A 72,089-nucleotide genomic window follows, 5' to 3' on the forward strand; every position below is an offset into this window, starting at 1 on the left:
CAAATCTTAAATAATACAAATAAAGATGAAGATTAGAATAAAGAAATACGAACAAAAGAAAGAAACAAGAACTCTCACACAACCAAAGTGTAGAGCAGTGGGGATCACCAACTTGAACAAGGTTCATGGCCTTTGTCCAAAATCTTATTTCCCTTCTTCTCTAAGCACTAAGGGATCTCTCAAGGAAATAGTTCTCTGGAATTATCAAGCCTCTATAGTGTATTTTCTAGCCAAGTGCTTTGTGGATAGAAAATGGTGTGTCTTACAAATGAGCAATAGACTCTTATTTATAGAGTTTTGAGACACCTTTTGAATTTCAAAAGGAAGAATTATGAGCTTTCTGATAGAAAAATGTAATTATGAGGAGTTAAAACTATTAGTTTTGAATGGAAATTTCTACAAAGGGTTTAAGTAATTATTAGGAAAAAGTTAAAGGATGGGGGTTAGTATGGTAAATGGGTTTTATACGATTAATTAACGTGAATAAAATTAATAAGGGAATTTATCTTATTAATAAGATCATACTTCTGACGACAAATATGAGGAGCACATAACTAGAAGGACCAAACAAGAACAGAGGAGCATGCAATATGAACACAAAAGTAAAGGAAAAAGAGTTTTAGGAAGACGAATTATGGATTAAGACTACAGTGATTGCACCTGTTCTGAAAGAATTTGAGGCATTTGAAATATGCACAGACGATGATAGAGTGAAAGGAACTATGATTACAAGAAATGATATATGTGTAAGTAAACCATGTTATATGAAAGAACATATTTTGTAAACAGTTGATACTTAGATGGTAATGACCTTCAAGATGAACTATCTCGACATTAAAGCTTGTAGTTTATTGATTTGATGGATGAAAATGCACATTTCTAATGGGCGAAGGTATTCTATTGTTGCAAAGGAGAAAAACCGAGTGTGGGAAAATTTTCATTTTGAGTAACATGTAGGTATGTTGAGACTCAGGGAAGTATGAAAGTAAGATCAATATTGAAGAGGTGTAAGGATTCTCCGAAGGATTCAGGTAACAAGATTCGTTAGTGATAAGAATGGATTGATTTGCGGAATAATGTGAGTTATTTTGTAAAAGATGATTGTTATGGATTTATCTCAAAATTGGAAGCATAAGAAGATTTGATAGCTTTACAAAAAATATACTTGGATAAGATATGTAAAAGGTTTAAGACTATTTTCTTGAATTGTAGAAAATTTTAGAAGGAAATGGCTATAAAGATAAAGGGTGGCTTAGACCCTTGTTTTCAGACGAAAATGTTAAGTGTAGGATAGACCTGCGTTCTAAGAAACACGATATGGATTCAGTTTTGGATTGTACTGGAATTTAACGTATGTATGAGCTTTAGGCTACTATTGTAGCTAATAAGTGATAAACTTTGGACACACATTTTAAGCGGTGGGGTAAAGGAGGAAGTGAACCACTTATTCAATAGGATACATAAAAAGCAAAGAATTCAGGTGGGTCAGAAGTGAATGATTACTTCTGAGGGTTAATAGAAAGCTAGATACATAGATAAAAGTACTTGTAAGAGTATAGTTGAATGGATAGAATAAAGGATTGGGAACATGATTAAGTGCTGTTCTAAGTGTCTCGAAGGGAAGCTATTATAAGAACTAGCTGAAAGGCGTTTAAGATGGAACCTATAGAAATTTGTACTAGATGTATGTTGCACGGTTGCATGATCTAACTGTTAAGGGAAGAGGAATTAAGAGGATATACATTGCAAGCCAACAAGGAACCTATACAAAGATGAATGTATGAAGTATATATGTTATAAATACGAAGGAGCTGTAGAGAAAGCTTCATGGATTATGAAATTAGAAATATGACGTAGAACCAGTATGGATGGGCTACTATTAGAATAGACATAAAAGTGGAAGGAATATCAAGTGGCAAATAAGTTGAAAATTTAGTAAAGAATAAAATATACAGTGAATAGAACCAGATTGTGGGTGATGTAAACCTGACAATGTATATGGATATATGTTGGTTATAATTGAACGTGACTACAGTACTCAGCCAAGTGTATCGTTATGATCCTGAGTAGTGAAAATCAGTTATGATAGAAAGAGTCTTTAGAATTTTGAGGTGGCAATGAAAGGCTGAGTTGTTAGAAACTCTCATGGATGATAGAATCTTGAGGTGTTATGGCATAGGAATTTCGAGGATGAAATCATTTTTAAGGAGGGGGTAGCTGTAATATCTGCCTTTGCATTTTAAGGGTATTTTGGTAATCTGGCTTGGGTCAAGGTATTATAGTAAATTGTATGATATTATGTGTTTAATTATATGAACTATGATATGCATGAATTATGTATGATTATGTTATGTGTTCCGTCAGGCAATCCACACACAATAGTTCTTCAAGTATTAGGGGCTTAAGTGTGATAGAAGTTGAATTATGGGGGTCAACGTAGAATTATGGGTTTTCAGATAGAAAATGTAATTATGAGGAGTTAAAACTATTAGTTTTGAATGGAAATTTCTACAAAGGGTTTAAGTAATTATTAGGGGAAGGTTAAAGGATGAGGGTTAGTATGGTAAATGGGTTTTATACAATTAATTAATAAGAGGATAAAATTAATAAGGGAATTTAGCTTAGGATTCATACGATTGTGAGATGCTTTGGAGTGGAGATTCAAAAAAGAATGAGGATTTTGTGTTGGTGGACTAAGGATCGTACAAGGGAAGCAATACCTTGGGGGATTTGATCTAAGATAATGAAAGGTAACTCTTTGAACTGTGATTGTTTAAAGTATGGTAGGTTTATATTTTTGATGATGTAAGAGGAATTTAAGTGTGATTGGGTTAATAAAAGGATATCTAAAGTTTACGATTGATAATATTTGGGTTCCAAGAGTTAGAAACATGTTATGATAGTTGATCTAATCATTTGGGGTCGAAGTTTTACGATTTGGTTCAATTCTTAGGTTTAGAAATCGCAACTGCGATCTCTAAAATTAGAGACCTAGCGCGACCGCGCTACCTGGCTGAATAGTGTAGAGTCCCAGAATTTACTTAGCTAGTTAGATAGTAGTAATAGTAGTAATAGCTAGTAGTAGTTATAGTATGTTTATTACTGTGGATTTTGGTTCAAGCCGGGACTTAGTTGAACACTCGTAGCAACACTTATAGTTTTTATAAGTTTAGCCTATAGTTTAAGAATATTAATTATAACATAAGGTTTGATTAATATTGCTGGTCCTAGATATATTATTTATTATAGCCTAAGGTTTAGATAGAGCCAATAAGAATATGACACTTGTCATAAGCATGATTATTAAGGAATTAAGTATTTTAATGATAAAATAAAGAAATATAAGCTTTAGTATTCACCCGAAACTATTAGGGTCGTAGTATGACTCAGTGAAACTAGTTATCCCATTCAAATTATGCTGAAAAAGTCAATTACATGTTTAAAATATTCACGTATGCCGATATATCGTAGCATGGGAGCCGATATATCACCTGACGAAGGATACAGAAAACACGTTGACGTTGCACGATCGTACAAACGGAGGCTTGGGACTAGGGCAGAGCCGATATATCGCCATATAGGGGCGATATATCGCCCTTGGTGGGTTAGTTTTTAATTTCTTTGTTTTTTTAATTTTAAAATAAACCTTAACTACATAGACCCACCTCTGAACGTTTTGACTGAGTCTTCAGCCTCTGATTGATGAAAATTCAATTCTTTTTCATTTTAAAATTATTATTTTATTCAAATCAAAATGGGGTTAGTTTTACTCCTTACCTCCATAAATAGGACCTAGTACCCAGCCTTTCCCCTCATTCTTCAAGCTGTGATCAGAGACTCCAAGGTGCTAGTACTACCATAGAGTGATAAACACTTGGGTTGGGAAAAAGCTTTGTCATTTTTAAGCTTTATAAAATACTTGGGAAGTGAGGATTAGTGTATTTCGGTATTGAAGTTAGACCAATCCATAAGGTCAACTAAGGTATTCTTATTCTTTAAGTCCAGTTCTTTAAAACTCTTTAGTTTTCCTTAGTTCCTTTTATTCAGATCCTAACTTTTGGTGTTGGTTTTTGATTAGGTTCTTGAAACTAAAACATCTTTCTTGGTAAGTTTCTTATTGAAGGTTTAGTTTCCACATTCATTCTTTATTCTTTAGAAATACTCACCATTCTTATTGTTGGTTTTAGGAGTGTTCAAAGTCCCGCATTTGTTCTCAAATATCCCGGTTTTGGTAAGGAAAATAGGATAGATTTTGTATGCTTCTATATTGTGATATATGTTTATGTTATATGTATGATATGTTTTTAGTTGTTTTATTATATGAATTGTTTAGATAACAATCACATAATTTGTTTAGATAACAAATATAGAACTTGCTTAGATAACAAGTCCCAATAGTAGATTCCTTGGGCATATGATTGTGTAGATAACGAGCCCCATAAATTTATATAACTTGTTTACATAACTAGCTCCGTAAATTTATGGGCATATGATTGCCTTCCTAGCAAGTCCCACGAAGTATCATGGCCATTGTAATAGATGTTGTTTTTATATGTTTTATAGTATACGTTTATGATATAGCCTCATGTTTATGATTTATGTTGTATGTGGTTAGATTTTCCTTACTAGGTATTAGGCTCATTCCTTTATTTTTTTTAGTGTGATGCAGGAAACTAGATATGGAGACGGAAGGATTCTTGGAAGCTTGGCATGTGTGTTAAGGATAAACGGACTGCGTATGGATCAAGGATGACGTTAGTTTTAGTTTTCTCTTAAAATTATGTTTTTATGTATTTTTCGCATTTAGTTTTGTAAACAATTTTATTTAGTTTAAAATTATGTTTTATGTTTTAAATAATAGGTACCCATACCAAAATTCTATTTTTACTTTGTAATTTTCACAATATTATGTTAAAGTTTTAATAAAGTAATGATTATTTATTATGTATATGTTCTTCAAAGTAATAGCTATGTTTAGTAGTTCTAATGGTCCAAGGTCTTAGAATAGTTGGGTCGTTACAAATAATCCTGGCGCTCTGTGAGCGCGACCGCACTAGCTGCCCATAAATGCATATTTTTTAGATTTTGATGCACCCATTCAGTACAATTGGTACTTTTTTGAATTGGGGTTTTATGAAGTAATTTTTTCTTGAGAATATTTTAAGTATGAGTTATCTTTAAGAGAGGCACAGGTTTATTTTTATTATGGTTTTGGTTGGATTGAGTTTTAAGCTTTTGATGTTATACGATATGATAGGCTCGATAAGGATACTTGAAGGGACGAGTTAATGTGTGTGGAGCGCTACAGGACCTAAGGTAAGAAGAGTGGACACCTACACGCAGGGTGTACACTCGACATACTTAAGTGTGGTAGCTTTGTATGATATATTACAGATTATGTTATAAGCTATACTATGAAATTATGTTAGAAATTTAATTACGAATTATATTGTGAATTATGTTAGGAAGTATGGTATGAATCATGTTATGAATTATGTTAGGAGCTAATATATAAGTGTTGCATGTTGTGTGTGACTGAAATATGTAAGAATATGTGGTATGTTTGCGTGTCATGCTTACGATATGAAAATGCATGCTAACGTTATGATAAATTGAATGCTTACGTTACGAAAAATGCATGCTTAAGTTAATTTGTGCTCGGTTGCACAACTAACCAGATCAGCACTGGTTTACAACAGGAACAACATCGGTAATACTTGTTATGGATTGAATATGCTATGCTAGGATAGGTTATTTTATGCTATGTTTACGTTATGCTATATTTACGCTACACTATGGTTTGGTTGATTGATTACATTTTATTATGGTTATGTTACTGGCAATATGATTGATTATGGAACTTTATGTGATATGGTATCGACTAGGAGTTGTTTATGTTTTAGGTCGTGATGATATGAGTTAGTTTATGTTTATTTTTATGCTTTATGTTTTATGTATTATGTATTATGTCTTATACTGTTGGGATTTGGGGATAGTGTCCTATATAGCTCTTCTTGCTGGGCGTTAGCTCACGGGTACTCTGGGTTGCAGGTAAAGGCATGAGCGTAGTGATGAGGTGATGAGTTGGAGCAGGCTCAGTCAGATGTGTGCATGTCGTGATCTGTAGACCTGGGGGTCAAAAGGGGCTGCTATGTATGCATTGTTTTAAAAGTCATCAAGTCATGGTTATATCTTAAGTTTTAATAACTTGTATTTTACCTACGATATGCATGTAAGGAAACAGTTTATTTTAAAATAACGAGATCTCGAGTTGCATATAAATTTTTTAATTTGATTTCTTTTTTTTTTTTTTTTTTGCATTTCAAATCTACATCATCATATGTTATTCAAGAACTTGATGAGATGGAGAAGGAATGGATAATAGGGCATTCTTATTGTTTGTAACACGACATTGAGAAGTTTATTAGTTGCATTATTATATTTATATGACTTATGTATGATATTTTGTTATATATTATAATGAAAAATGTTGATTGGCCCAAATCATAACATACTTAAGAGAAGATGTAAAAATACCACTAGATAAATAAATATGATATTGTTGTATATTTTGAATTAAGTAATAAATTTTTTAATTTGATTTCATTTTTTTCTTTTGCAGTTCAAATCTACAGCATCATATACTATTCAAGAACTTGATGAGGTGCAAAAAAAAGGATAATAAAGCATTCTTATTGTTCTTAACATGACAATGATAACCACGTCTGCGAAAAGTTTTTTTCTCTTCTTTTCTCTCTTGGGGATTCTCTCCAGTGCCATGGCAAATGGGGGAAAAGTTGCAGGGGAAAGCTAGGGGTTTAGGCAAGAAGAAGAAACGAGGTCCGACTTCTTCAGATTGGGCTGTTAAAACTAGATCGATGGATGAGATTTTGGGAGTTAAGGAGCTGGAAATCGCGGATGAGGAAGATGAGGTTTCTCAGCAATTGGGAGCCGTTCTATTGCCTAGATCGATAGAGGCGTATCTGAAGCGCCAGAGTGAGATCAGGAAGGATTTCTCGAACTGGTTGGTGGCATCGAATCGCACTATGCAGAACGTTGCTATGGGTAAGTCGACTTCTCCTCCCGTTCTTCATTCTGGGAATTTAGTTAAAAATATGGATAGGAGCTTTGTGAGTTCGAAAACAGGGGAGCTTCTGAAGGATAAGGATCTGAAGGTGAAGCCAGTAGGAGTTAAAATTGAGATGGAAGATATTGAAGAGGAGATAAATTACTGGCACTCGACCATTGTTTGTTATGTTCTAGGAGCCAATCCTCTGTTGCATGTGCTAGAGGGTTTTGTGAGAAGAATTTGGAAGCAATATGGAGTTGACAAAGTGGGTACTCTATCTCATGGTGTTTTTATTGTTCGATTTCAGAATATGGAAGTTAGGGATAAGGTCATGAATGTGGTTACATTTTTTTTTTTATAAGAAACCTCTTATCATGAAAAGGTGGAATCCTAATGATGATTTCACTAAGGAGGATGTTAAGTCCGTCCCTATCTGGATTCAACTTGGGGGTCTAGATATTAAATACTGGGGAGATAAGGCATTATTCAAGATTGTGGGACAGCTGGGTAAACCAATTCAGGTGGATAGTATTACCAAAAGAAGGGAGAGACTTCATTTTCCATGAATAATGGTTGAGGTATCGATTACACAAGCCTTTCCACATGTAATTTCATTTACTAATGAATTAGATCAAAATTTTGTGCTTACTGTGAATTATGAATGGTTGCCTATTCTTTGTGAGCATTGTAAAGGTATGGGTCATACAACTTCTAATTGCAAGAAGAAAGGGCTCAAATCTGGTATAACACAGCAGGCTTGGGTACCAAAGAACCCAGTTCACACTTTGCAAACGGAGGGGAAGAAGCGAGAGGTGGATGCAGATGGTTTTCAAAAAGTTGCTAAAGGGAAAAAAATGCTAGTAGCCGTGGGATCTATTACAGAAGTGAATAATTCTTTTGATCTGTTGGATTCAAGGTCTGATTTGGAACAAGTACAGAAGCTGAATATTTTTGAGGGGGGAGTTCCCTCTACCTCTAATGGATAGAATTCTTTGTTGGAATGTTAGAGGGATTAACAATCATAAAAAACATCATGAGATCAAGCAATTGATCAATTCGAAGAAGAGTGGATTAGTTAGTCTCTTAGAAACAAAGGTGAAGAATAAAAATATGGGAGTCATTTGCAATAGCTTATTTTCTGGTTGGTATTTTGTGAATAATAACTCTTGGGTTGATAAAGGCAGAATAATAGTGGCTTGGAATCCTAGCTTGTATACTTTAGGTATTAGAGTTTGCTTAAGTCAATTAATTCATTGTGTGGCTCAGTCTCCTCATATGAATATGAGGTTTCAAATTACAGTTGCTCAGTGTATGGCTTCAATGATGAAATGGGTTGAGGGCTTTTATGGCAAGAGATTATGGGATTGGCTGATAACATTGATGAGGCTTGGATGATTTTGGGGGATTTCAATGAGATTCTTTACTATGAGGAAAGGGTAGGAAGGAAGATTAATCAGAAACTTTCTGTCAGTTTTAGAGATTGTTTGCGGCACTGCCAGATGGAAGATCTTAAGTATTCAGGATGTTTTTATACTTGGAATAATAAGCAACAGGCAGAAGACATAATTTGTTCTAAACTTGATCGAGCTGTAGTGAATCCGAATGGGTCAGATGCTTTCCCTAATTCTTAGGTTGTTTTCCTTCCAAAAGTTTCTTTTGATCACTGCCCGATTCTTGTCTCGTTTTACCAGGAAATTTGCAATGGGCATAACCTTTTCGGTACTACAGAATGTGGAGGGATGCTAAAATTTTTTCTATGCTTGTTAAAACTAGTTGGGATGAAGCTATTTCAGGTACTGCCATGTTTAAAGTGGTCAAGAAGCTGAAGAGATTAAAGAGAGTTCTTCTGGATATTAACAAGAGAGAATTTAATGATATTCATGTAGCTGAGTTACAAGATAAGCAGAGTATGTTTGAGTGCCAGGCAGCTTTGCAACAGGATCCTATGAATGGTATTCTTATAGATAAAGAGAAGGAGGCTTGTGGGAATTATATTCAAATAAACAAAGCCTATTGTTTGTTTTAGCTCAAAAAAGCTAAGACGAATTGGGTTAACTTTGGGGATGAAAACACTACCTTTTTTCATGCTTCTTTAAAAATTAGAAGGGCTCAAAACAGAATTAATTCTATTAAGAATGGGCGAGGGCTTTGGGTAGACAAGTCTGAAGATATCAAGGCAGCTTTCTAGGATTATTATCAAGAGCTTTTGGGTTCTTCTAAGGGCTCAGAACATAATTAATTCTATTAAGAATGGGCGAGGGCTTTGGGTAGAAAAGTCTGAAGATATCAAGGCAGCTCTCTAGGATTATTATCAAGAGCTTTTGGGTTCTTCTATGACTAATCGACTGACTATTATTAAAGCTATAGTGCACATGGGACCGTTGCTTTCCTCTCAACATATTGGCATACTTCAAACCGAATTCACTCAGCAAGAGGTTAAAGAGTCTTTCTTTGCTATTTCTGGAATGAAGGCGCCAGGGCCTGATGGTTATGGCAGTTTCTTTTTTCAGGATAATTGGGATCTTGTCGGCTTGGAAGTTTTTGATGTAGTGCTCTCTTTCTTAAAAACTGGGAAACTCTTGAAAGAGGTAAATACCACAATGATCACTCTTATTCCTAAATCTAAGTGCCCAGATAATGTGGGTGATTTTAGACCAATAGCTTGCTGCAATGTGATTTATAAGGCAGCCACTAAGTTAATTTGTTCAAGATTGAGGAAGATTTTGCCTGATTTAGTTGCTGAAAATCAAGGGGGTTTTGTGCATGGAAGATATATCGCTTACAATATTATGGTTTGTCAATATTTGGTGTGTCATTATGGTAGGAAAAATAGTAAACCGAGCTGTATGATAAAGATTGATTTGAGGAAAGCGTATGACACGGTGGAATGAGATTTTATAAAAGAAATGCTATCTGCCTTTAAGTTCCCCCAGATTTTTATCGATCTCATCATGACGTGTATTCGAACGCCGAAGTTTTCTTTGATGATCAATGGAACAATGCATGGTTTTTTTGCTTCCAAGAGGGGTTTGCGTCAAGGAGATCCGATGTCGCCGTTATTGTTTGTTCTTGGAATGGAATATCTTTCTAGGATTCTGGCTAAGGTTGGAAAGATGGTAGATTTTAAGTTCCATGATAGGTGTGCGCCTTTGAGATTGAATCACTTGTGTTTTGTAGATGATCTTCTTTTATTCTGTCATGGTGATTATGTGTCTATATTATTACTGCTGAGGGGGCTCACTTTGTTTTCTAAAACCTCTGGTCTTTTTCCTAATGTTACAAAATCATATATTTTCTGTAGTGGTATGGCAAATGCAGAAGTGAGAAGAGTGCTGGAGGTATCGGGTTTCACGAGAAGTCGCCTACCTTTCAGATATCTAGGTATCCCGATTTTCTCCAAACGAATCAATTCTGCTGAATGTGGGATCATCATTGATAAAATGGTTCAGCGGATTCGCTTGTGGAGCTTGCGGAATCTCTCTTATATGGGAAGAGTAACTCTTATAAATTCTGTTTTGATGTCAATTCATTCTTATTGAGCTCAAATTATGATTTTGCCTAAGCTGTTGTTGAGGAAAGTAGAAGCTATTTGTAGATCTTTTCTTTGGAAAGGGATAGCTGATGGTTCAGGTTCGGGTCAAGTAGCTTGGGAGAGTATCTGTTTGCCGAAAACAGCTGGAGGCTTGGGATTTCGTAATGTTATTAACTGGAATATAGCAGCTATGGGGAAATATGTTTGGGAGATTGCTGCTAAAAAGGACACTCTTTGGGTTAGGTGGATTCACAGTGTTTACTTGTCTGCTGGGATTGGGCATTGGTGGAACTACACAACCCCCCTAATTAAAATTGGTATTGGAGGAAGATTGTAGCTGTAAAGGATGTCATTAAAGCGAAGCTGGACTTGAATACCTTTATCATTAAAGGTTATAGTATTCAATATCGGTATGACTCTCTATATCCTTTTACTGAGCGCGTTCAATGGAACAAAATGTTTGGGGAAGACTCAATATTCCTAAGCATAGATTCATTTTCTGGCTTGCAATGAAGGAGAAACTTCGTACCCGGGTTCAGATTAGTAAATATAACCCCGCTATTGATCGTTCTTGTCTTTTGTGTGGTGATCACGATGAGGATGAGAAACACTTATTCTTTGAGTGTTCTTACAGCTGGAGTTGTCTTACTAGAATGAAAGCTTGGTTGAGATGGAGCACACGGGCTGAGAATCTAGGCTGTTTACTGCATTGGATTGACAAAGCAAAGCAAATTAGCAAGGTGAGGAAGCAAATATATACTGTGGTCCTGGCAGCTCTTGTTTACCACATTTGGTTAGTTCGGAATGATGCTCTTTGGACTCACAAAGTTTGGCAAATTAACCGTACTGCACAGAGAATTCAAAGTGATGTTAAATTTCGAATATATCATGTAATGCCTAAGAAGGCCAAGATTATAGATAGAGATTGGTTTGAGCACATATGTAGTTCTATACAGGGGAGAAATTAGCTTTGGGGTTTAGGGGTTTTGGTTTTTCATGGATTGTTGTAGTTGTGTTTTGAAAGTAATTCAATGATTCTTATTCACCAAAAAAAAAACATGACAATGAGCAGTTTATTAGTTGCATTATTATATTTATATGACTTATGTATGCTATTTTGTTATAAATATATATATATATATTTAAATAATGTTAAATATAAAATCTTTAATTTATATTTTATATGAATTTAAATTTATTTAAAAATTTGTAAAAATGAATATAAAATTAGTATGATAATCCCATTGAAAACATCAAATTTAAATGAAGATCAATCTATATAAATTAAAAGTATATAATTATTATGTCACAATTTGTGTAGTGTAATGGTTAAGTATGAAAACTATTACATTGTACCAAATACATCGTGCGTAATAGGTGGACGTAGTCGCCACCTATTATGTTGCATTAGGCGCAACATAATATATAGAAGGTTATTACACCACTCACTCAACACGTAGCATGATAACATAATTTTTTACGCCCGTGATTATTATGTCACACATACAATCAATGTAATTTTTTTTGTTATGGTGCATTTTGAGTGCCATAATAAACTTATTTTTTTGTAGTGATTGTTATAATTATATTTCCTATTGATCAAGAAATATGTCCGCAAATTATAATATACACGTACGTATCTCATTATAAAACTATGAACTAAATTCTTTTCGAGAATGATCACACACTGTAGCGCACTAATTTTTTTTATTATTTATTTATGTCATTGGTTATTTTAATTTATTTATTTAAGTGTTGAGAGTTACTTGCTTAAATTTTTTTAATTATTTTTATTTAATTGATTTATTTGTAAATTGTTGTGCATGAGTTTTGATTGTATGCATGTGTGTGCATGGTTAGTAGTGATAGACTTGTTGATTGTGTGTGTGCAAGTACATGGCATGCATGGTGAGCATGCAAGAGAATGCCATGAACCTAAACTAAATAGTGGAAATGTTAGTAAATTCCTATTTATAGAAAAACTATCAAGTAGATATAATTCTAGAAAGCTTGTTCACACAAGAGAAATGGGGAAACAAAATATGGAGAGAGAGAGAGAAAGAGACGCGTGAGAAGGGGTGGGAGAGCAAGGAAATTGAAACTTTCCTTATTTAAATCTTGCCATCATTTTCTTGATTGGAAATCAAAGGAATTATAATATTGGTAGAGATTTTGGGCAAGTAAATTGTGAGAGGTAAATTCTATTAGTTGACCTTGATGATTTTGAGTAAGTGGGAAATTTGAAATTTGAATCTGTGTGAGTTGTCCTTGATGCCAACATTGAGAGTGCAAGGATAAGGGAGGGGTAGGTCAAGGGCTAGGATTGGATATGGTTGGGAGTTTTCATTCTTGTAAGCAATGCAATCAAGTCCTAGTTATCTAATGGCATGAATCATGGAGAGGGAATCAAGGAAAAGGGAAATCAAGCTTGAATTGGGGTTCAAGGGTGCTAGGACTTCGACTAGGAGATGGGAGGAAATAAAGGGGAAAGTTTATGTGTTTGGTAGTTGCCGACCCTAGAGAGGGAGGGAGAGAGAGAGCTCATGGAAGAGAAAGAAAGAAAGAAAGAAAGAAAGAAAGAAGAAGAAGAAGAAGAAGATTTTGAGAGCCTTACGGTAATGTGTTCTAATGTTCATTATTTCTTTTCATCTACTCTTTTCATCTTGAGTTCTAAGAAATAGAATTGTTCTTTGGTTTTTTGGTTGACCCTAGGTCTTGAGGTGCCAAATGGTTGATCATATCTTGTGTATCTTTGATCACTACCAAGGAGGTAATGGAGAATCCTATAGTCTTTTTGCTATTATGATGGTGGTTTATTGTTAATCTTGTTTATGGTTTTGATATTATGGTGATTGTTTGAATAGTTTGTCTCTATGAATTTTGATTGTTCTTCATGATTTTATTTTATTTATTCTTAGAAACATGCTAAGGATTCTTGTTTGTGGGTCCTGGAAAGTTGGTTGTTGCTTTGAGCATATATGTTTCGGCTAGGGTATGTCTTAGAAATCATGATCTTGTTGTATGTTCTTGTTATGGAATTAATGTTATTTTTTTCTTAGAACACATGCTAAGGTTGTATATGTGGTGTATTTATATTTTTGTAATCTAGGGTTTCATGATGATTGTTAAGAGTTTTTTATTTGTATTTTTTAAAAGATTAATGTTGGGATATTGTTGTTTCAAAGATCTTTTAAGAATTATGATTTTATTTTTATTTTAAGGGAATAATATCAGATTATTATTTCTTCACTAAATTTTGATGTCTTGATAATAAAAATGCACATTTGGATATTAGGAACATGCTCATTGGGTTCAACCTAGGGTATTATAAAAAAGGGTTGTGAGTTATGTTTTAGTTTCTTAATTTTATTTTTGAATTTTGAGTTATAAGCATGTTGTTGATTGTGATATTTTATGTTTTTATGTTGTAAAGAATTCGACATGAGCATACATTATGATTTATGCTTGTTTTGATTTTGTTGTTGGTTTTCCATGATTAAATGTATTCTTGAATTGTTCAAGTATAGAAACATGTTAGGGTGACCTGTTAAAAAATGTTAAAAAAGATGATGATTATATTTAGAATGACTTATGGTTGCTGATTTTTTTTTTTAATGGTGATTTGTAAAAAATGATTTAAAAAGAAAGCAAAATATGTCTTAAATTCATATTTTAAACTAAGACAAGGAAATGGTGTAATTTCACACATGAGTATTGTATTTTTCTTTTAATATAATACATGCTGAAATTTTAATATTGAAAAGTTGAAAATTGGAGTTTAAGAGTGGTTAAATTTGGTTTATTAAAATGTAAATAATATGATACCTTTTATCAAGTTTAAATATTTATGAATAATATGATTTTATGACCTAATAAAAGAAATTTTAAAGAAAACAAAGTTACATTTTATTAATATTTTTTTAATTTTGCCAAATTTAAAGGGAACTCTTATAAAGTTAATTAGTTTTGCAAAATTAATTATTCTATAATAAATTATAAATTTTGTCACATTTTATTGTTTGTTAAATAATAAACAAGTTTATTATTTTGTACAGTTTAAGCTAAGAATTATATTAGTAAAATAAATTTTGTAATAAATTTTATGTATGGCAATTGTTTGATTAAAATGGAATAAATAATAATAACTAAGTTGGTAATTTATTTTAATATTTAAAATGCTTGCTGAATTTTGTGAAATTGACAAGAAAATAAAATAATTTATATTACCAACTTTAAACAAGTTTAAGAATTGTCTCACGTGCGCATGTTACATGCAAGAATACTTTTACGTAGAAATATATGTTATTTGATTTATCCATGCTGGTTCTTGTTTTGAAATCATTGAGAATTAATTGGTGATTATAACATTATTCTTTGTGATTTTTTGTGAGGTTTGATGTCTGCATTAAGTTGTGGTGCAAGTTGTGTAAAATAAGTGCCATGTGTGCATGGCCCATGCACATGTGGGGGGTATGCTTATGTGATATGCTTAGTTTTACTTGACATTAATTAGGACGAGTTTTTGATTGATTATTCTAAGCTCATTGTGAAGCCATCTCACATTTTATAGTTTGGACTTGAGGTAAGGAAGTTAGTTAGATTTCTTATGCGATTATGTTGAAATGTATGAGAAACAAGTTATGAGATAAGTTGTTATGTATGTATATATTACATGATTCTATGAAAAGCAAAGAGTTGTTAATGTGATGAAACACGTCACAACAAATGAGTTACTAAGGCATGACGTAACTAATAAGGCAGACGCGCCAAGAGGCCCACGTGGGCAAGCAGATGATTCACTGGGTTATGCTTTACTGATTACCTCATAGAGATGTTACTTTATTTGTTTTATGATGAATTTCAGATAAAGTATATGTTATTTATGAATTGGCTATGTGATGTCATTTTAAGTTAAATACATTGAGAGTGATTTTGTATTTTATTTATTTGAATTATCATTCTTGTTTGTACTTCCTTACTGACCTTTTAGCTCATCCTCTTACTGTCCCCCTTTCAGGTAGATGATAGGTTTTCTGCTTGGCATGTATGGTGACTTGGGGAGTTCAATAGTCAAAGTGTGTATGCCGCGGGGTGCAATGAACGAAAAATGATTTAGAAAAGCCAATGGACATTTTTATGAGTTTTATTATGTTAATTTAAATTTCGGTGGGACATTGCTATTTTTATTTTAAATTGCATAACAAATATTATATTTCGGTTTTAAACACCATCTATATTTCTCATGATGTAAATTTCTATATAGCTATGTTCGTTCCATATTTTTCTTTTGAGTTTTTTTAGTTAAAATTGTTATATTATTTTAAATAATATAATGTTAGATTAAATAATGTGACATAATGTAATTTGTCGCACAAATGTGATTTGTCACACCTTTTAACATATTATTAAGAGTCACAAAATTGGGCACATGTGTGTGCCCAAATGTGACATTTTTTGAGTTTCAAAATCAGTTACAAATTTGTAACTCCCAAATATTACCGAATAATGTGTAGATTGTGCATTACACATTTTAATTTGGATTTCACAAAGCCATTATGAAATATGGTTGTTGGAGACATGTTTTTAACTTGGTTGGTGGCCACGACCACCTATATCCCTGGCCGCAGCCTGGGGGACAGAGGCCAGTGGCTGTGGGCACTGATACTCCTAGCCGCGGCCAGTGAGGCTGACAACCAGTTTTTTTTTCTTCAATTTTAACAGTTCTAACATCCCAAGTAACTCCCAAATCTCCATTTTAATTCCATAAACATCAAATTAAACATTGGTAAAAACCATGGGGGTTGGTGGAATTTGAAATTCAAAGGGTATCTCAAACTCTATAAATAGGAGTCTGATGCTCACTTGTATGAAACACCATTTTCTATCCACAAAGAACTTTGCTAGAAAATACACCATAGAGGTTTGATAATTCCAGAGAGCTATTTCCTTGAAAAATCCCTCAGTGCTTAGAGAATAAAGGGAAATAAGCTTTTGGACAATGTTTTGAACCTTTTCCAAGTTGGTGATCCGCACTACTCTACACTTTGGTTGTGTGAGAGTTTGTGTTCTTTTTATTCTTTTGATCTTGTTGTCCTTATTTTACTTGTATTATCATTGTTTTGAGTTTGTAATCTTCTTCTTCTACATCTTTCTATTTACTTGTATTTTGTGGAATAGATTTGTAACACTTGTTCAAAAATTACTTTGTCTATTGTATTTTTGTATAGAGTTATATTTTGGTTTTACCATTTCCATTGAGCAATATAATATATTCTCTAACAATCAAAAGCTTAATCCCTTGTTTGTTTCAATGGAAGGTGAGACCATCAAGATCATGAACCAAGACCTAGTGAGATTGGATAGGTTTGATGAATCCAATTTCACTAGGTGGCAAGACAATGTGAAATTCCTTTTGACAACACTCAAGATAGCCTACATCCTTGAGTAATCCTTGGCACCTCTAGCCGAGCCATCCGACAAAGACATTCCTGACGTGGTAGAGAAAAGAAGGAATTGAGAAGAGGACAACCTTCTTTGTAGGGGTCATATCCTTAATGCCATATGTGATAGGCTATATGACCTCTATACCAATACCAAATTCGCGAGGGAGATTTGGGATGCCTTGGAGAGTAAGTACAAGGCGGAGGAAGAAGGTGCAAGAAAGTTATTAATTTCTCAATATTTTGAATTTTCTTTCATTGATGGAAAAATCCTTTTACCTCAAATTCATGAGTTACAAGTGATTGTTAACAAGTTGAAAGTTCTCAAGATTGAGCTTCCCGAGGCTTTTCAAGTTGGTGCAATAGTAGTAAAATTACAACCAACTTGGAGGAGCTATAGGAAAAGAATCCTCCATAAGAATGAGGATTATACTTTGGAAGAGATCCAAAAACATTAGAATTGAAGAGGAGTCGAGAATTAGAGACAAGGGTGTGAATGAGTCTAACGATGAGACTTCTATGGTCAATGTGGTTTCACAGAAGCATCCCAAGGGCAACAACAACAAAAAGGGTAGTGGGAACCCTTTAGGTCCAAAGAAAGATCATGGGCAATTCAAAGACGTGAGAGATCATTGTTTTGTTTGCGGAAAATCCGGGCACTATGCTAGAGTATGTTGGTACTGAAAGAACCCACATGAGAATGAGGTAAATGCTCTAGAAAAGGAAGAAGAGATCCTAGAATGATTACCATGTTGTTGGGAAATGATTATTTTCATGTAATAAAGCTTGTACTCTTAAAAGATATCAATACAATTAAAGTATTATTTTATGATAATTCTTTATTTTGCTTTGAGATTTGTGATATGAGATATTTGTGTGAGACATTAACAAAGTTTCAGACTGAACTTGTTAAAATAATAGGTAAGAGTGTAGACCTATTATTCTATAATGTGATTATATGTTTGAGAAATTCTCACATTACATTTGTGTTCACATTTTTTATTTTGTAAAATATATAAAAGAATGAAACTAAGTAATAAATTTTACTTTCGAAGAAGTGTGTCTTGCTTTAGCAAGTAAATAAATCAAGATAAACATTGAGATTTTTTATCTTGATCTATTGAGAGTTTATCATGTGGCTTAAAGAACTCATGATGAACTTTGCAAATTATAATTCTAGACTTATCTAGGAAGATAAAAGACTTAATAGAAATAAATAAATTTCTATTTAAAGTGATATTTTCACTTTATGTGAGAAATGTGAGGGTGATGCTCCAAAATTTATCAATTTATTTTCACAATGGTTGATTAATTTGGTCATCCTATCAAATAGGTGATTTAGAATTCCACATTCTAATTAACCTTGGCTATATGAGTATAGAATGGATAATTCTAGACATGTTTGGTGTCTGAAGTTATTGCTTTTTTTTTTAATATTTTGATTCAAGAATGAATCAATTTAAAACATAAAAGAGAATTTTAGAAACAAAGAGGTTTCTAGAATTAATATTTAAGAAAATGTTTATCTTGGATATTGAAATTTAAAATAGTGGGGGTGTTGACTATGGTCAAACTCATTATTTTAATGGTGTAACTATTTTAATCAAATTATATAACTAGCAACAAAGTTTGAATAAGATAATGAGAGTGTTTAAGTATGCATACACGAGAAAAGAAATGACTCAAATAGAATCATTTCTACATCTCAAGGGGTGGGACTTGGACTCCCTAAAGAGATTCACGGTTGATGGTAACATATCTTAATACTAGTAACCAAACTAGTATTAGGTTCAATAGTAATAATAAGTCAATCAAGTGAATAATAGTAGTGCTCAAAGTTTATCCCGTCTGAGATATGAGTACTAGTGTGTTACTAAAATGAGGGTTAAAACCGAAAGGTTTTTTAATAGATTTCGGTCTTGAAAAGACAAGTATTTTAGGATAACAAAATGCTACAAGAGATCTACCTATATAAACCTAGAGATGGTGCATGAGAATTGTGAGTCATTCTCAAGAAAAGTATATGAATGGAATGGGCACATGACAATTAACGCTGCAAAAGCGAGACATTGAGGTCTTAAGTGAACATAGCGAAGGTGTGTGTGTTATCACCGGTTTGTTATCAAGGAATAATGGTTCAATGCTTCGGCAACCACAGTTTCAACAAATTTTGTGATAATTACACTAATGTAAAATTCAAGTTGAAAGATATTTTATTTTATGCACCAATGCAAAAGTTTCTATAGAGAGTGATTATTTAATCAAGTGGGGGAATATTATATTTTAATATAATGTTTGATTGATTAAATAAGTATTACGAAAAATTATTATTTAATCTAAGTGTGGGAATGTTATATTATTTTAAATAATATAATATTAGATTAAATAATGTAACATAATGTAATTTGTCACACAAATGTGATTTGTCACACCTTGTAACATATTATTAAGAGTCACAAAATTGGACACATGTGTGTGCCCAAATGTGACATATTTTGGAGTTACAAAATCAATTACAAATTTGCAACTCCCAAATATTACCCAATAATGTGTAGATTGTGTATTACACATTTTAATATGGATTTCACAAAGCCAATATGAAATACGGATGTTTGAGATATGTTTTTAACTGCCATTAGGCGTATGGAGGTTACAAAATCATGTGGGAAATGATTTGAGACGTTTTGAAACGTTTTGGAAAAATAGAATTTTTATGCTAAAAGCGACTGGTGGCCGCGACCACCTATATCCCTGGTCGCGATTACCTATATCCCTAGTCGCGGCCTGAGGGACAGAGGCTAGTGGTTGTGGCCACTGATACTCCTGGCTGCGGCTAGTGAGCTGTCAACCAATTTTTTTTTAGTTTTTTCCAATTTGAACGGTTCTAATATCCCAAGTAACTCCTAAATCTTAATTTTAATTCCATAAACATCCAATTAAACATTGATAACAGCCGTGGGGTTGGTGAAATTTGAAATTCAAATGGTATCTCAATCTCTATAAATAGGAGCCTAATGGACATTGTATGAAATGTCATTTTCTATCCACAAAGCACTTAGCTGGAAAATACACCATAGAGATTTGATAATTCGAGAGAGCTATTTCCTTGAGAGATCACTTAGCGCTTAGAGAATAGGGGGAAATAAGCTTTTGGACAAAGGTTTTGAACCTTGTTCAAGTTGGTGATCCTCACTACTCTACACTTTGGTTGTGTGAGAATTTGTGTTCTTATTATTGTTCTTTTCATTCTTTTGATCTTGTTGTTCTTATGTTACTTGTATTATCATTGTTTTGAGTTTGTAATCTTATTCTTCTACATCTTTCTATTTATTTGTATTTTGTGGAATAGAGTTGTAACACTTATTCAAAAATTACATTATCTATTGTATTTTTGCATAGAGTTGTATTTTGGTTTTACCATTTCCATTGAGCAATATAATATATTCTCTAACAAGAAAAAGAATGCTTTCTCTCTGTTACTTTCTATTGTTTTATTTTTATATAATTAAGACAATTATTTAGTTATGGTTTTCAATATTATTCTCTTAGTCTTAGCGCTATGATGACACTAGTGCTCTGAATTTTTCTAAGGTCGTAAGAAGCCAACATTAGTAAAAAGCTAGCTAACTCCATTTGCGGTTTTTTTCCCCTCCAATTATTATTAATGATACAAGATTTCTTTTTGTTTAAAAAAATATAGAGCTTTTCTGAGAAAAGGGAAATTTGCCAATTGGAAAAATATTGTAAGTCATTATAAAAAACCTTAACTAACTTTGCCCTTATGATTCATATTCATGTGATATAAAAAAACTACATGTAAGACAAAATCATTAAACATAAAAAGTAATTAATTAATCCTTAATTAGTGACATGATAGGAAGAAAAAAAATGCTTTCGTATCTTAGGTGACCGGCTAACCAAAAAGCTTTCACAAAGTCAACATTTAAAAACGTTTTACTCAACCATGATCTTGTCCATGTTTACATTATATATATATATATATATATACTTTGTGTGATTATATGTACCAAGTATTGAAGACTTGAACACATCAAACACTTGCTGCTTTTTCTTTTATAAATATAATTTTGAAAGGCTCAATCATCACGTAATTAAAATAATCTTGGGGCACAAGTTGTTCAGTTACATATTTAACAGACAACAATAACCTTTTTTACTCTCATACATAAATATCTTCAGCCACGATCATGTCCTCTATTAATTAAAAAAAAAAACCCTAGTAGTGGCCACTATATATAAATGTATCGATACCAAGTTGAGTGGAACCTTCTACAATTTTGGATCGAATATACCATAGTAAATGGCGAAACATGTAATTAGGTCAAATAAATTAACATAACGTAATCATCACTAATTTTACTAATAGCCCACCACTAATTATATTAATAAGCAAAGTAGGTAACTACCAATATAGTATAATATCCCAACCATAATTATTGTTCACACTCTCCTTGCCTTTTTTTCCTTTTTATTTTATTTTATTAACTACTCCTTGCCCTCAGATATGACATCTGGGTACATAGCAATATTTATATATATTTTTCAACTTTTTTTACATTTATTGTCTCTTTATGTTGAGGTGGAGATTGATCCATGAAATTATAAAATTTTAATTATTAGGTTTGGTCTTGGGTGGATTCCTTCTTGGATCCTCATTAGAGATTTCCAAGAACAACCAAGGAAATGTGGATCAGATCTATTCAATTCACATTATATTATTACCATTATTCTCAAAAGCAATACTACTTTTTGTGGAAATTCCCTGTTTAAGAAATTATTACTTTGCTTTTAATCTAGTTTTAGTGGTGCTCTTGCACTTGCCATCTAACAGTGAAATAGATCTTTCTACACACTCATGAATATCAATTGATAAGATATTCTAGAAAAAAAATAATAATTCAAACTGCTCTAAGATTCGTATTATGTCTCAAATGTTCATTATATATATATATATGTATATATCTTATAGTTTGCATTTGTTTTGTTTATCTCTTAAAATTTAATTTGTAAAATCTCCTCTCTACAAGTTATAATTGTGCTCATTATGTGAAAATTTATAAAACGGGCTTGTATGTATTTTTAAAATGTTAATAATTAAATTATTTTGGCCATCATCGATCACTTGTTATAAATAATCATTAGAAATCAGTGTATCATAATCCTCAATGTGGCTGAATCAAATTTATTATTATACGATAATGTAACAAATTAAAAAAAAAACCTTAACCTTGGTGGCCTTGATATTTATTAGGTGGAATTATGTAATGTCATTAAAACAATTTGATCAATTTATGCATGGAATATAATATAGAGGGTCCAAGACAACTTTGGAAAGTTAGGCATAGTGGTTGTTATAAATGAATTTACATAAGACTGAATCAAGTTAGATTATAATACATTAATACAGCACTTTTGCAAATTTATATAGAAGGAACAAAATTATATATAGCAAATGCAAACTATAATGTGAAGCTGTGTGTTTTTTCAAGTCATACTGTATTCAAATAAATTAGGAGTTGTCCTGACAAAAAAAATTAAAAAATTAGAAGTTCTTCTTGTTATGGGAGCCTTATTGCAATAATAACTCATATTTAAAATTAAAGTCAAAATTGTTTAGCTATAAAACGACAAAAAAAACAAGATGCATTGTTTTGTAAAAGAAAAATAAAAGAAGGGGTGTTTGGAAAAAAAAAAAAAAGGCAAAAGACCTCTAAATTAATACATATCAGGCAGCGTCATGAATGACATTTTTGTTTTGTTTGTTTTTTAGAAGCATGAATAACATTTGTTACCCCATCCTTCCAAGACTACCTTTTTAAAAAAAAAATAATAATAATAAAGAAATTATTCTATTTCAATAATATTAATTCTAATAGGGTTTTTACTTATTTGGATATTGTATTTTATCTCATTATTTGTTTGAATCTTGTGTTTTGACAAATTATATTTTAAACTCTATGTTTTGTAAAATAGTTCAAATAGAACCTTAAACCCAAGCAAAAAATTGAATATAACAACACACTTGCTAAGCAGAATTATTGTATTTTTGTTTTGAGTTGTTAGTTTGGAGAATAATTTGTGATTTTAGTTCAAAAATCTTTGATCAAAATCGGGTTTAGTAGTCTATTTGAACAATTTTACAAAGACAGAAGATCTAAAAAGTAATTTGTCTAAACATAGGTTTCAAATAAGTAATGAGATAAAATACATACTTCAAAAAAATATAAATCTATATTAAAGTATGATATATATAATCTCTTCTATATAAAACGTGTGTAGATAACATAAATTATTAGTTTTAACGGTTTTTTTTGTTAATTTTAACGGAATATTTTAAATATATATTTAACTGAATATACTTTTAAATCAATTAAAAATAAATTATTAATTATATTAATATACATTCAAATATTATAAAATATAATTAGATATTTCTTAATTATATTAATATAAATTCAAATGTTATAAAATATTATTATTACAATAATATATAATATAAGACTAGACATTTAATAATTATATCAATATAAATTAAAATGTTATAAAATATTATTATTATAATAATATATAACATATAATATATAATTCTAATTTTTATAAAATTTTACTAGAATAAATATTTAGTAATTATATTAATATAAATTAAAATATTATTATTATAATAACATTTAATACAAAATTAGATATTTGATAATTATATTAATATAAATTCACATGTTATAAAATATTATTATTACAATAATATATAATACATAATAAATACATTATATAAAATATCGTGTGTACAAATAGTATGGCTGTGTAACTAATTAAATAAGAAATTAGAATAACATTTATCTTCTATTAAGTAAATAAATTTTCCCCCAATCATTGAGGTGTGATTTGAATAATATCACTAATGTTTTATACCTTAAATATGATAGTTTGTGATCTAAAATGTTATTGTATTATTTTTTTTTTTAAAAAAAACCACAAACAATATTTTGATTTAATTTTTCTTTTAATATGTTTATATTATTTTTTTATATATATTATTTATTTATTTAAAATTTATATAACAATCATAAAAAAATAATTAATAAATTTTCTAAATAAAACTAATAAGTATTAATAGTCCTCAAGTCTTGTTGTACACTTTCAAAAGTTTTACATTATTGCTGACTGGGAAAGTTTTACATTATTGCTGAAGCTTTTCTATTCTTCTTGATAAAAAAAAAAAAAAAAGAAGAAGAATATCCACACAATTTATTTTGTCCGCATGTTTTTCCTTTAAATCCAAAAGCCATTTATAGATAAAAGTAGCCACTCACTTTAAACAAAACTAAAACAAATAATGTCACCTACGTACAAGAACTAATTAGCTAGAACAAAGCATATGAAATAATAATTACATTTCCAAATTAAGATATAATTAGTGAAGTAGTTTAAGATCTTATAAATGTATTAATGTCCCCTATTTTTTTGACATAAAATTCTTTTATACTCTTTTAATAAAGATGGTAATTATCTGAATGACCAATCTAATAAATTTTTTTTACTAAATATTATTTTGATTTGGATGTGTTAGTATTGAACTTTGTTATCTTATTTATGAGATTCTATTTTGAAATTTTGCAAAAGAAATCTATTATATTATTCATAAGAATGTGTTACTGTTCTCACACCTTATATTACAAAGGTAATAAGTTATGAAAAATAATCATTTTACACTAATACGAAAGAAATTAATTAGGATAAATAATAGTAAAAATCAGCACAAACTAAGGAAAAAAAATCACATATTACTATAAACCTGACGATTTTGTTTATCATTTGGTGACACGAATTCCATTATTGTGTTTGTGTAGAACAATTATCGTGGTTCATATCTTTTTCTTATTCTCTAAATCATAATAGAAATTGTAATGAATTATATCCCATTACTAATTAATCAGGTTAATTATAAAGTATCTCATTATTAGTAATTAATCAGATCATATCCAATTAAGCTCGATTGTTTTTATTTTTTTGCAGTACAATTAAGGTCAATTGTTAAATCACGACAAACAATGAGAATTCAGCTTAAAAAAATTTTAAAAATTATTTTTGTTATGAAAAAAAAAATCAAGCTAGCGATATATTATTTTCCAAACTCTCTTATAGTTTCTATACCACCTCTTCTGCCTATTTTATTTCATGATGAGTGCTTCTGTTTCTACAAATACTTTTTATTTTATTCGTGTACACTATTATTAAACAAAATATTCCAATCCAACCCAAAATGATTTTACTTTTGAAATTTGAATCTAGCTAGGGCTCTCTCTCTCTCTCTCTCTCTCTCTCTCTCTCTCTCTCTCTCTATATATATATATATATATATATATATAGTAAACCACTTATTAATTTAAAGCCAATATTAGTATTAATTATACCTGGCAATAAAATCAATGAGGGCTATTTTGTAGTCAACGTGTGTGGTCAGTAAGAGTTGAGTCCCTCTACGTCTATTCACTCGTTTTCTTTCTTATATATTTGTTTTTAACGTTTTCTCGTAATTATTATATGTACTATACAATACACAACATTACAACCTGTCGTTGTTCATATTCTTTTTTTATAAAAACACCATCTTTTTCAACCAAAGTCTCCTTTCTCATATCAAACATGATTTTAAATCAATGAAACTCGTTGGAACCTTCACACTTTTATTATATCATGTTATCCATGTTGTGTTTTACATATAAATAGAGCCCCAATTCAATTATAGCCTATCATCCAAGAAGTACAATATTTCTCTCTTTAATATCAGATATCAGAAGATGTATCAAACCAAACCCATCTTTTTTCTGCTCTTTGTGATCATTTTCTCCCACTCATTTATAAGATCAGGCACAGCCCAAGAAGTTGGTACGTATATATTTTTTAGTTCTTATGAATATTTATATGTATGATTAGAAGTTAATAAATATATATATGAAATTAATTCAATGCAGAGGATGAGAGTGAGTTTGATTATGCAAAAGGTAAAAAGGGACCACATCGTTGGGGAGAGCTTAAGAAAGAATGGTCCGCCTGCAAAAATGGAGGAATGCAATCTCCCATTGATTTGTCTAATCAAAGGGTCAAGATTATTCCAAATAAGCTAGGCAAAGTCACTAAAAATTACAAGCCTTCTAATGCCACTCTCAAAAATAGAGGCCATGATATTTCGGTGAGTACTCTTTCTAATTAATTTTCATACATATAGGAATACAACTACATAATTAACAGAAAATAATTAAAATTTATAATGAAGTGAACAATCATTATATTAGGTGAGATTTGATGATTAAACATGTTTCTGTGTTTAATTCTAGGAAGAAGTCTATCTCATCATCTCACCTAATACATTGAGTAATTAATTATTTTTTTGGAAAAGGAGTAGGTCATATTTTTTTTTATTGTCTATAATATAAAATTGCATATCTTTTTCTCGATATTGTTTGTCTTTTTTTAATATAAAGAACTTTAAATTTTGGTACGTGATACTATTGTATATATATGCAGCTCCAATGGGACTTAGGGAAAGCAGGCTCAATCAAAATCAATGGCACAGAGTATTTCCTCCATCAATGCCACTGGCACTCACCTTCTGAGCACACCATTAATGGCAGAAGGTTCATAATATTTTGATTTTAACCTTTTCGTATAACAATAATAATTACTCATATCAATATATATATATAAAGTCAATTATTTGAATTATGAACAGGTATGACATGGAGTTGCATATGGTTCATATGAGTCAAGATAAGAAACTTGCTGTGATTGGTGTTCTCTACAAGCTTGGTTGCCATGATGTTTTCCTATCAAAGGTATCTAACAATTTCCATATATTATAGAATTATTATTGATTAAACATATTCATAGCTGACATATAATCATGATCAATAAATTAATGAATCTAATTTTGGATTATTATGCGATGATCAGTTAATGAGTCATATAACAGCCATGGCTGATACACATGAAGAAAAACATCTGGGTATGATTGATCCAACACAGATCAAGCTTGGACACAAGAAGTATTATAGATATATGGGATCACTAACTGTTCCACCTTGTACCGAAGGTGTCATTTGGACCATTAGCAAGAAGGTAATATATAATACTACTTAATTAACCCTTAATTGTTATTTAATCACAGCCATTAATGTATTTATTTATATTAATTATATATATATAATTATATATAAATTCAACACAAACAAACACAAAATCAACATACATAATTCCATCCTTATATCACCGCCAACAACAAATTTTCCAGAACCTACTTCACTAAAGTAAAGCATGCAAGATTTAACTCTAATTTTATAAATAAATATTGCAATAGTAATAAATAAAATTTAAAGATTACTCACCTCCAATATTACTCTTGAAGTCACCCAAAATCAATACCGAATTGGCAACTAAATCAACAACCCTACTAAAAAGCTTAAACAAAAATAAATAAAAATCAATTACATAATTAATTAAACTAGCTACATAATCATTAAACAACATATCAAGCTAGCTAGTTATAGAAAACAAAAAACAAATGTCACTAATAATCCAAACATTTCAAGTTCTAACATTGGCAACAACATTACTTATTGAAGCTATGTTTAGAAATTTAAATAGCAAGTCACAACAATTTTAAAATTTTACTAATATATATATATATAATTAATAACATTATATAAAATAACAAAATAAAAAAAAATATAACACAAATATACTAAAAAACAAGTATTAAATTCGGAATAATATAAAAAAATTAACACAAACAAAGTTTTAAGGTAACAAACCTTCTTTAATGCTCAAAATAACCTCTAAATCAATATTAGCAACTCTAAAAACTATATATAATAAACACATTATATCTATAAGAAAAAAATCTTAAAATATTATAGAAAATAAAAAAAAAAAATCATACAAACAAAGATTTAGTGATTCATACCTTTTTTGAAGCTCAAGAACTTATTTTAATGTAAGAAACTAGCCAAAGTCCAATAACAATACCCATTTTCGAACCCTAAAAATACCCACACCCAAAGTCTTTATTTTCTTCCTCAAAAATAAAAATGGAACTAATATTTCTGTTTTTAAGTAAGAAAAATGGTTTCAAATGGTAAAAAAAAACATAAAAAATGGTATATTTTGTGAAACCCTCGTGGGAGTACGACAACAATGGAAGGTTTTTTGGGTTTGGCGTTTGGGATTTTTGCTTCAGAGAGACGAATGAGCCGTGGGAGCTATATATTAAGGGTATTAGAACTCTTTTACTTCGGTTCTTATACAAAAACCGAAGTAGAAATGGTACTTTCTACTTCGGTTTTTATATAAGAACCGAAGTAAAAGCCTTCAGGGCCGGGTTTGGTTGCTCCACTTTTCACTTCGGTTTTTTCATAAAAACCAAAGTAAAAAGCCCCGATTTAGTGTGCAAACCAAACATGACCCTTGTCTATTTTCTATTTTATCTTCGTTTTTTTAAGAAACCGAAGTAATAGCCTTTTTTTTTATGTACTACCATTCCCAAAAGCGAAGTAAAAACCCATTGAAAGGCTTTTACTTCAGTTTTTTTATATTCTATGTGTAAAAAACGAAATAAAAACCTATATTTCTAGTAGTGCTACCTAATAATTGAACTATAATTTTAAACGCTACAGATAAGGACGATCTCAAGAGAACAAGTAAAGCAACTTCGAGTGGCTGTTCATGATGTAAGTATATGTATATTATGTCAAGCACTTAGATCTTAATTTTAGATATATGGAAGAGTTTAATTTGCTTTACTTAATCAATTAATATTACTTTACTTATATACAAATATATATGTATATATAAGGTTTAACGCATAAGTATATATATGATTTTGCAGTATGCGGAACAGAACGCGAGGCCTGTTCAACCAATCAATAGAAGAGATATTCACTTGGTCGACGGTGTAATTTCACGAGGCAGAAAATAATTTATATATTATTTATTCATTAAAATGGATATGATATCCTAGTTAGGTTTATCAATTTGTTTTTTTATATTTTTTTTTTGGTAATCATGATTGAAAAAAAATCTGAAAAAACTTGTGTAGTTTCTTACACATCATGTAATAATCTCTTTGTTATACTCATATTTATTATTATTAATTTTATCGTGGGTTTGAGAGGGTAAAATCTATATAATAAAATATGAAAATATAAACATAACTAATAATATATATATATATATATATATATATATATATAACATATTGCAATAACATTAAACATCATATACAATGAAATATCATTTTTCGAGTTTTATGGGTTAAGAAATATAAGGTTTATTTTTAAAATTAATTGGTAATAAATGAAGTAATTTATGTTTTTATAAATGATTTAATATTCTCATATTTTTTATGTGGACACCGTACTCTAATTAACATTCCCGCAAAATGGTGCCTATGTTTTCTCACCAATCTTGAATTTTTGAATCACAAGTGACTTTTTCTTAGTTTGCTATTTGCATCACAAGTATCTTTTTCATTATGCCGATCTCAATCAACTTACTCTTTTTCTTTATTTAATTTTTAATTGGCTTACTATTTGGACCGCTTTGGATTAGATAATGCTCACTATAGGCTATAAGGTTCTCGATACCATGTTTTGACCTAGTTAGCATTAGATGAGATGAGGTGTCATTTATAGTTGTGGAAGTTGGTTGAATATGTGGATTGGTAATACGCAATGGTGAAGGCATGGATTTAGAGGTAGAAGGCAGTGTGTCACCCCTAATAACCATAAAAATCACCCCTAATAAAATGTGCATAATAGTGTACATTAGGGACGACTTAATGGGTCGCCCCTAATATTCTAATATCAGGGGCGACTCAGTCGCCTTTATAAGTTGGAATGTCGCCCCAAATATTTGCACATTTGGCATAACTTTAGTCGATTTTTCGGCCCTAATATTTCAATAGTCGCCCCTAAAAGTTTGGAATGTCACCCCAAATATTTGCACACTTGGCAAAATTTTAGTCGATGTGTGGCCTCTGATATGTCAATAGTCGCCCCTAAAATCATTTTATTTATAAAAAATAATAAATTTAAATAATTGAACACAAATATATTAAAAATAAAAATATTATATTAAATATTAAAATTAGTTCATTAAGATAACAATTATCCATATTTTTAATACATTAAGACAAAAAATATCCATATTGTTCATATAATTTAACAATAATAACAATAAAATAAACCTAGTCTCATAAATCAGCTGCCTCGTCCTCCCTATTATTTTCTTGTTGCGGTTGTGGTTGCATTGGTGGTTGCGGTGACAGTGGCGGTATCGGTCAGGGATATTGGAGAGCTGATGTGGACGATCCTACTCCATACATGTATGGATACGGCAGCTGTAACAATGGTGGAAACAACCGTAGATAAGGTGATGGTGTTGCTCAATACATGTATGGGGGAACCATATGTTGAGACGACGCTACCCCATACATGGAATGATGGGTTGGAGCTGGAGGTTGAGAAGATGAAGCTCCAGAAATATTGTCGCTATCAGGCATAGGCGGCATCTGAACGTTTGGTGGACAAAATGAAGGTAGAAAAAGTTATGATAAGAAATTAACTTGGTGAGTCAATTTCTGTAGATTATTCTCCAATTTTTCTATATGTTCTGATGAACATTGAGGAGGAGCTTGAGACTCGTTGAAGTGAGAGTGTTGGGTAGATGATGACCCTGACCCCTTCAATTAGCAGCCCACTCCTCGGTCCTGTCCACACCTTTGGCCCAATACTTTTTGTAGTACCTCCACCTGATCAACTGTTGTCGAACCATCATTATTGGACGCGGCAACAGATATTTGCTAAGATTGTAACTCAAAATCAACCTTCAGTTTTTCTTGTTTTTAGAAAACATTAGACACTAACAATAAATATAACTCTATGAATATTAAAAAATATAATTCAAACTTACATAATCTTAGTGAGCATCGTCGTTCACGAAATCAGTTGTGGTTTTCTTCCAGTGGTATTCCTTTCATGTCTCAATAAGGTCCGGGTTTGCCTAAAAAATATAACCCTAATGTTTGAGAACATATAATTTAAAAGAACATAATTTTGATAACATTTTAACTTTTACTGACTTTTTCGTGACGGATGGCCGCCTACGATTTTGTACCTTGCATTGTAGAATACTTCTGTTATTGCTTCCGATTTTCCTTATTCTTTACGGAGCCCGCAATAAATTTCAGACTTGTAAATAACTGACAGATCTGCTTCCACTCTTCCTTGTTGACATCCTTGGTTGGGTTGTTTAGAACCTTGTCCCAATCCTCTAGTCCATTGTAGTGTTTCTCAAAGTGTTCGTGTCTTATTATTTTCCTATGACGGTATCGGTCTTTCATCTCTAGATCGATACCATCTAAACACTTTAAGAAATCCTCGCGTCCCCCTATTATATAATACCACTAAATTGAAAAATAAACATATTTTTAATATATATACTATATTAAAGACACATTTTAAAAAAATTATTTAATAATTTTTTACCTGGATTATGCCAAGGACCTGGTCCTTGTATTGTTTAGGCATTGATTCCCATGAATCGAAATATCTGGGAACTTTCATTTTAATTTGGGTGCCCACAAGGCGGACAAAAGCAGAGTGCTCGCCCCCAACAATCTTGTACGTTCGCGGGAAATTTTTTACTTCCAGTGGTTTTCCATTTTTACGCCGCCTCTCATCTAGATCTTTTCCAATAGCTGCGCCACGACTCTTTCTCTTTGTAGGGAATTCTGTAATTTTTTTATTAACAATAAATAGAATATTAGTATATACAGGATAAACATATCTGAGTGAATAAAAGAACAAAAAAATTACCTGACTCGCGTAGTTGGGATCCTAGTAGGATCCGGTGGAGGATCACCGCCAGCGTCTCCACCATGGGCTCTAGCCACATCTGCGAACATGACAGTAGTTTAACCTATCTATTTTAATATTTAATTCTTATTTATAATTAATTTATTGAGTATTATTTTAATTGATTAGGTCATTTGAAACATGTTATTTGGAAACAAACGTTTTATTTCTCAATATGTATAATACATTTAACACTAGATACAAAACTAAGTAGAATAGTCACTATCATCACTAGTTACATCAACATCTATCAGGCACATATCATCAGTATTATCATCACTAAGGTCGACAAGCAATTCATCCTCATCTTCTGCTTCTTCTATGTTGTCCGTCATATCATCTTCATTGTCATTAATAAATCCATCATCATCTTGAACAACTAAAGAAGGTCGATGAGTCATGTTGACTTGAGTCGCTGGTGCATCAGATTGCTGAACAACCAACTCTCTGAGATCCACAGTCAAAACAAAATTCGATGAGTTGGTATCATGTAAAACATGAACATCAGCAATCATATCTAAAGCATCTAGAAAGTCCCAAACTTGGCGATGATTCATTTATTGGACAACTTTCTAATCTTGTCCTCTAACGGGATCATTGGTGTAGAATACATGTTTCGCTTGGCTAGCTATTATGAACAGTTCATCTTTATACCATTCACCGCTGACATTAATACTAGTGATATTATTTTCAATTATGGTTTTCTTCTTTTTCGGATCTGTATTGAACCATTTACATCGAAATAATACCACCGAATAAGAACCACTAAAAGACAGCTGGAGTATATCTTGAAGTTGCCCATAATAGTTAAAATCTTCTGTTCCAGCTACACACACTCCACTATTTTGTGTAGTTCGATTTTGATCTCGATTGTGTGAAACAAATCAAACTTCGTTCACTGTACATGCTTGATAGGAGTAAGACAATAGATCCGACCTAGATGCTAAAGCGAGTAATTCATCATCATGCTCTAATGACCCAAGCTGGTGCAAGTCATATATCTAATAATAAAGATATATATTAGAATGAGAATGTAATTTGTAGTATACAATCTGCTAAGTACAAGTTACCTTCTTATGAAACCATGAACGCAACTCTTTCTTTTGTATCAATTTATGATTAGCAACCAGATCTCTTTGTTGCACCTCAGTTAGGTGTTCCCTGTTAATTAATCAATAGTGTCAAGATTGTGGGAGGAGTAGATTGAACAAAGAATAATGTGAAAATTAATGTTGTACTTACTCTAAATACACTTCAGTTTTTGGGAGGAGTAGATTGTGGGAGGAGTAGATTGAACAAAGAATAATGTGAAAATTAATGTTGTACTTACTCTAAATACACTTCAGTTTTTGGAGAATTATCCAATATGAACCGCTCAGCTTTATTCCGAGTATTTTCGTTGAGGGGCACTGGAATTCCCTTACTAAGTGGACAAAATTGAGATTCAAACATTGTGAGGTGTCGATTCACATACGGTGCATCTTCATTACGATCAGGCTTATTAAATTTTGTTTCCACACATTTGAAATACATTGAACAAAATGTCAAAGCCTCATTTGAAACATATCTTTCTGCTATAGATCCTTCAGGACGAGCTTTATTCCTGACATAGTTTTTTAATTTTTACATGTATCTTTCAAAAAGATACATCCAACTCATAAATACGGATCCTCCCAATATAGCTTCATCAGGCAAGTGCAAAACCAGATGGATCATTATGTCAAAGAATGCTGGAGGGAAAACCAACTCCATCTTGCATAAAATAATAATAAAGTCATCCTTAGCTTTCTCCATATCAGAAACGTTCAGTGTCCTAGAGCACAATTGTTTGAAGAAATTACACAATTCTGTAGTGGTAGTAGATATAGATTCTGGTAAAAACTTGAGAACACCTACTGCAAGTAATCGTTGCATTGTCACATGATAATCATGGGACTTTAACCCAACAATGTTTGAGTCATTGTCTGTGATTTTTTTCTCCAGATTAGAACAAAAACCATCGGGCAACTTCACTTTCAAAAATTGACAAAAATCTTGCCACTATTCAGGAATGAACACGTATGGAGCATGCAGTTTCATTAACCTTTTATTGGCATCCTCGTAAATCAACAACGGTTTCCTAACCCCATATTCTTTAACTCATGTCTTGCGTTAGTGGTGTCCTTAGATTTATCATTATCTAACAAAGTCCCAAGGAGACTGTCGCACACATTCTTTTTGACATGCATCATATCTAGGCTGTGTTTTAACTGGTTTGAACTTCAATAATCAAGTTCATAGAAAATAATTGTTTTCCTCTAATTACTTTCCTCTGCACCTCGCTTGCGTTCACCCCTCCCACCCCCCCCCCCCCCCCCCAAAAAAAAAAATTTGTCATGTTTACTAGGCACTTGAAGTGGTAAATGATTGACTTGATCTAAATTTGTTGACAAGTAAACTATTGTGGATGATTTCTTTTCTCAACTTTTCCATCAAATTATTTGTCTCTTCTATACTTATGATTACTCCTCAAGAATCTACTATGACCGACATAAGATTTCTTACCAATCACTCGGATGGAAGTGGTGTCTTCATTGCACGTTAGACATGCTTTGTACCTCTGCCCGCTCACACCAGACAAACTACTACGAACAAGGAAATCGTTAACTGTCCAAAGAAGGGTGGCATGCATCTTGAACAATTCTTTCCTTGTGCCATCTCCCTGTTAATCCACAATTGCTTTAACTCATCTACCAAGGGTCTTAGAAATGCATCCATGTCTTTACCCGGTGATTTTGGCCCAGGAATAAGTAGAGTTAGCATAAAATACTCCTCCTTCATGCATAGCCAGGGGGAGATTGTAGTTCGTCAAAATCACAGGCCACATGCTATATGATAAGCTCATGTTACCAAAAGGATTAAACCCATCAACAGCCAAGCCTAGACAAACATTTCTAGGATCTTTTGCAAAATCAGGATGTGTGGTGTCAAAGTCTTTCCATGCAGACCCATCAACCTGATGACACATCACCCCATCTTCTATTAATCTCCTAGTATGATATCATAACATGTCATTAGTTGTATGCCTTGAGCTGTACATTCGCTTTAATCTGGGAGTCAATGGAAAGTAACGCATCACCTTATGTGAAACCTTTTTCCCCTTCTTCTTTTCATTGACCCATCGGCTACTCCCACACACATGACATGAATCTTTGCTTGCATGCTCATTATAAAATAAGCAACAATCATATTTACAGACATGGATTGATTGATATCCCAACCCTAATTTACTCAACTTCTTTTTCGCCTCGTAGTGTGTTGGGGGAATTTTATTATCTTTTAGAAATGCAAACTTTAGTAACTTCGAAAATTCATCGAAAGAGTTGTTTGGCCACTTCCCCCTAACTTTCTAATGCATAAACTTCACCAAAACGTTTAAGGATGATATTCAATCACAACCCGAATACAACTCAACTTCAATCTTGTCGTACACCTCGTCATAATACTGTCCCATTCGACTGCTAAACACACCTTCTACTTCGTCTGCATTTGTCAGTAAGATGAAACCTTCAACGATGTCAACCATCTAATCTACACTCCTCAAAATACCTCATTGGCAACACTAGCTTCCACCTCACTGTGGTAAATCCACTATTGATAATTCTGTTGAAAACCCTTGTCAAAGACATAAGCCTCCACCATATCTATAGTTTGTAGTTTAACATTGAGGCACCTCACTCACAGACATTTAATTCTCCCATCCCAGTCTACGTGTTCTTTTTCCATTTTCAAGAACGCTTGGAGACCGTTCCAATAAGCATCACAGTTACGATTCCTTAATGCTATCCAACTCTTATCGATCAGCATCTACGATACAAGAATAAACAACAATTAAACATTATTGACTATGTGTGTGCGTGCCCTAATACACATTTTCACTCCACTTCTATAAGGGTAAAGAACCTATCCCATTAAGATGTGTAGTAGATATAATTTAATTTACACTCTTAAAAATTGTTTTGTTTATGTAAAAATTTTGGTAGCACCTCTCTATGGTTCTCATAAGTGCGCAGACTAAAATTAAGTCTACCCACTTACGAGAAAAAATAAGGAGACACATACTGAAATCTCTACTAACAAAACAATAAAATGAGTAATAGATCAAATTATAGGTACACAATAAATCCAAACTATCAATGTGCACACATACTGTCCTGGATAATTCGAAGAAGCATATTTAAGAGTCCTTACTGACTCAGCCTCTCCGAACGGGTCTAATACTTTTCATGATTAAAAATAATTAAGAAAACATTATCACTAGGTGATAATATATAAAACTTCTATCCTATTTTTATGATCAAATTTTATCACCAAAGAAAAGAAATAGTAGCTATTTTTTTTATGTCATAAAGTCTTATAATACCATAAAAATATTATGTTGTTTTATAAGCTACATTAGATATGTGAATGATTTATTTTTAAATTATTATTTTAAATTTTAATTTTTTAATTTATTGTCATATTATTTATCTAATTTTTTAATTTATTTTTAAATTATTAAACTTGTTAATATTAAATTAAATTATTTATCTAATTTTAAAATTATTGAATTTGTTAATATTAAATTAAATTATTTATCTTAATTTTTAATTATTTATCTAATTTATACTTTATTTTTAAATCATTAAACTTGTTAATATTATTTATTAAATTTAAATCATTAAAAATATATATATTAAATATGAAAATATTATATTAAATATTCAAATTCTTAACCGTATTAATCAAACTATTGTACTTTGCATCAGAACATTGAGGAGGGGATTGAGATTCGCTAATTTTTTTAATTTATTTTCAAACTTGTTAATATTAAATTAAATTATTTATCTAATTTTTAAAATTTTAAAATTTGACAATATTAAACTTTTTTATTTATTTTTAAATTATTCATCTAACTTTTAATTTATTATTTTAAATTAAATTATTTATCTAATTTTTTAATTTATTTTTAAATTATTAAACTTGTTAATATTAAATTAAATTATTTATCTAATTTTAAAATTATTGAATTTGTTAATATTAAATTAAATTATTTATCTTAATTTTTAATTATTTATCTAATTTATACTTTATTTTTAAATCATTAAACTTGTTAATATTATTTATTAAATTTAAATCATTAAAAATATATATATTAAATATGAAAATATTATATTAAATATTCAAATTCTTAACCGTATTCATCAAACTATTGTACTTTGCATCAGAACATTGAGGAGGGGATTGAGATTCGCTAATTTTTTTAATTTATTTTCAAACTTGTTAATATTAAATTAAATTATTTATCTAATTTTTAAAATTTTAAAATTTGACAATATTAAACTTTTTTATTTATTTTTAAATTATTCATCTAACTTTTAATTTATTATTTTAAATTAAATTATTTATCTAATTTTTTAATTTATTTTTAAATTATTAAACTTGTTAATATTAAATTAAATTATTTATCTAATTTTTTTACCACCAAAGAATAGCAACCAAAATGATTTTTTTTTCTTCACAGTAGTTGTTTTATGATGTCTTATGATACCATAAAAAAATTATGATATTTTATAAGATCTTATTTTTTAATGTTTAAAATTATTATTAATTCCTACTTTAATTATTATTTCATTACTTTAACCAACATTAATTAGTTTTGTTGTTCTTTTTTTTTTCTTAATTATTTTTTTTAATAACCAAACTTACTTTTTCATCTTAAAAATTAATATTAAATTTTCAAATAATATTATTTTTAAAATTTTGAATATATGAATTATTTATTTTTTTCATTATTAAATTTGTTAATATTAAATTAAATTATTTATCCAATTTTTTAATTATTAAATTATCTTATTTTGAACTCCAACCTACCATATTTCAACTTAGTGGATCCATTGGAGATAATAAGCAGACATCTACTATTCATTTTTTCAAAATATTTGTAGAAATATCTTGAAAAAATGAGGAATAAAAAATTAATACATTGACTTGGATTATTATTCCCAAGACATCCGCTAGATGTATGTCTATGACTTTTTGTTATTAGAAATAATAACAATTATCACTATGTGATAATAACCATCTTATCTTATATAAAATGTTTTATAATTTTTATTTCAATTGATATTTAAATAAATATAATTGAAATTAAATATTAGTTATTAAAAATTAATGTCTATAGTTTTTTGTCAAGATTTTTCATAATTAGTTATTTTTTTAAATACCAAAGTTATTTTTTTTCTTTCAAATTAATGTTAAATTTATGAATAATATTAGTTTTAAAAATTTAAATTATTAATGGTTTTTATTTTAAAAATTTATGTTTTAATTGTTAAGTTTATTATTAATTATTTTGGAAATTTTTTTTTTCTTTTCTAATTATACGATTTATCTCACATCTGAAGTTAATTATTAAACATTTCAGTATCAAATTAATTTTTTTTTCCACTTAATTGAACACTTAACATATTTCTTAATTTAATTATTAAAAATGATAAACTCAAAATTAAATATTCCATAATCATTAATTAATTTTATATTGATCTATCCTAACACTACAAAAATGTATCCTAGTGCTACTAAAATTTCGGCTGCATAACAGCTGTATTCTAACCTATCCCAAAATTTAAAACTCTGCAAATAACACTTGGAAAATTCCCAAAGCATTCACAATATACATATTATTAATTAGATTCAAACACTAACACATCTTACAATTTTATACACACATTCACAATATGTTATACTATACACATATAAATATCACTAATTAAACACATCTTACTATTTTATACACACATTCACAATATGTTATTCTACACACACACACACACACACATATATATATATATAAATATCACTAATTAAAAACATCTTACTTTCTACAAATATTGATATATTAATCAAATTAATTAAAAGAACATAATAAAAAATAAATACCTTGATGCCACAAAATTAGAAATACCCTAGTCACCAAATTTCCAAGAAACACTCCTTCAATTCCTACATAATACACATTGTTATAAAAAAATTAAATAAAAAAACTAAAAATATATATGAATTCATATATATATATATATACACTTGGCACACACATAATATCTTTTTATATATAAAAAAAAGTATATGTACATATAAATACATATATGTGAAAAATTACAAAATAGGAAACATATAAAAAGTAAAAATAGAAAAAAGAAAAAAAGAAAAAAAAAATAAAAACAGAAAAATATAATATAACCGACAGAAATTAAAAAAATATATATTAGAAAATAAAAAAACAGAAAATAAATTAATATAAACAAAAAACTACTGTAAAAAAAAATATATAAATAAATACATAATGCAATATATATATATATATACATGCCGTGAAGTGTGAGGCATGAGCACCGTGGTTTGGTGGAGGCTCCGAAGTGCGACGAGCGTGCGAGATCTGGTGGAGGCGAGGGGGGAGGTGTGGTAGCGTGCGAGACTTGGTGGAGGCGAGGGGGAACGTGCAAGACCCGGTCTCGTTTCTGAGAGAGAGAGAAGGAATCTGTGAGAGAATGATAGAGGGAATCGTGGAGAAAAAAAATTGTGAGAGAGAGAGTATGCAGCAGGTGAGAGAATGGGAAGTGGGGAAGATATGAAAAAGAAGAGGAGAAATAGAGATTATGGGTAACTAAAATATTAGGGGCGACTTGTCGCTCTTAATATTAAAACACATCGTTTGACTAAATTTTCCTAAAAGAAGACCGCGAAAATTTTCCCTCGTGCTGGTGGTCAAAATTCTCAGATTATTAGGGGTGACTGGTAACATGTCTCCCCTAAAAGTGGTTTTTCTTGAAGTGTTGGGTTGAGGTCATATAAATATATAAGGTTCAAAGATGATCTTAGGTAGAGATGAAAGTGTTGGTGCATGCTTGGATGGTAGATGAGGAATAGACAGGTAGTGTGATTGAGGTTTGAACTAGTGCAACAATTTCTCAACTACAAGGCCACCCAGAGAAGGAATATATTACATGCTACATGCGCGAACCATCCACCTGCAGTGGTAGGGAATCGGTACAACAAAATGGGGTGACTATGATTTTCTATGAAAAGAATGGTTCGTTTTGGTAAGGAAAGTCAACTTTTTTGAAGGTGACATTGAGAGAGATATAGATACGTGTAGAAAATATGATAATAGACAATAAACAAAAAAATAAAGATCACACACAAATTTACGTGGAAACTCCGAAGGGAAAAAATCACAGACAGATGAGAGAAATTCATTATGTCAGATAATGATACAAGAGTGTTTCAGCAATACAACTCAGAGAGTATTCATCTGAGTAAGAGAGAATACATAAAAGGGAAACCTTAAAATAATAAAGTTTCTTGGGCTGGGCATTTAGAATTTGGGTCACTAACATAACAAATTCCACCTTGACACAAATTCTAATACTCAAAATAAGAGCTGATTTCAACATACACAAAATCTTCAATATCAACCACGATGTTGTAGCATTTTTCGTCTTTAGAATGTCCTGTAAGATCTCATTAGATAGATGAAGATGAATATGCGATAGGGCTTCTCGATCCTTACGTTCATTTTCTTCTTTAGTCAGCGATGAGGGTATTTTGTCAATCCCTAGTAATACATCATCCAAATCAATCTTAGTAAGAACATCCCAAATCTTAGCTGGCCAAAGCGTAAATTTAGTTTTGCTATCCAAAAGTGGAATATCATATTTCAGAGACGACATTGCCGAAATCAATAACTGGCTCTGATACCACTTGTAGAAAATATAATAGTAGACAATGAACATAAAAATAAAGATCACACACAATTTTACATGGAAACCCTAAAGGGAAAAAACCATGGGCAGAGAAGAGAAATTCACTATGTCAGATAATGATACAAGATTGTTTCAACAAATCAACTAAGAGAGTATACATAAAAAGAAAAAAAACCTAAAATAATAAAGTTTCTTGGCTGGACCTTTAGAGTTTGGGTCACTATCATAACAATACATCTAGAGACATCAAGGCATTTGTACCCCTTATGGAGTGGGTTGTAGCATAAACAGATGCATATTTTTAGTAGTAACTTAATTTAGAGTGTTATAGGGCCAAATAAGAAGATAACAAGAACACCTAAAGGTCTTGAGGAATTGTTATTCAAGGAGTATGTTTGAAAATTGTTTGAGAATGAGATTTCATACTCAAAATGGGCGAGGGAAGAAGGTTAATATGGTATATTTCAAATTGAAAAGTATCCCATCAAAAGGATAAAGGAAGAGCACCTTGAGCTACAAGGGTGAGTCTGATTTCAATATTATGACAGTGTTTGCAATCAACTCTTCCATTTTGAGTACGAACATTTAGACCTGGATGTCTAAATGCTATACCATTCGGTTAAAGAAATGATTTAAAGGAGCGAAATTCACCAACCAGATCACTTCGATTTTTTAATTACTATTTTAAGATCAAGTTGATTTTCAATTAGCTTTTTGAATTTTTAAATATTTGAAAAGTTTCAGACCTTAGTTTAAATGTTATATCTAATAATAGCATGTATAATCATCTAAAAAGGCCACATATTACCAAAAAGCGAGTGAAGAAAGTAAGGGTTTTTGTTCCCATAAATCAATGTGTATAAGTTGTGATAATGCTTTTGTTTTGATTATATTTTAGGAGTATAGCATATTGGCAACACTCACTAAAAGTTAAAATTGAATCTTTATTAATAATAGACTTGTCATTACGTAGGCTTAGTACAAAATTTAGAATTGTACCATGAGGGTATCCTAAACACCTATGCCATGTATCAAGAGAACTTGGAGGAAAAATATGAGGACTTAGAAGCGGTAGAGAAAGAAGAAAACTTGGAAAGAGTTGATGAAGATTGGTTCTCTAAAGTAGCACGCTGATAAAGACCATTTTTATGTGAACCATGTAGAAAAGCCTTCCTCGGATTCAGATCCTTAATGACACAAGAAGCACGATTAAAAGTGACAGAAAAATTATTATCTATGGTTAAAGAAGCAATACTAAGGTTTTTGGTAAAAGATAAACAATGAAAAATATTTTTGAGCATAACAACATGAAAAAGTAAAGGAAACGAAGAGTGGACGATGTGTTTTATGAGCAAACTTTGTCCATTACTAAAATGAAGTCATTCAGGGCCAGTATAATCAATCTAGACACTCATAGTAGAAGGATAATTGGTGACTATCAAAATCATATGAAGGGTCATTAAAAGTATGTTGAGAGGCATAGTGGACTGAGGAAGAAGCATCATGTGATTGAGTGTAGTTGTTGTCTTGAGTTTGAGAGCTTTTGTCAAAGCAATAGTAATAGTAGGGTGCCAAGAAACTTGGTTGGCCACATATTTGGAAAGTTAGTTGGTTCAGCCACAACCACATCCACCTCTACCACCACAGTGGTTAGAAAAGTGACCACTACAACCACCACAATGAGAAGGTTGAGTTCTCGATGAAGAGTGAGATTTGGTTTGAAATCTAGAACTAGTGTTGGTGGTCAAAATTGATAGACAGAGTGGGAAGCTCTGTGACAAAGGCAATTGATTTTTTCTCAATACGAGCATCTTGATTAATGTGAAGAATGAAAATGGTATCTAGAATGTTAAAAGAATTTGGCCGAGAGGTTACAAAAACAACAAAAAATTCATATTCAGACCTCAAACCAGCTAAAATATGCATATCATATCCTCATCATAATTGTGAGCTCGAGACAGAACAAAGTTACTAGAGGCAACTTTAGGAATATTGTCTGAAATGCTAAGTGAGCCTTTTTTTCCATGGCTTGGATGAGTTGTAGGATTCGTGTTTTGGATGGACAACCAAACATATGCTCATAAGCAGTCTAAGTTTCATAAGAAGATGAAAAGCCAATGATTTAACTGAGGATGGCTTTAGCCATTGCGAACAAGAGCCAGCCAAGAACTAGTTCATCTCGTGTCTGCTAGAAAATAAATTCTCGGTTGAGAAAAGATGTGGTAGTGTCCGAATGATAAGATAAAATAAGATTTTTTTTAGAACATGGCTTAATTCTAAGAACAAAACCTTCAAGCTCATTGCCTATAAGAAGAGGCAAAACTGGTGACCTCTATATAAAGAAGTTGTATTTGTCCAACTTAATGGGAAGAACATAGTTCAAGAATGTAATCAAAGATGCTAAGCAAGTTGTACTACTTTGAGTAGCATTCACAGTAGGATTTGTGAATATAGTGGTGTAGGTAGGGTTGCAACATTGACAATGGTGTGTGGCTCTGATCCATGACAAATATTTGTAAAGCACAAAAAATGTAATGGTAAATCACTGCTAATGAAATGAAATGCACCACACCCCAAAGGTGATGGTAGTGATCTGTATTTATAGTATTGAAAAATATTAGTGTACAAAGGAATCACAGGGCATATTCTTCTGTTATTTTACACTAGTTCTAGCAAATGATTGTGTAATAATATAGCTAGCCACACATGTCCAATACACAAGATAATCTATATTACGAAAAAATTGTGTATCACCATTACTCAAGCGAGACTAGTCCTCGCACACAGTAAGCTTGGACCTTAGCTGTTCAAATCTTACAGTGGATCTAGGCTTTCTTGAGATGCCAACGGCTTGTTCAAACATAAGGATGTATTGAATTTGAATTTTACTTTGTAAAACTTTATCCTAGATGTATTGTCCATAAATTTTGATATGCTTTAAATGTGAGTGTAGAACCGCATTGGATGCTAGAACGAAAGCACTGTGATTGTCATACCAAAGTATTGGTGTTCATTTAGTATTGAGCACAACCATGTAGGGCTGATTATTGGACGGGTTGGTCTAGTTACAAGACACTTTTACCTGTCCAATGTCATAATCGGGTTAGGAAAAGTGAATCCGTAACTTGCCCAAATAAGAAAAAAATCAATTTAACCCGTCCAATAGTTTGGACGGGTTGGTCGGGTCAACCCGCCCAAACCGAAGTGGTAGTGTATTTTTTTTAGATTACATTTTTGTAATTTTTTCCCCTTTAAATACTAGTGCTAATATTGTGAAATTTATCATTTTAAGCTTAAAACAATATTTTAAATTTATAGTAAAAAAATTAAAACAAAACTATATAATATATTAATATATTTAAATGTATTAAAAATAGTAAGTTCTTAATTGGGCGGGTCGGGTTATATTGGACGGGTTGATAATTATTTTCAATCCGCCCAATGACAATTGGGCAGTTTAAATTTTTGTCGGTTTATTCGGGTTGCATTTTTTGACGGTTTTTTCGGATTGGTTTGGGCAAGTTGTGAAAATGTCTGCACAACCCTACAACCATGTAACATCTACTAAAGTATGAGACAAAGCTCTATATTTAGACTCATTGCTTGATCGATGTAACGCCCCATGATAACTCTACGAAATAGAGTTATTTTATCACTTTTTATGTGCTAATTGTTGCTTAATTCTTGAGTTTTTAATTGATTTATTAAGTTTTAAAGTAATTTTGATTTTATTGGGTTTATTTTGATTTTATATATTTTTGTGTGTGTTTATAGTTATTTTGTTGTAAAATATTATAGTTAATTATTTGAATTATTGTTGTTTAGTTTGAGGTAAAAAAATATTGTATTATTGAACTTAAACGTTAAATATAAATTAAGTTATAATTAATATTTTCAAAAAATTAAATTGATTTATTTTATAGTTAATAATATTTTATTATGATTTATTTTTTAGGGAATTTATGGCATTTTTGGGCTTTGAAAAGTAAGGAAAAGAAAGAAAGGAAAAATGACATTTTTAAAATGCCATAAGCCCAATTCAGGCGGCCCAGCACTCCTCTCTCAGCTGGCCCAATCTGCTCAGCCAACTCTCCAGTCTGCCCACCAGAAGCTTCGACCCAGCTCCTTGCTCCCTGCCCACACACACAACCCACCAACCTTTCACCTCACCCGGCCCACCACCTGCCCAGTTGTGCAGCCACCCTTCCCACGCCCTTGCACCCGAAGCTCCCCAGGCCCAAGAAGCATCCTCTCAACCAGCCTCCTAGGCCCACGCCCAAATGCCTCTTGAAGCCCTTCAGCCAACATGCCCAACTCCAGCCCAATTCAGCCCGGCCAATCCGCCTGCTGCATTCCGAAGCCCAACATGCCCTAGGCCCAATACGAAATGCCTCCCTGCACCTGCTAGCCATGCAGCAGCCACAAGCCAGCCCTTTTTGTGTTTTTTTTAGCCTAACAATTTCATCATTATCCCCTTGTCCCACAATGTCCAAAAACAAAATTGTTTACCCAAACTTTCTTACACATTTTACCCCAAAATTATCATTACACCTAAAATTTACCCCTACTTACCTTATTATTCTTCATTTCAAATTTAATTTTATTTTAAACATTTTGTTGGCTATAAATAAGAGATTTGGGTGTGCTTAGTTTAGGAGAGGTTACACTACACAAGTTCTACACTTTCAAGACCTCTCTATTCTCTTCATCTTTTTCTTCTTTTTGGTCATTTTTCTATGAGTTTTTAGAGGAAAAAATTGTGGGGTTCATCCTCCAAATTATGTTTGTAATTTTTAGTTTGAATTTGCTATTCTAGTTATGAGTTTCTAATCTTTTTAAGATTATTAAGGTGATGATGAAACAATATGTAACTAAATAGTATTTATTTTGTATGTTGATTTCCCATTTGCGCAACAAAGTTTATGGATTTTTCTTTTTCAAATATCTTCTTTCATCTTAAATATCATGTATTTTTTATTGTTAGCTCATATTTACACTTTGTTCTTCATTAGTGCAAAATCATAATATTATTTGATTAAGGTGTGCCATTAAATTGTGCACATCAAATGCTTAGAACAAAAATATTATGTTTTGCCTTATAAATAATTTTCATTGATTTATTTGTTATTTCATTAGATTGATTTACATTAAATACTTGGAAATTAAAATTTTAAAAGTGAAGATAAATCCTATATTTTTATGAAAACTTGTGTTTAATTAGAATATCTAATTTGAATAAGTGATGGTTTGATTAATTTCTACTATTACTAAAACTTGGAAATCAATGTACTTATAAATATTATTGAACTTATATTTTGTGGATTCTATTATCTTAATAATCTTTCTTCTATCATCTTATTTACAATTATTAATTTAAGTATATATTGTCTTTAATTTCTTTATTATTATCTTTTATTTTATTTTCATTATACAAAAATCTCATCAATCTTTGGAGCTAGGTTAGAATTTATTAATTTTGATTTAAAATAGTTTTCTTTTTTTATTTTAGACAACTCCTTTGGGTTCGACATCCTTGCTTACATGATCACTATTCTATATGAACGATTCGTGCGCTTGCGATTTTATAAATATTTAAAACATACCCGTTTTGGGTCCATCACCGCACGTCACTATGGTTGCTTTCTGGAATGACAACTGGCCCTGCAAACCAACACGAGTCTTTCCAGCGTGCTTTGTCCTCACTCGCACTCTTCTTGGGAAAACTTCCTAGGAGGTCACCCATCATGAGACTACTCTAGGTCAAGCATGCTTAACTTTGGAGATCTCAAGTAATGGGCTATCGAAAAGAAGATGCATCTTGTTGGCATAGGTAGTACCCATCAATCCATTTAAGCCATCTTCAACTGTGTAATCCCATACCTACACAGTCTTAAAATAATCACACTTAACCTTCCCCATGCGATGTGGGATTACACTTTTTTTTACTCGATCTTTCCCCCTGCGGATCATGGGATTCTGACTGTCACAATCACCCCCCTTTAGGGGTCCGACATCCCGTTAGCCACACTTCCAATTGGGTTAAGGCTCTAATACCATTTGTAACGACCCACGTCACTATGGTTGCTTCCTGGAATGACGACTGACCCTGCAAACCAATAAGACCTTTTCTAGCGTGTTTTGTCCTCACTTGCACGCATCCTAGGAAAACTTACCAGGAGGTCGCCCATCATGAGACTACTCCAGATCAAGCACACATAACTTTGGAGTTCTCAAGTGATGGGCTACCGAAGAGAAGATGCATCTTAAGTAGTACCCATCAATCCATTTAAGCCCTCTTCAACTGTGTAGTCCCATACCTACACAGTCTTAGAATCATCATACTTAACCTTCCCCAAGCGATGTGGGATTGCACTGCTTTTTACTCAGTCTTTCCCCCTGCGGATCACGGGATTCTGACTGTCACAATTGAGCTACGACTTTATGTTTGTGTAAGGCATAGGAGGCTATATTTATGCATAAATACACACAATAGCCAGTAATGGATGGACAATAATCAATAATACTTACCCTAGTTAGAATCCGAGTAAGAAACAATGTTAAGGAGAAGGCTACTAGAAGAATTAAACTGGAGAAGATATAGTATTGAAGTAATATTGGCATATTTGTAATTAGTCCAATGGTGAACAATGGGACTTTGCCTAAAGTGGTTGAGTTTATTAATGATATAGGCAACTTCCAGTAATGGTGACATATTAGAGCAAGTCAACGGTGATTCGATAAAGATTGTGTTCAACAAAAGGTTCACTATCTTTATTAGAAAGTTTTTTACCAGTGCTAGCTTGAGATGATATAGGTTTTCCGTTGAGCATGTTAGTCTGTTGGTGGTGGTCCAAAATGTATTTTTTTTAAGACAAATGAATAACAGTAGTGAACAAAAGGGCTTCTAGAATAAGGAAGCAATTAAGTTGGAAAAGTTACTTGAGAGAAAATTAGTTGGATTGCAGATGATTAACAAGTTTAGACATGGAGGAAGATGAGTCCCCAGTGACAAGAATATCACCAACATAATTAAGGACCAATATGCTAGTACAATTGGCATACATAACAAATAATGGGGAATTTGATTTGGCATTATGAACCATTCAAACCAAGCTTGGGGAGCTTATTTTGAAATTATACAAAGCCTTGGATAACTTGCAAAAATGACTAGGGTGGGCTTTATCCTTAATCCCCTATAGTTGTCTCATGAAGATAGTTTTAGTGAGCTTGTCATGTAAGAAAGCATTGTTAACATGAAGTTGAATTATGAACCAATTATGTCCAACAACAAATGTCAAGACTACTTGGATTGCCTTGTGAGTTGATGGTGAAATCCCTTGGCAACAAGGTTTTCCTTGTGACGTTGAATGGAACCATCATGGTTGGTTTTGAGACAAATAATGCATTTACAATCTATTACCTTCATGAATTTTTCAAAAGGAACAAGTTGCCAAGTATTGTTTTGATAAAAGGAATCATGAAGAGATTGATAGTGATGTGTTGGTTCCTAGGTGAGGGTCATTGAAAAAAGGAAGTGGCAAAGTAGGTTCCATCTTAAAACCAATTGATGAGAAGTGGAGTAACTTATGTATTTACAAATGGTTCAATATTTCAACGCACTATAAATGACATCAATTTATACACACTTTCAACGAGGGACATTGTCGCCGCTCAATCAGCTTAATGTGGTCAAATATTGTATTCAAGTCTAGGTGTAATTACTTTTGTAATAATAAAGTAATTACGTTTTCACGTGTTGTGGTGTTCAACAGTTAGTATCAGAGCTAAGGTTGTGAGATCTTTTGAAACTCTGAGTATGCTCTGTGGTTGCAGCTTTGACTGAACTTCCACATCAAAAAAGATTTCTTGAGATTCTCATTGAAAGAGCTTTCTTACAATTGTTTGTTAAGTTTCTTTGAAAGATCGTGTGTGGTTTAGTACTACAAAGTTTGTTGTCAAAATCAAGCTTGCTTGGAAAAGATAGAATTTTTTCCAAGCCACGATGGGTGACCTTCAAGTGGTCGGTGGAATTAGGAAAATTAACTGTCAAAATTACAACACGTGGTCGTTGCATATGGAGGCATATCTCCAAGGCCAAGACTTGTGGGAGATCGTTAAAGGCAACAAGGTCACACAACCAGAGGATGCAGCTGCTCTAAAGAAATGGAAGATTAAAGCTGGAAAAGCATTGTTTGCTATTCGGACCACAGTCGAAGAAGAAATGTTGGAGCACATCAGGGAGTCGAAGACATCGAAGGAAGCATGGGATACTTTCGCATCATTATTCACAAAGAAGAATGATGTGAGATTGCAACTTCTAGAGAACGAGCTTCTCTATATCACACAACGCAACATGACGATAAGCCAATACTTTACCAAGATAAAATCTCTTTGTCGCGAAATCTCTGCATTAGAATCTACTGCTGGTATGTCAGACTCCAGAATTAGAAGAATTATTATTCATGGATTAAAAGCTGAATATAGAAGTTTCATTGCCACAATACAAGGTTGGCCAAGCCAACCTTTTCTTACTGAATTAGAAAACTTGCTAGCTGACCAAGAAGCGTTGGCTAAGCAATTATCTGGACTCTCGATAAAGAGTGACGAAGAAGCATTATTTAGTAGTAATAAGAAAATTCGAACCCGACCAAGTTCTAGCAAAGGTTCTAGAAGATATGATGACAAAGATGGTCATCATGGAAGCTCCCAAACAGGGGGAGCTCAAAAGAAATACAACTGGGGTGTCCAATTTAAGAGTAACAATAACTTTGATGGTAAATGCTACAACTGTGGGAAGAAGGGCCATATTGCTAAAAATTGTTGGTCCAAGAAGAAAACAGTAGAGGGCAATGCAGTCACGTCAAATGCAGGACGAGCAAGCGATGAAGAATGGGATGCTGAAGCATCTTTCGCTGTGGAGGAAGGAGAATTAGCTCTGGCAGTTACTGTTCCTGGACCAATCGACTACAATAATTATTGGATAATCGACTCTGGCTGCTCAAATCATATGACAGGGGACAAAGAGAAGTTGCAAAGCATGACCGATTACAAAGGTGGTCGCGTGGTAGTGACAGCCAACAACTCAAGGTTACCGATTGCCCATATCGGTAAAACAAAAATAATGCCACGATTCAGTACATAGGTATCACTCCAGGATGTCTACCATGTACCTGGAATGAAGAAAAACTTACTGTCAGTAGCACAACTTACGACATCAGGATACCATGTCGTATTCGGTCCTCATGATGTCAAGATATATCAAGACCTTAAGATTTCTGGAGCACCAATGATGAAAGGGCGACGTTTAGAGTCAGTCTATGTAATGTCAGCAGAGTCTGCTTATGTAGACAAGACTCGAAAGAACGAAACAACATATCTGTGGCATGCAAGGCTAGGTCATGTCAGCTATCATAAACTCAAGGTGATGATGAAGAAATCTATGCTGAAGGTTCTTCCTCAACTCGAAGTTAGAACAGAGACTATATGTGCTAGTTGCCAATACAGTAAGGCACATCAATTATCGTATGAAGACTCAAAGTTCAAAGCCAAAGCACCGTTGGAGCTAGTCCATTCTGTCGTATTCGGGTGAGTCATGCAACCATCGATCAGCGGCATGCGGTACCTGGTTACATTCATTGACGACTTTTCACGGTACATATGGGTGTTCTTTATAAAAGAAAAGTTCGAAACTTTTTCAAAATTTAAAGAATTCAAAGAAATAATCGAAGGAGAAGTTGGCAAGAAAATTCAATGTCTGCGAATAGACAATGGCGGTGAGTACACATCAGATGAATTTTCTCAGTACCTATGAGAGTGCCGCATACGCCATCAATTCACATGTGCCAATACACCACAACAGAATGGAGTAGCTAAGAGGAAGAATTGACACCTTGCAGAGACATGTCGAAGCATGCTTGTAACGCTCTGGTTACCCCAGAACAGTTACGGTGATCGGTGAACCGAAAATTTGACCCGCTACCCGAGTCCTTTGGTTAAAAACGTGTATCTAAGTGTTATTAACAGGCTAAGGTGGAAAATCAATAAAAAAGAAAGGATATCATGGGTCCACAAAAACATTTACAAGTTATTTACAACTCAAAATGGCCATTACTATTTCAAAATTACAAACCCGCCGACCTAAGTGGCAAAAATAGGGTAAACCCCCTAGGTCCTCTGAGAACTCCTTGGCCGTGGTGGTCAAGCGGCCGCATATATACACATCACTACCTAAGCTCTCCACTCAAGGCTGGGTGAGCTTTTCTTTCCCTTTACCTGCACAACATAGCACCCATGAGCCAAGGCCCAACAAGAAAACACCACAAAGCATGATATAATATCAACAATGATCCTAATAATCATTCAGGACTATTAGTCCAAACAAATAGGTGATAGTCGCAAAAGTCACTAAGTTGGGTATAGCTCCCTTTAGCCTTGTGACGATAGGGTCACCGGGGCTTAACAGATAAGTGAACCTTTTATTAACTTAAACAGGATAGGTGCATGGTGACTAGTCCCCAACATAACCCTTCTCATGACCATAGAGTCATAACCCTGGAACATCGTTCCCTAGCCATGTGACAAGCAGTCACCTGGGCCTTAGGCCCTGGCTCTAGTAACTAGTCTTAGACTAGCCAAGTGCTTATAAGTTCATCGACCTTAGGGTCGGTCTAGCGTTAATGCCTTAGAGCCATTCAACGCTGATATTGATTAGATCTAATCTTCATTCGGCCCTGCGTTTAGGACGCTTACGCCGTTTCTGACTCTTAGGTCAGTTTCCATGACTAGTCAGTGCCATATACAAGTAAACAACATTCACTGGCATTTAATATGCAATCCATGTCCACATTTATCAATCAACATGTTTCAATAACAATCATCCATGTCATATATACACAGGGTGCAGTTTTCTTACCTCAGGTTCGAGCGAGAAATATAATAAGAACGACCCCTGAGAACGATCAACCTTTTGGTTCCTTAGCGGTTACCTGGTCATAACCAATTATGAGATTCCATCAATAAAATGAATAACAAAGGATTCCCAAACCAAAACCTAGCCTTCGGGAAATCAAATCCTACTAAACCGTGAAGTAGGATCGATCCTGAGGCCTAAGGCCAGAATCCCCAAGCCAAAAATCCATTTCTGGCCAAAATGCCACTAAGGGTCGCGTCCCTCCCTAGCCATGCCACGGCCCGCCCCTCAAACAGAGGCGGCCTCCTTCAGTACCCCTTAAGAGCTGCAACCCTCCTTGGCCATGCCGCGGCCCAACCTACAGTTCAACCTATTCTCTGTTTTTTTCCTCCCTTGCGATTTTCCTTGGAACCAACCTTTCAAACCAAGCCAAAACACCACCCCAAACATCCAATACAACCCCTAAACTTGATCTACATCTCACCCTCATCAAAACCCAAGTTAAACCCCAACCAAAACTTCCATTAATTCCAACTATCCTTAACAAAATCACAAGCTGAAACTAAACACCAAAACAGAGCAAACCAGGGAACTAGTGGCTATAAGCTTACCTCAAACTCAGATTGTGATGCTCTTAAATGGTAGAACACTCTCCCAAACTCCCAAGGTCTACTTGTGAAGCTTGAATCCTCAACAATGGCTCAAAAATTCCAAAGAAGATGAAGGAGAAGGAAGGTACCGGTAAGCTCTTGAGCACACTCTATTTTCTCTTCATTTCTACATCCATAAAGGGTTTATATCTATCCTAGGGGTAAAAATACTATTATACCCCTAGGTCAATTAAGGGTTTCTAAAGATTCTCAATGGCAAAATTGTCCTTTCCAACCTATCTCATTAATCATAATTAACGCTCACCAATTCCCGCTATTCTCGATAATCACAAACACCAATAATTCGTATCCTGTTACCCTTTAACTCCTGGTAACACTCTAATCATTAATATCACCCTGAGACTCATCCCGAGCCCCGAACTTAAACCTTTATGACTAGACCGCTAATCAATAATCCAAGATTGTCTCAAGCCGAATAGCTCGAACAAACCCACATTATAATGTGGTCTCAACAATATACCACCGACATGCATACAAATATACAATTATGCCCTCAACGAGCCAAATTATCATCACACCCCTGTAATTAAAATGTGGACCCACATGCATGCATTTAACATCATATTATAATATAATTCACATATACATGCATTCTATCAAATAATGGCATAATTAAGCAAGTATGGCCCTCCCAGCCTACTATTCCCGCTATTAAAACACATCGGAGAATTTGGGGCATTACAACTATCCCCTCCTTACAGAAATTTTGTCCTCGAAATTTACCAAAACAGCTCGTGATACTGACTCTTCATATCTTCATATCGTGAGGAAGACAACGAAGAGGCAACAAAAAGTCCCTGGCAAACAGGAGTGCATCAAAGAGCAGCAGACGATGCAAGTGATATTGAACCTGAAGAAGTAAGCCCACAACCTCGGAGATCAACAAGGGCACGTAAGCCAAATCCTAAGTATGCCAGTGCTGCTATAGCCGAAGAAGAAAAGTTTAGAGAACCAGATACATATGAAGAAGCGTCCAAGAATATGGAATGGATAGAAGCTATGAGAGAAGAGTTAAGTGCACTAGAGAAGAATAAAAATTGGGAGCTGGTGCCAAAGCCAAAGGAAGTAAAACCCATTTCCTGCAAATGGGTATACAAGGTAAAAACTCCTCCTAATGGATCGATTGAGAGATATAAAGCCCGGTTAGTAGCTCGCAGATTCTCTCAATAGTATGGGCTAGACTATGATGAGACGTTCAGCCTAGTTTCCAAGATTACAATAATACGAGTCTTGCTGGCGCTTGCAGCATGTAAAGACTGGAGACTATTCCCGCCATTAAAACACATCGGAGAATTTGGGGCATTACAACTATCCCCTCCTTACAGAAATTTTATCCTCGAAATTTACCGGAACAGCTCGGGATACTGACTCTGCATATCTGCATATCGTGAGGAAGACAACGAAGAGGAAACACAAAGTCCCTGGCAAACAGGAGTGCATCAAAGAGCAGCAGACGATGCAAGTGATATTGAACCTGAAGAAGTAAGCCCACAACCTAGGAGATCAACAAGAGCACGGAAGCCAAATCCTAAGTATGCCAGTGCTGCTATAGCCGAAGAAGAAAAGTTTAGAGAACCAAATACATATGAAGAAGCGTCCAAGAATATGGAATGGATAGAAGCTATGAGAGAAGAGATAAGTGCACTAGAGAAGAATCAAACTTGGGAGCTGGTGCCAAAGCCAAAGGAAGTAAAACCCATTTCCTGCAAATGGGTATACAAGGTAAAAACTCACCCTAATGGATCGATTGAGAGATATAAAGCCCGGTTAGTAGCTCACGGATTCTCTCAATAGTATGGGCTAGACTATTATGAGACGTTCAACCCAGTTGCCAAGATTACAATAGTACGAGTCTTGCTGGCGCTTGCAGCATGTAAAGACTGGAGACTATGGCAGATGGATGTGAAGAACACCTTTCTACATGGAGAGCTAGATCGAGAAATATACATGGTGCAACCAAGAGGATTTGAGGATAAAGTTCATCCTGAGTATGTTTGTAAACTGAAAAAGGCGCTCTATGGATTGAAGCAGGCTCCAAGAGCATGGTATGGCAAGATTGCTGAGTTCTTAGTGGAGAGTGGATATGTCATGGCACATGCAGATTCAAGCTTATTTGTTAAAGTAAAGGAAGCAAAGATCGCAGTTGTTTTGGTATATGTTGATGACCTCATCATCACTGGCGATGATGAAGCAGAAATTTGCCAAACAAAGGAGAACTTGTCAATTCGCTTTCAAATGAAGGAACTTGGAGAATTGAAACACTTCCTTGGATTAGAAGTTGATCGAACTAAGGAACTTTTATTTCTATGTCAACAAAAATATGCAAGAGACTTATTGCAAAGGTTTGGAATGCTCGAGTGCAAGCCCATCTTAACACCTATGGAAACTAATGCCAAGTTATGTGCGCATGAAGGGAAGGACTTGCCAAATGGAGCAATGTACTGACAACTGGTTGGTAGTCTAATTTATCTAACATTGACTCAGCCAGATATCTCATATGCAGTTGGCGTAGCAAGTCGGTATATGCAACACCCAATGAAAACTCATTTGGAAGTAGTTCGACGAATGCTAAGGTATGTCAAAGATACCATTGACTACAGTCTCTTTTATAAGAAAGGTGATGAGGTTAAGATATTTGGATACTGTGATGCTGATTATGCTGGAGATCATGATACCCGTTGATAAACTACTGGGTATGTATTCAAGCTTGGATCTGGAGCTGTATCTTGGTGTAGAAAAAGGCAACCAACGGTGTCCTTGTCAACCACTGAAGCAGAATATAGAGCAGCAGCAATGGCAGCTTAGGAAAGTACGTGGTTAATGCAACTAATGAAGGCTCTACACCAATCTACAAACAATGCAATACCACTTTATTGTGATAATCAGTGTGCTATTCGCTTAGCAGAAAATCCAGTATTTCATGCAAGGACAAAGCATGTGGAAGTTCATTATCATTTTCTGAGAGAAAAAGTGCTTCAAGAAGAAATAGAGATGCAACAAATCAACACAGATGATCAAGTTGCTGACATATTCACCAAAGGACTAAGCACAATCAAGTTTTCAAAATTCAGAACTCAACTAAACCTCGTCAAACGAGAAGAAGCTTAGAGATTCGATAATGATGGGGAGTGTTAAAAGTCATTACCGTATCTAGAATGCTCTAGAATTCTAGAATGTTCTAGAATATACTAGGAAGAACATAGAACATTCTAGAAAGTTCTTGAATAGGTTAGAACTAATTAGACAATATAGAAAGTTCTAGAAACATTTAGAAAAATGAACAAAGTAGTTAAATAAATTATAAAGTTAGAAAATTCTAGAAAGATGTAGATATTTCCTTTGTAGCCTATAAATCCAAATGTAATGTGTATCCAAGGTAGTAGCAAAGTGAGTGTCCCAAAAGTGAGTCTAAGTGGATACTATATAAGTGTGTGTAAAGAGTGTGAGAGAAGTCACTAGCGAGTGTTCTAAAATAAAGTGTGTAAGTATTTAGTGTGTGTTATGGTCAAATATTGTATTCAAATCTTAGTGTAATTACTTTTGTAATAATAAAGTAATTATGTTTTCACGTGTTGTGGTGTTCAACACTTAATTTATTAAAAAAAATCTAGAAATTAAATTGTGTAAATAGTTTGGCACGAGGTTTGGCACCCAAAATTTCACCAACCTAGAATGATGACATATTGTGGCTATATAGTCTTAAAAATTGGTGAACTATAGCCTATTAAATAATATATATATATAATCTTCAATTACTCATTGTTATATGGGGGTCTATTGGGATGACATTCAATAAGGGCTGTTTTTTTTTTCCTAGTGTGATGTTGCATAATAGGTTTGTTTTCTTGTAGTGTGTCCCTAAATATTATGTATGTACCCATGAATAATTCAAGGATCAAATAAAAAACAACAACTATAACACAATGCCAGGATAAAAGATATAACTCCTGAACAAAATGAATCAAAACCAACGTCGAAGTTAGTGGCAGAACCATATGGCCAAATACAAATATATATATATTTATATATTGTAGTAAAAATTATAATTTTAACGCCTAGAGCCTAGAGGACCAAATGACAAAAAAGGATGCCAATGGGATGTAGTCTCAATACAAAATACACTTGCATAAAATATTAATTATTTGAATACAAATCCTTTCCTAATCAAATAACACATATGTAGTGATCCAATTTTTTATATTATTATTTATTATGTTTTATTTTAGTTGTTTGATTATTAGAAAATAATTGAATTTTTTGTTTTGTATGAATTAAGATTTCAATCGATTTATTTAGAATAATTGTGTAATGTTTGTTTTATTGTTAGTGTTACATTTTTATTTGGTGTGACAATATTATGTGATTTGTTTAGATTGCATTTTTTATTAATTAAATGTGTGTGTGTGGATTTGTTTTATTTTTAATTCTATTAAATTAAGAAGATAATAGGAAAAGGAAAATAGGTTGTCATCTTTTAGAATAAGACGACAAAGCTTATCTGGATTGTGATTGCATGTAGATAAGGTTTAGGTGAGGTGTAAGGAGAGGACATAGTAGGATTTAGCTTATTTTGTGGGATATGATTTGAGCTTTTCACAGTTGGATTTTTCCTTAGGGTTAGGTTACTAGAGTATTATAAATAGAAGACATGTGAGCTTTGGAGAACCATTTTGGTGGCTGCCAAATTATTGAGAGAAAGAGGGAGAGGAGAGCAAAAAAAAAAAAAAAAAAGAGAGAGAGAGAGAGAGGGAGAGAGAGAGAGAGGGAGAGAGAGAGAGAAAGAAGGAGAAGAGGAAAGGGGTTTCAAGAATATCTAGGTATGTGATCTTATCTTGCTTTTGGTTTTTGTTTTGATCTTCTAAGATTAGGTTTATTCTTCTCAATTCTAAGAAGTTTGTTCATATTTTCTATTGGTGGTGTATTTCAAAATCCATAGGTGCCTAAGGATTGATTTTCTTTGTGTTCTTGAACACATCCAAGGAGGTAATGAGATTCCCTACTGTAATGCCCCAAATTTCCTAATAAGGTTTAGGACCATGATTAGGAGGCCGGGAGTGCCATAATTGATTTATTGTGTTATTAAATGATAATATGCATGTTTAGGTGTATTAAATATGCATGTGAAACCATTTCTGAGTAATTGGGTGATTTTCATATTTTGGCTATTTCAGGAATATTTGGCATTTATGTGATATGTGTGTGGTGCTTTATTATTATTTGGTTATGCCATTGTTACCCAGCACGAGACGATCCTAGGAGATAAGCTAGTGGGAAAGTCAGAATGGGATTTATTCTTAACTCGGAGTGGGTCAAGGGGAATTTAGAGCATTACCGGGTTATTGGGTAATGGGAATTAATATTTGGTGATAAATTGGGAGTTAGTAAGATCAGGGGGAAATTCTAGAGGTTTTGACTATTTTGCCCCCGGGGACATTTTCGGAACCCTGAGCGTTAGGATTTGTTTGAGGCAACTTAAGCTTGAAGTAACCTTTTAAGAAATAAAAAGAACGTTCAATAAGTTCTCTCTCCCTCAAAGTTCCATTTTCGTCTCACGGTCGCATTTTCGAAGGTAACTTGAGTTCTAGGACTCGGATTCAAGCGAGGATCGAGGCATAGTGGTCCTAGGTAAGATTAGAAGCTTATTACCCGAAGTATGTTTGAGATTATCATTTTGGAAAGGATTAAAAGGAAAGGTGATTAAGTGAACCACAAATAAGAAAGATTGAGTGGAAAGTCTTAGCTGGATTAGCTAAGGATTAAACAGTGTCAGGTATGAATTTATTGAAGTATAAGGATCGGATTTGGGATCCGATGGACACTGAGATTAATTGGGAGATTCTGGATGAATCTCATGCTATTCTTTTATTCTCTTCATTCAGGCATCATGGAAATGTAAAAGGATATGAAAGCTTTATAATGGTGGCCTGAGATGAAGAGGGATGTGATGGAATGCGTGGTAAAGTTTTAACCTGTTAGCAGGTCAAGACAGAGTATCAGAAATCAGTAAGGCCATTACAGCCTTTGAGTATTCTATAATGGAAATAGGAAAGCATCGCGATGGGTTTCACGGTGGGGTTGGCCAGGTTAGCGGGTCCAGTGTGTTTTGGATTGGATCATTTAGGACCAGTTTTCCAAGTGAGTTTATTTTTGTCAGCAAGGACGAATAATGCAGCTGATCGGTACTCAGATCTCTATATGAGAGAGATAGTACGCCTTCATGAAATTCAAGGTCTATCTTATTAGATGAAGACTTTATTATTACTTCCAGGTTTTGGAAGGGTTAAGGAAGGCCATAAGTATATAGATGGAATTCAGTACAGTTTATTATTCTCAGAGTGATGGTAAATCAGAGAGGGAAAGAAAGAAAGTTATCCAGTATTGGAAAGATACCTTATGAGATAAGGTATGATAGAGAATATTTATCACTAATTCATTGGATTGAGATGGGTGAGATGTTATATCTGTATCCTGAGGTGGTTTAGGGGACTATTGAGATTATTAGAGGTTGGAGCTTGGATACTCACTTCTCAGAGTAAATGGAAAAGTTTTACTAAATTGAAAAGCAGGAACATAGAGTTCCAGGGGATTGTATCTTCCTTAGAAGTATCACCATGGAAAGGGGTGAGGAGATGAGGACAAGTTGAGCCCTAGAGTAGTATAACAGTTTGAGTCCTGGATAGGACTGGTTAGGTTGACTTTGGATCGACCTTATCTTTGGCACTGTTAGTTGTACACAGTGTATTATGTATTTCCATGCTGAGGACATGGGTTGAAAGAAACTCATGAGTTGAGTTATGAGAATCTGGGGATTTGAGGCTAAGTTATCCTGTAAGGAATAGCCAGTCCAGATATGAGACAGAAAGAATAAGGTTCTGAGGAGCAAAGTGTACCTTGAGTTAAGATAATGTTATAGAGATAGTGAGGTTAAGGGAACGACCTGGAAAAGTGGAATCAGTTGTGCGGAATTCTTATTCCGGGTTGTTCAGATAAATTTCGAGGACGGAATTTCCGTAAGGGGGAGATAGTTTTAATGCCCCAAATTTCCTAATGAGGTTTAGGACTTTGATTAGGAGGTCGAGAGAGCCATAATTGATTTATTGTGTTATTAAATGATAATATGCATGCTTAGGTGTATTAAATATGCATGTGAACCCATTTCTGAGTAATTGGGTGATTTTCATATTTTGGCTATTTCGGGCATATTTGGCATATATGTGATATGTGTGTGGTGCTTTATTATTATTTGGTTATGCCAGTGTTACCCAGAATGAGACGATCCTAGGAGGTAAGCTAGTGGGAAAGTCACAACGAGATTTATTCTTGACTCAGAGTGAGTCAAGGGGTATTTAGAGCATTACCGGGTTATTGGGTAATGGGAATTAATATTTGGTGATAAATTGGGAGTTAGTAAGATCAGGGGGAAATTCTAGAGGTTTTGACTATTTTACACCTGGGGACATTTTCGGGACCCCGAGCATTAGGATTTGTTTGAGGCTACTTAAGCTTGAAGTAACCTTTTAAGAAATAAAAAGAACGTTCAGTAAGTTCTCTCTCCCTCAAAGTTCCATTTTCGTCTCTCGGTCGCATTTTCGAAGGTAACTTGAGTTCTAGGACTCGGATTCAAGCGAGGATCGAGGCATAGTGATCCTAGGGAAGATTAAAAGCTTATTACCCGAAGGATTTAGTTGGAAACAAATCAATCAGAGGTAATTCAAGTTTTAAGTTTTGAGTTTTTTTAAAGTTTTTAAGCTTGAATTGGACTTTGTGTTTTGATGAGTTTTTGTAGATTTGAGGCTTAGGTTTTGTTAGTTTTGGATAATGGGGATGTTTGGAAACTTTTTTTTTTGAGTTTGGAGATGTTTGGATAGGGTTTTGGGAGGTTTTCACTACAAGAAATAAGAGTTTTATGACTTTATTTGGGAGACATTGGAAGTCTACAATGTCTCCCAATTGGGGAGACGTTGTTGCTAGGGTCATTGTAGGTATATATCCCACGTCTCCCATTGGGAGACATGCCTCACTTCCCACGTCTCCCATTGGGAGAGGTTGAAATTCAAACATTGACTTTCAACCTCTCCCACTGGGAGACGTGGGAAGTCCCTAGGAGACATCCAACGTCTCCCATTGGGAGAGGTGAGTCACTTCCCACGCCTCCCAGTGGGAGAGGTTGAAAGTCAATGTTTGACTTTCAACCTCTTCCACTGGGAGACGTGGGAAGTCTCCCACCTATCCCAGTGGGAGACATTGAAAGTCTCCCACATTTAAAAAAATTTAAATAAAATTATAATTAATATTATTTTAATTTGATTTAATAATTAATTAAATTGAAATTATTTTAATTTAAATTGAAATTATTTTAATTTAAATTGAAATTATTTTAATCTAAATTTAAATTGATTTAATAATCAATTAAATTGAAAGAAAAAAAATATATTTGTTAGACATATTCAAGAAATACAATATTTGTTAGACATATTCAAAATGAACAAATATTGCATTGTGTATGAAGAAAGAGGTAAAAAAATAAAAAAAAAACCTATCAATGAGGTCGGTAACTTTGGATTATCGACAACATATATGTCGCCCATTCTTGTCGCAACTCATCAATTTGTGCCTCTGTATATGATGTGCTTGTTAGCTGCAAGAAATATAAAGTAAAATATATTAATTAATTATTTGATTACATCTATTGTTAAAAAAATTTGTAAATTTTAATTAATAATACCGTACTCAAGTAATGCCCGGGACTCGCATGTTCAATCAAATCCTTCAACATCCTCATTAAGTAGTATCTACATGCCACATTGTCCGGTTGGTGTGGACACTAATTATTTAAAAATATGAGTAATTTATTATTAAATTGAAACTTTTTAAAAAATTCATACATATTATTCTACTTAATTATTATAAATGTTCAAAAATTTATGCTGAAGTTACTTACCTGAGGTTGCTTAATGCGTAGAGTATCAGGGATTTCGACATCAGGAAGATTCATAGAGAAAAAAAGATTGAAAGCGCTAACGATCACTAATACAATATCCTCACGGTTATTTAGCTCTGAATTCACCGGATCACAACAATAAACATGATATGCATATGGTGCCAAAATAAGCAACATCCAATGTTCACTGTATAAGAAAAACAAAAAAATTATAGCTCAAATGTTAAACAAAGAAATTATTGATATGGGTCGGAAAAATTACAACTTTTTAAACTTACCCATGGTTCCAAGGGACAAGCATAACTTGTTCTTTTGATTTTATGTCATTGCAACGTCTGAACAGATTCTGAACACGATCGTCGAATGAACTCCCTTGAGTGGCCATGATATTAGGATTGACAAATAAAAACTTATTTTGGCGACCTTGTTGTACCACATATCTATAAATGAACCTAATACAAAAATATGAAAAATTGTTATATGAATGAATAAATCAAATTAGAAAATTAAATGAACAAACTTATTTGTGAGATATATACCTCATGTAGCTGACGACTACTGCTTGTCCAATCTTCTCCTTTCGAGCAAACTGAAGTATGTCATCCTTAAATATATAACAGTGAGAGATATCCTGATCAAAACCTTCAGACTCTATGCCTAGATTGACACACTCGCCATCATCCCAATGAGATATGATATTCTATAATCGTTCCAATGGAGTGTGGGCCAATTGTGTTGGAGGAGTTTGTTGTCGTCTTCTTTCTCGAGGTTGTTGTGTTGATGGAGCTCTTGGTCGTTGTGATTTGGTCCTACTTGTAGAGGGAGTCTGTATACAATAATATCAACAATTAAAAAAATTGCAAACAAATATAGAATTGTAAAGATAATTATGTAAAAATATGGCATCACCTCATGATATACATCTTCAGATATAATGACAAAATCCATGGGGGTAGATTGTAAATAACAAGCATAACAGGCCAACAACTATACTTACTGCTAAGGGATGCGTGTGGATTAAATCCGTCAGTCGAAATACCTAGACGAATATTACAAGATTCATTTCCAAAAGAAGGCCACTTCAAATCAACTCTCTTCCAAGCAAAGGTGTCAGCTGGATGTCTTAATTTTCCATCCTTTATTCTTTCATTAGCATGCCACGACAAACTTTTAGCATGTTCGACATTTCTAAACAATCAGATGAAACGAGGAATTGACGGAAGGTACCACAAAACTTTGGCAGGTACTCCTTCCTTGACATCGTCACCATTTCTTTTCTTTTGCCATAGTGAATCACCACAAGTAGGACACGATTTTGCGTCTGCAAAACTATTTCGATACAATATGCAATCATTAGGATATGCATGAATTTTTTCGTACTGCATGCCTAATGAGCATAACGTCTTCTTTGCCTCATAAAATGAAATTGGAATTTCATTATCTTCTGGCAATAACTCCTTCAAAAAACTAAATAAATCAGTAATGCTTTTATCACTCCAGCCATGTTTAGCTTTAGATTGTACAACCTAAGAAGTGCAGATAATTTTGTAAATCTTGTACAACCAGGGTAAATTGGTTTCTCGGTATCATTAGGGAGTTTCTCAAACTTATTTGGGTCTACTCATGATCCATAATGTGCGTCATCAATCATTTCATCTAATGGATCCCAGTTCTCCTCCACTATATTCCTCATCACTCCTTTTGGTCTACTTGGCAGAGTTTGAGCAATCAGAGCTATCTCCCCATGGTAATACCAATTGTGTAAATTTTGTCCACCCCATTGAAATATAAGTGTTCTTTAATCTTTTTAAGATCCATCTTTTTAACATTTCCACACTTAAGACATGGACAATAAGTAAAATTTGGGTCTTTCACATTTTCCGAGCAAAACCTTAAGAACAAATCGACCCCGTTCCTATATTCCGCAGATAACCTATTCACTGACATCCACTGTTTATCCATATATTCTCCTATGTCTATGGAAAAGAAAAGAAACAACACTAAATAAGCACGTGATAAAGTTGTATGTCTATATAAAACTAATTGTTTATTATCCTAGATAAAATTGGGCAGCATTTCCCCTATAATAGTGACCTATCCATCTGCATGTGAATAACAAAACAAACAATTCAAACAACATACAATAATTTTCTTCCTTATAGGATGTCTATATTAAACTAATTATTTATTATCCTAGATAAAACTGGGCAGCATTTCCCCTATAATAGTAACCTAACCATCTGCATGTGAATAGCAAAACAAACAATTCAAACAACATACAATAAGTTTCTTCCTTATAGCTCCGCAGCACACAATTTTAATCTCAGAACCTACTTCACTAAAACACACAAGTTCTCAACCTTCCGTTATCATCGCAGCTCACAATTTTAATCTCAGAATCTACTTCACTATGGATAAATATTTAAGATATTCAAACTCCTCTAACATTTGTTTAATAATATTAAAAGTAAAAGTTAGAGAATATGTATGTACCTCTTGCAATTAATAATCCAAAAGCTAGCAAAATTACTTCACTTAGTAATCAAATTCGCTATTAAATCCACAAACCAATAAAATAAAATTAATAAATAATAAATAAAATATCACTAAATATCTAGCAATATATAACATATTATTGTAATATTAGAAACTTAATTACCTCAAATGTGTGATTGATATAGGAATTTTGATGCAAAATACTCTCTAAAATCTCACCACCAAAATCACAACCTATGAAATTAAATTAATTAATATGTTAAACATTACTAAACAAATATCACTAAATATATAATAATAGTAAATGATATTGGTAAACAAATAAAAAAAAACCCCAATGCGCCACTAATTATAACCTAAACAAAAAATCAATAAAAAATTTCATAACCTAAAAACTTAATAATCAACAAAAACATAAAAAATTTCATATATTTATATTTTATAAATTATTCAATAAATTTATTTTAACATAACTATATATATATATAACAAAATAGTTATAATTTACAAAAACAAAGTTTAAATATATATAAAAAAAATATATCTAAATTTCGAAATAAAAAATGATAAAAATTTTAAAAAATCATGAACATATATACTCCAATGAAATCTATACAATGTGATAGGTTAAATTAAAAAAAAACTAAAAAATCATAAATCTACAAAAAACTTCCATGAAAAAACTAAAAATCCTACAATGTATATATAAAAAAATACATAAAAATATAAAATTAACACAAAATCATGTATATTACTCATCCTAATGCTAAACCTATGATTTTTTTTTTCAAAATAATTAACTAAAAATCAAGAAAATTAAAAAAAAAACTTACCTTAAAACCCTAAAATCGCAGTCTCTCGGTTCTGGTTATTTGCTCTCTGGTTCGCGTGTTGTGTGAGGAAGAAAGGAAGAGCAATAAGTTAATATATGAAGGAGCACTTCCAACGTCTCCCATTGGGAGACGTGGGACAAGTGGCACGTCTCCCAGTGGGAGACGTTGGATGTACACGGGAGTACTTCCAACGTCTCCTACTAGGAGACGTGCCACGTAATGTACTCCTACCTAATTTTCAGCTTATTTCCAACGTCTTCCACCATTTTTAATGTCTTACATTAGACATTTAAAACCTATGATAAGTTTTAATGTCTTACACCAATGGTGTAAGACATTGTAGGGAGTCATTGTATATCAAATTTGTTGTAGTGTTTAAAAGGTTGAAAATGGGGAAAAATGGCTGGTCTGAGGTCGGGTCGCGGCCTTGCTCTTGGGAACCGCGGTCCAGGCTCGAAGAAGCAGGTGGAAGGCTGTGTGTATGTTGGGGGCCGCATCACTAGGTGTGGGGCGCTGCGACACTTACCCCTGATGCCTCTGTTTTGGCTGGGGGCCATGGCTCAGTGAATTGGGGCTGCGGCGCTTGAGGGTATTTATGGAGGAAATGATTTTTTAAGCTTGGGAACTCAAACCTTAGGCCTCGAGATCATTCCTACTACCTAGTTTAGTGGGATTGCATGTTTCGGAGGCTAGGTCTTGGTTCCGGGATTTGGTTTTAGAACTTGAACTTATTGGATCACCGTTTATGGTTGTGACTAGGTTATTAGGCTTGGAGTAAGGATCATGCTTGTGGCTCGTTTATTGGTAACCTGTGCTTGGACAAAAGGTAAGAAAATTGCACCCTGTGTATATGTGACATGCATGGTTATTCTTGATGCATGTTGGATGTCTAAATGTGACATGCATGGTTATTGTTGAGGCATGTCAAGTGATTAAATGTGATACATGTGTTGCACGAGAAACATGTGATTAGGGCATGCTATGAATATTGAATATGAGATTGTTCAGAGCTTGATCCTCTGTGTTTATGCATGGTCCTAATTATGCTATAAATGGTTAAGTAAGCATGATGAATGTCCTGTATTCGGATATTTGACATATGATACATGTTTGGTAGCATTGCTTACTTATGTATGGCACTGACTAGTCAGGGTCGGTACTGGTCACGTATTATTAACCTGAGAGTCAGAAACGACATAAGTGTCGTAAATGCAGGGCCGATAAAATATTAGATCTAATCGATATCAACATTGAATGACTCTGGGAGCATTGATGCTTGACCGACCCTAAGGTTGATGAAAATTATAAATGCTTGACTAGTCTAGGACTAGTTACTTAGAGCTAGGGCCAAAGGCCTAGGTGACTGTTTGTCACATGGCTAGGGAGCGGAATCCCATGGTTGTGACTCTATGGTCATGCAGTAGGTTATCTTGGTGACTAGTTCATCAAACACCTATCTTGTTTAAGCTAGTGAAATGATCATTTATCTATAAAGCCCCGGTGACCCTATCATCACATGGCTAATGGGAACGGAACCCACCTTAGTGACTATTACAACTATCACTCTTTTATTTGGGGCTAAAAGCCTTGGATGATTATTATGATCATCAGTTGATGTTGTGTAATATCCAACATTTTCATAATACATTTTTTATTATAAATCAAAGTTTTAATACATAAAATGTACAAGTTTACAAATTTAATAAATAGTAATGGAAAAATAGTGTTTAAAATATCATTTTATGTTATTAATGAGATTAAAGAGAGAGAAACTTGAGTAGTCAAGTATCGAACCCAAATGTCATAAAATTTCAATTGGGGATTTTTATAAAATTAAGAAAGTTTTGCTAAAGGGCTTATTTGAAAAGAATTTTAGTATTTTGGGTCCAAGTGTAATTTTAAAAATTAAAATAAAAAAATAAATAAATAAAAGGCTTCAACCTTTCTTTTTACTCGAGCCTCTCTCTGTCTCTCTCGCGTGCGTGCGTCTGCCCGACCACCGAACATCCACCGGCGGTCACCGTTTATAGCCACGTGTCAGACCGTTGGATTCAGAGGCCTCCGAACTATCAACCACGCAGGAATCTAGAGCTCACTCGCCGATTAAAAACCTCAACTGGTCGATTTAAGTTCGGCCACCGCGCGACTTCAAAGTTGCGATTCGGCCACCTCGGGCATCCGTTTGCCAATCCGTCACCACCATCGTGTTCCTCGTGTTGTGGGCTTCAAAACCCAATAAATTGTTCCTACATCTACCATAGTTGGGTGGTGGGCCCACCACGAGCCACCGCGATCCACTGTAGACCGACAGTCGAAACTTAGTGTTCGAGGTTCCGAAGTACGTTTTGAGTTTTAGAAAATCACCATTTGACTTGTTGTGGAACCCGATCATTGTGGTATAATTTCTTTGACCTATATATTGTGATTTAATTGTGATTGATTAGAGTAATTGTTATTATGTGTATTTATAGTATATAATTATATATTATTGATATATGGAATATTTTCTGTAATTATACTGTCTGTCTGGGATTATATGTATTTTTGATACAGGTTTTGATTTTGGGATTGTCCACTTTATAGCCATTGTGCTGTCCAATTTTCTAGAAAATATTAAATATTAAATAAATTATAAAAAATACATATTTAATTGATTTTCCATTAATATGGAAATTATTATGATTAATTAATTTTAATTATTATTGTTATTGTTTTGTTAAGTAAATCAAGAATACAGATTCATGTATATATATATGAAAAGTGTGATTTATAATAAACCTATTATTTAACCATTATTATTGTATATTAATATTTTTGTTAATATTTGAATATTAAAATAATATCAAATATTAGTTTCTTACAGTTATTAATATTTGTAAGACCAGTGAATTTTGGAGAAAGTATATTTATTATATCACTGGAATTGATATTATGACTAATTAATAATAATATAAATATTTATATTTATATTATTATCATTATATTGATTATTACAATTTTATGTTAAAAATATGATTTCTTTTATAAAATGACTATTTTAATATATACATTCATATACGTATTGCTATTGAAGTATTTTGTTATTAATATTGAAATAAGTTTATTTATAGACGATAATTATTATTGTTGTTGTGATTATTATTATTATTATTATTATTATTATCATAAGAGTACATTATCTTATGAGCAAGGTTTAAAGCATGGTTTTATATGAAGAATTATTTGAATTACGTTGATAATAATTATTATTATCATTTATATAGTTTATGGTATTGTTAATATACACTATCAATAGTGTATATTTACGATTTTGATAGAATTTAATAAATGATGTGCCTTGAATAGGATTTGTATGGATTTGATTGATTGACTCTTGGTGAGCAATTTTAAAATAAGCTAAGGACCTAAGATAAGTAAATCTCACCTTTTATGCTTATGTGTAAGATGCATGACTACATTGATTGTGTACATCTGATGAGTTAAGTATGGTATGATGATGATGCATATGATAAGTATGTGAAGAATGGTTATATGAATATCATAAAGGTGTTGTGTGATATGTAATTGATGAATTTCGTGATATATGAAATATGTCTTACTTGGTTAAGATTGATATGAATTATGTGCAAGTATGTGTTCTTATGTTGATGAATATGTGGATTACTTTTATGTTCATGATTTTTGTTATGTGTTATGATATATGAAGCATTTAAGTTTTTAGGCTGGAAACCTTAGACCTGAGCCATAGCTCTACGTTAAGGTATAACAACGCCACCAACCCAAAGCCTCATGTATTATGACTAAAGATGTTTCGAGTTATATGAGATGTGATACAATGCCTTGATTGAATACCATCAAACATGAATCATGAACATGAACCTGAACATTGGCATTTCAGCATCTACACATATGCATGGCATGTATAGTTATGTGATACATTATTATGTGATATAAGACCATGCATATGAATATGAGAAAAGTTATGAAATGCCTTGAAAAAGTCTTATGTAAAGTTGAACATTTTAATGACACAAGGCTTAAGCAAAGTGATAATAAGATGTTAAAAAGGGTGCCACTGTTTTGATGAAGAAATTAAGTAATTTCAGTAAAGAAGACGGAGGTCTATAAGGCTTATAGTGGCTGCCCACTCGTATGGGCTAGGTCAGAGTTGACCATTCAGATATGTTTTCCATGTTTCCGTCTTTCTCCTCCATATGTGTAATAAGTATGGCAGCTATGGCAACGATGAAATGAGTGTTATGATGAGCCTAGCTACGATGATGGCTAGGCGGAGGAGAACCCATGGGATTCTATATGATATGTGTAACAAGCCCTGCAAGCATTGGCCGAATCAAACAGTGTGCACAAGTGATATTGGGCCCATAAAAATGTGAAACTAAAAGAACGAGCATAAAAGTAAAGTTTGAAAGTGCATGAGCAATAAATGAAATGCATAAGTATATAAGTCAGCATATTAGTACATGTGCACTATAAACTCACGACATTCATGTGTATGTGTATGCATGAGATTTTCTTACTGAGCGTTAGCTCATTATGTTATTTGCCAACATTTTTCCAAGTGTGGCTTTAGCTGTTGAGCAACTTGTGGAGCACGGACTCAGTAGCAATGCAATAGTGGTTTAGAGTTTTCATATGGCTACATTAAATTTAAAGTATTCATACGTGTAATAATTTCTATTAATAAGTTTATATAAAAGTTTTGAATCTTTTCTGTATTTCTTAGTATTATTTAATTTAATTATTTTGGTCAAGTGCCTAACATGTAAACCCTAGAATTACAAGTATGTGGAGGACGTACCCTACCTTAGGGTCGTCACATGTTGTATATTCATCATTACGTGAACTCGTTTGCCTGCTTGAATAGGGCTGTATTTGCTAGGCGTGTGCCTTATGATTTGATTTCATGATATGACTGTTCATGAACATATTGAGTTTTCTTGCTGGGATTTGGCTCACGGGTGCTATGTGGTGCAGGTAAAGGAAAAAGAAAGCTGGACCATCCTTGAGTTGGAGAGCTTAGGTGACAATGTGTACATATGCAGCTGCTGGACCGGCACGGCCGAGGGTTGAAAGAGGAACTTGGGTTAAACCTTGTTTTGCCGCTTAGATCGGCTGGTTGTAAATATTTTCTTGTAATAGACCTTTAAATTATATATTTGGGATCCCAATGTATACAGTAAACGTTCTAATGAAATGTTATATCTTAATCAAAATTTTAAATCCCTAAACCGCTAATCATACTTAGTTACACGATTTTGGCCAAATGACTCGATTAGCGAGTTTAGCACTGTTTATAAGGTACATTGTAACGGTCCCTAGAGTTTAGGGCCTTACAACTACCCTTTTGTTGATTTGATAATGATTTAATTCTTGTTTATGGTCATGGATTAGTATTTGATGCTTTGAGAAAATATGTCCATGTTTGATCATGTAGTTTTGATAAATATGTGTATGGTGATAATCTCTTGATTAGAAGCATGATTAGGTTTTAATTAAATTTTGGAAAAACAAAAGTGCATTGTTGGGTTCATATTCGACCTAGCCATATTATTTGATTCATTTTATTTCTCTTGAATTTTAATAAGCATGTTTCTTGTTTAGGGAGTGTTGTGTAAAATTGAATCATGAGAATGTTGATGTTATACTGTTTATTTCATCATTAGAAAGACATGTTAGTATTGTATTGATGAATCATGTGGTAAACAAAAATAGAAATTCTTAAATGGAAATGGTATATAGGGTTCAACCATGACATTGTTTTAGGCCAAGGGTTCTCTTGTCTTTTTTGTTTAATTATTTACAAACATGATCAGTTAATATTGTAAAAAGACTTAACTCACCGTGTCATAAGTTGTGTTGTTTTGTGTTTGTTTTGTTAGCATTAAAGTAGTAGTTTTCTTTCGCTATTACTTCTAGTAGTAGAGCCACTAAGAATTAGATTCACTCTTTTCTCATTATCGAATCCATTTGGACTTTAGAATTCCATCTTCTCAACTAGAGGAACAGTAAGGGGTAGAGGGAGAGGAGTTGGCTGAGGAAGAGGAAGGGGCAGGGGTCGTGGTGCGGCCGCTAACCCGAACATGGTTGACATCCCTAAGGACCTAAAACATCCCATGGCTAACATTCTTGAGGTGCATGTAGCAGCACCCGCTGCTAATGACCTATCAGGAGAAGTGGCAAGGTTGAGAGAGAAGGTAAGGGCGAGAGAGGAATAATTGGCTTGCGCTGGGCAAGTGCCACCAGCACAACCCGCACTAGCAGTAACACAACAGGTGCCAGCAAGTCTAGCGATACAAATTCATGGATTTGAACCAGTGTATGAGAGGTCCATGAAACAATCCCCACCAAACAACTAGGGTACAATTTTCTTACCTCGAGTTCTATGCTATAGAAGATAGGGCCTCTAGTACGATCCGGATCTCGAGCCTTGGAGTAATAAAGTCAAAACATAAATATACTATCATTAGGGATTAACTCCAAATCCTGAGCCTCACCCTAGACCATATACTTAAGATTACTTTTCCCCAGTTTTCGGGACGTTAGAAACTTCCCCCAAGTGGGCCACCAAATGGGTTCCCGAACACCTAGAGCCATAGTCCCTAAAACAGAAAAACCACCTTTCGAGGCACCTGGCACGGTTGTGCCCCCATAAACTTTAGGCTTTCTGGGGTACTAGAGCGGTCGCACCCTAGCTTAGTGCGGCGACGACACTAACTCTGAAACCCAAAATTAAAAGCAATTCCTAAGGTGTTGGGACCCTAGCACGGTCGCGCTAGGTCACCAAAAACCCAAATATACCCAAAAACCAACATGTTCTTCCCCAAAACCATAAACCGCGATTTCCCTGCATAACCAAATCTGAAACTCGATCCAAGTAGGTATTTTCAGTCGGCTACAGGCCACAAAATCCATCATACAATATAAGCAAACAACAACTAACCACAAAATTCAACAGAAATGCTCCAAAACTCATTGAAATTACACTTGGCCATAGTTGAGTCTCAGTTCAACTTAAACTCCCAAAAATCCAAATATCCAAGAAAAATTCAATCCACCACCAACAATTTCAAGCCTTACAACCATTCTAAACTAATTTCTATTCTAAATCTAGCATCCAAAACCACCCAAAACCAACAATAATTTTGAAATTGCTATAAACTCTCACACTTCCTACCAAAAACACCCAAGAGAAGGAAAACGAATTTACCTCTAAATTCTGAAATCCTAGCTTGATTTTGGAATCTCCAATAGCTTCTAATCTTTTTGCTTTCCACTAAATTCCTCCAAGCTTCCTCAAATTCTCCAAACTTAGCTTCTAGTTCCCCTTAGCATCAAAACCCCTCGAAAAGGAAACCATTCAATGAAAGGAATCAAAACTAACCTGAGTGTGAGGTATGCTTTAGCTTAATTCAAATTGATCTATTTTCTTGGTAAAAGACCATTTTACCCATTGCCCTACTAAAC

At 33.1% G+C, this 72,089-nt stretch overlaps 2 protein-coding genes across 2 annotated transcripts; both read left to right on the plus strand.

Moving 5' to 3' along the window:
* The first annotated feature begins 11,047 nt into the window (after positions 1 to 11,047).
* Positions 11,048 to 11,569, plus strand: LOC133832866 (uncharacterized). The gene has a single exon (XM_062263148.1). The coding sequence runs from the start codon at positions 11,048 to 11,050 to the stop codon at positions 11,567 to 11,569; it is 522 nt and encodes a 173-aa protein (XP_062119132.1).
* Positions 11,570 to 25,749: 14,180 nt separating this feature from the next.
* On the plus strand, positions 25,750 to 29,208 carry LOC133829394 (alpha carbonic anhydrase 7-like). Its single transcript, XM_062259154.1, has 7 exons — positions 25,750 to 25,948; positions 26,035 to 26,252; positions 26,588 to 26,697; positions 26,793 to 26,895; positions 27,014 to 27,178; positions 28,732 to 28,785; positions 28,944 to 29,208. Exons 1-7 carry the CDS (start codon positions 25,861 to 25,863, stop codon positions 29,031 to 29,033), a joined length of 828 nt encoding a protein of 275 aa, XP_062115138.1. The 5' UTR covers positions 25,750 to 25,860; the 3' UTR covers positions 29,034 to 29,208.
* Positions 29,209 to 72,089: the final 42,881 nt, after the last annotated feature.

Source organism: Humulus lupulus, chromosome 4 (assembly GCF_963169125.1).
Source record: "Humulus lupulus chromosome 4, drHumLupu1.1, whole genome shotgun sequence".
Lineage (NCBI taxonomy): Eukaryota > Viridiplantae > Streptophyta > Magnoliopsida > Rosales > Cannabaceae > Humulus > Humulus lupulus.

What these genes read in the sequence shown, in the direction of transcription:
- LOC133832866 (XM_062263148.1), top strand. Translation starts at nt 11,048, where the DNA reads ATGGAACAAAATGTTTGGGGAAGACTCAATATTCCTAAGCATAGATTC.
- LOC133829394 (XM_062259154.1), top strand. Translation starts at nt 25,861, where the DNA reads ATGTATCAAACCAAACCCATCTTTTTTCTGCTCTTTGTGATCATTTTC. An exon ending in AGGCACAGCCCAAGAAGTTG is followed by an intron (nt 25,949 to 26,034) that starts GTACGTATATAT and finishes AATTCAATGCAG; the next exon opens with AGGATGAGAGTGAGTTTGAT. An exon ending in CACACCATTAATGGCAGAAG is followed by an intron (nt 26,698 to 26,792) that starts GTTCATAATATT and finishes AATTATGAACAG; the next exon opens with GTATGACATGGAGTTGCATA.